We start from the raw sequence: 72,089 nt of genomic DNA, 5'->3' as shown, positions 1-72,089 counted from the left end.
CAGCAACCTTGATGTTCTGTATTTTAGGCATAACATGGGTTATATAAGTCCAAATTAAGCTTAATTGGTGTCTATGGAAATTTTAAAGAGTCCTATATAATTTTGTAGTTTTGTGATTTTGCTATTTTTGCCGTTTTAGTTGCTTAAATTGAGCAAACAGATTGCTGCTCGGGTACAACTAGATGTATGACCCTTGCTCAGTAATTTGAAAATAATTAAATCTATAGAAGTCGGAATTGAGTAATTCTTCTTGAAGATGAAACTAGACGCATAAATGGATATGTCTATTTAATATGAGATTTTTTTATTAAGCCAATTTTGCCCAGCAATAAATATACCTTGGTACTAAATTCTGTCTAGAAAACAGAGATGTTGGAGATTAGTTTTATGCAATTTATTTGATGTTAATTTGAGTTAAATTGGTATTTAACTAGATGGGAAATGTTTATAGGATATTAAAACAGTAATTGAGAGTCTTAGAGGAAGAGTTAGACCTATGAATTAGAGAAGGGATGATCTTGTAATGCATTAGAACTCGCATTTACATGAATATTTGTAATATGCATGAAATGTGAATTGATGAATGTGTTGACAGGTACTCAAAGGCCTGGAAAGGAAGTTGTGGAGAAAGGAGGTTCTTATATGCTAAAGGAATAAGTATATTTTGAGTAAGTAAATAGTTAATATTTGCTATGTTCATATATTTAATCAAATGTTCCGCAAATGGTTGCATTTGCTTAATATTGTTTATGTTTGAATGACTGAGATGGAAATGATTGGTATTGAGTGGAACAATTGTTATTGCTGAAATATGATATAAGTGAAATGATTGAATTGTGATGTTAAGTGCATATGTGCATGTGAATGGTGGATTCCCCTGTGAAATAAAAATATATATATATAAAGCCTTGGGAGGCTAAAGCCTAGAGAGGCTATAAAAGTGTATAATGTGAGATGAGGCGGAGCAGCTTACGTGTGTGATATGTGAGGATGAGGCGGAGTAGCACATTAAAGGGGATCCACAAGCCGTGAGAACTAACCATAATTGTTGAATTGTATTTCTTCTATGATGGTTGTAATGAATTGAGTAGAATGGTATGACTTTATACCTAAACTATGAATATCATGGAAAGTTATGTGATTGGGTGGAAATTGTATTAAGTGTATGTGATATAGATTATGTTGATTATTTATTTCATTTGAGGCTCACCCTCTCCAAAAATTTTCTTTTCAGGTTTGTAAATAGTAGTGCATCCGTTGGTTGTATGCGAAGTCTAGCTTTTAGCGATTCACATCAAGTTGGGCCGGTTTGTGAAGTCTCCTCCCGATGCATTTTTGTATGCAGTTATGTGATATATATGGAAGTATGCCTTATAAGGCATAAGAAGATGTTTGTAATACTTGTTAAATGATGTTTAAGTATAATCATATGTTTATATATTAATAACCTTGTGTCTGGATTCTTAACAACCTACATATTGACCTATCTACATGTAGTATATATTCTACGACACTTGTATGCTTCCTGGCTAATGTCTATTGGTTAGCATGTGATGGGGGTGTTACATTTTAGTGGTATCAGCATATTGACCTATCTACATGTAGTATATATTCTACGACGCTTGTATGTTTTCTGGCTAATGTCTATTGGTTAGCATGTAATGGGGGTGTTACATTTTAGTGGTATCAGAGCAGGGATTAGATTCATTGGGAGTAGATTCATGTTGCACATCATTAAGCATATGATATATGTTCTTTGAACTTGACTGAATATTTGCATTTCATATATATAGATGGAGAGACAAGGAGAACACGCAACTGGCCCAGATAAGTCATTAGAGTCTGTGCATGGTCATGAAAATGCATCTGAACATGATCAACATGATGAGCATGAGTTACATTCTGAAAATGCTGCACAATCGAATGTACAAAATGTTATGGAATAGTTTATGGATTTTCTGATGCAACGGGCAGCTCAACAACAAGCACCGGCGCCTCAGACTCAACAACAAAAGGCTGTGATAGATAAGAATTATGAAAGAGTTAGGAAACAAGGTGCTAATGTTTTTCAAGGTACTACTGATCCTGCTGAGGCTGAGGAATGGTTACGAAATACAGAAAGGGTGTTGAATAGATTTAATTGCACATCCGAACAAAGGCTTCTATATACGGTATCTTTAATAGAAAAAGATGCACTTGATTGGTGGGAAACAGTTTTAAGAAGCAAAGATCGACCAATGACTTTGACTTGGAATGATTTCTTGAGAGAATTTGCTTTGAGAAGTATACTCCGAAATTTATAGAGACAGGAAAGAAGCTTGAATTTCTTGATTTGAAACAGAATGATATGTCGAGTACGAAGTTCAATTTGTGAGATTATGTAAGTATGCACCGGAAGAAATAGCAATCAAGAACTGAAAAGGAAGAAATTTGAGATGGGTTTAAGGCTTGACATTCGTGAGAAAATGGCGTTGAAACCTCATAATTACAATGCCTCAATTGAAGGCCGCTTTGAGAGTCAAGAAACATCATTTGAAAGGAATACTATGGAAGCTAAAAGAAGAAGATCATTGGTGCTTATAGTAATCCTCCAAGACATATTAGTATTTCTTCGTTTAGAGGCTCTAATTCACAGTCGGAGTAGTTATCGTGGACGAGGGTTTGGTGGTCGATCTAGTAGATCCTCCACAGTACCTTATAGTAGAGGTGGATACAATTCATCCAGGACTTGAGGGAGGACAAGTTTCAGCCAGAGGGTTTGCTCCTGTTTGTCCCACGTGCAACAGGAGACATCTTGGAGAATGTTGGGGACCTAGACCGGTAGTATGTTTTACTTGTCGTAGGCCGGGACATTATTCTAGAGATTGTCCTATGAGAAGAAATAATGCTTGGAGAATCTTATATAGTGGGTCGGGAGTAGTGTTGGTGAAAATATTCCGGTTGGTTTAGGTAGAGGCGGGAGGAAGGGGTAGCAGAGGAGGTTTAACTATTTCAGCAATACCATCGGAACAAATTGGTCAACCACAAGCACAAGCTAGAGTATTTGCTACTACTAGAAATGAAGCATTTGTAGCACCTGAAATTGTTACTCGGTATACTTTCTATTCATGATTCCGATGCACATGTTCTTATTGATCCTGGATCCACATGTTCATTCATATCATATGATTTTGCATCGCATGTTCATGCTAATATAGAGGCATTAGGTTATGATATATATGTATCTATGCCTCACGGGGGTATTATCATAGTAAATCACGATAGTGAGATCATGTCCTGTAGTAGTAGATAGTGTCAAACTACATGCGATTTGGTTGTTATTAATCTTAGAGAGTTTGATGTTATTTTGGGGATGGATTGGTTGTCAAGAAATCATGCTATTGTTGATTGTAAAACAAAGGAAGTGGCTATGGAAATACAAGGAGAAATGAAAATAGTAATGGTGGGTGAAAGGAAGACAATTCCTAATTGTTTGATTTCAAAGTAGTACCGTGTCGATTAATTAAAAATGGATGTGAAGCATATCTAATTAGTTTTATAGATACTACTAAGGTCAGTCCAGGGGTATTAGACATTCCAGTGGTCGGAGAATCTCCTAACATATTCTTAGATGATTTGCACCGGTTTGCCACCAAATCGAGAGGTTGATTTTGAGATTGACATCATCCCTGGTACGACACCTATTTCCATTGCACCATATAGAATGGCTCCATTGGAATTGAAAGAATTAAAGAAGCAATTAGAAGAGTTACTTGATAAAGGTTTCATCAGGCCAAGTACTTCACCTTGGGGAGCACCCGATTACATTTGTGAAGAAAAAGGATGGTAGTATGCGATTATGTATTGATTATAGGCAATTGAACAGGGATAATGATGAAGAACAAATATCCATTGCCGAGAATTGATGATTTGCTTGATCAGTTAAAAGGTGCAACTGTATTCTCTAAAATTGATTTAAGATCAGGTTATTGGCAACTCCGGGTTGAAGAGAAATCTATTGCCAAGACAACATTCAGAACAAGGTATGGGCATTATGAATTTATTGTGATGCCATTTGGTTTAACAAATGCTCCTGCTGCTTTTATGTCACTGATGAACAAGACTTTCCAGCCATATTTAGATCACTTTGTTATTATGTTCATTGATGATATTCTGATTTACTCTAGAAGCCCAGAAGAACATGAACAACACTTGAAAATTGTTTTACAGATTTTAAGGGAAAAACAGTTGTACGCAAAATTCAACAAATGCGAGTTTTGGATGGAGGAAATTGCATTCTTAGGGCATATTATTTCTAAACATGGAGTGTAACCAGATTCATCAAAGATTAAAGCAATTATTGAATGGGAACCGCCTAGAAATGTTTCTAAAGTTCGAAGTTTTCTTGGGTTAGCTGGCTATTATAGAAGATTTGTAAAAGATTTTTCAGTTATTGCTAAGCCTCTCACAGCTTTGTTAAAGAAGAATGTGCCATTCCAGTGGACGAAGTTATGTGATCAAAATTTTCAAGAGTTGAAGAAAAGGCTTACTATTACACCGATACTCGTATTGCCATCTGAAAATGGAGGTTATGTTGTATATACTGATGCTTCTAGGCAAGGACTTAGATGTATCTTAATGCAGCATGGGAAGGTTATAGCTTATGCTTCAAGACAATTGCGACCTCATGAGCTGAATTATCCTACACATGATCTTGAATTAGCAGCTATTGTACATGCATTGAAGATATGGCGACATTATTTATACGGGGAGACATTTCAGATATTTACTGATCATAAGAGTTTGAAATATATCCCTACGCAGAAAGAGTTGAATCTGAGACAACGAAGATGGATTGAGCTTCTGAAGGATTATGATTGCACTATTGATTATCATCCTGGAAAAGCAAATGTTGTTGCTGATGCTTTAAGTAGGAAGTCAGTGGAAAATTTTTCAAGTATGATTTGTTACAATGTAGAATATTTAGTTGCACTTAGAGCTATGGATGTGAAGTTTTATGTTTATGACAATGATCTGTTAGCCACATTACAAGTAAAGCCTTTGATTGGAGATAAAATTAAAGATGCACAGTGTGAAGATTCTTATTTGCAAAGGATGAAGGGTAGAGTACAAAAAGGAAAGAATACACAATTTGTGTTGAAAGATGATGGTGTGTTATTGAATAGAAATCGTGTATGTGTACCTGATGTAGGAAATTTGAGAAAGGAAATCATGCATGAAGCGCACTATGCACCTTATGCAATGCATCCTGGAAGTACCAAAATGTACAAAAATTTGAAGCCTTATTATTGGTGGCCGACAATAAAGAAGGATGTGGCAGAATTTGTGAGTAAGTTTTGACATGTCGGCCAAGTGAAAGGAGAGCACCGGGCACCTGCAGGTAAACTTCATTCTTTATCTATACCTGTGTGGAAGTGGGATAAGATTACTATGGATTTTGTTATGGGATTGCCGCGTACATTTAACAAGCATGATGCTATTTGGGTAATTGTTGATCGACTTACTAAATGTGCTCATTTCTTACCTGTGAAGCAAACAGATTCACTTGATAAACTTGCTGAATTGTATATTTCTGAGATTGTTAGATTGCATGGTGTGCCTATATCTATTGTATCAGATAGGGATCCCAGATTTACTTCTCGTTTCTGGGAGAGTTTGCAGAAAGCATATGGTACTAAGCTTCATTTCAAGATGTGCCTTTTCATCCTCAAACAGATGGGCAATCAGAAAGAACTATTCAGACATTAGAAGATATGATGAGGGCTTGCACACTTGAGTTCAAGGGTAACTGGGATGATTACATACCACATATGGAATTTGCGTATAACAACAGTTTTCATTCTAGTATCGGTATGGCTCCTTATGAAGCTTTGTCTGGGAGGAAATGTAGAAGTCCAGTATGCTGGGATGTTGAAGGTTTAAGACAGCTTGAAGGTCCAGAATTGGTACAAGAAACAGTGGATAAAATAGAGATAGTTAAAAAGAATTTGAAAGTAGCACAGGACATACAAAAGAGTTATGCTGATTTGCATCAAAGGGAAATAGAATATATTGTGGGTGATAAAGTTTTCTTACGGGTATCACCATGGAAAGGAATATTAAGGTTTGGTAAACAAGGGAAATTGAGTCCGAGGTATGTAGGACCTTATGAAATTATTGAAAGAGTTGGACCATTGGCTTATAGGTTAGCATTACCTACAGAGTTGTCTTCTATTCATGATATTTTTCACGTTTCTATGTTAAGGCGATATAGATCAGATCCTAGTCATATCATTCCAGAGCCAGAGATAGAAATCACAGAAAAGTTGACATATGTGGAAGAGCCGATAGAAATTCTTGATCGAAGGGTTAAGAAATTGAGAAAGAAAGACATTCCTATGGTCAAAATTAAGTGGAGTCATCATTCACCAAGAGAAGCAACTTGGGAAGTGGAAGAGCATATGAGACAGAAGTATCCGCATCTATTCCATTGCAATGTTGGTGAGTTGTTAAAATTTCGGGGACGAAATTTCTTAAGGAAGGGAGAGTTGTAACGCCTGCATTTTCTCATCATCCATGTTATGTGCATTTACATTTAATCATTGGGCATATGATGGTATATCAATGATATTTTTATTTTATGAGAACAGATATATATTAATTATAAGTAGAGAATAAGAAGCATGATATTAGATTATTAATTTAGATACGTTGATTAAGTACTTGGGTTATGTGTATTAAGCCTTAAGACTTAATTGAACCAATAGTTGAAGGTTGGGTAAATAGATTGGACTTAAAAGATACAATTAAAAGTTAGTACCTATATATGGTTAGTAAGAATTAATTTAGGGTGATAAAAATAGTTTAGTAGGTGGTGGCATTAAGAGAGGAATATTGGAAATTGGAACCATGAGCAAGCTCATTTTACCTCTTCATTTCTCTAAAATTCGTACATGGCCAAAAACACAAAATTTGGAATAAGAGAGAGGAGTGGAATACCTAGAAAAACTTAAGATTAAGATAGGATTTTGCTAACTATTAAAGGAGCCAAGCTAAAGCTAAAGGATTTAAGCATATTAGCAACCCAAAAGCTGAAATTGGTAAGTTGTTACTTGAGTGTTATTAATTTGTCATTAGGGTTCTTGATTACAAATTGGAAAAACTTCATTTGATGCTCTCATTGATTAATTAAAGGTCTGATTATCATGAATTAGTAGAGTATTGAATGATTGCATAAAGATTAAGCTTGATTTAAGTTTAAGTATATTAAGATAGAAAACTGTCAAAATTCCAGCAACCTTGATGTTCTGTATTTTAGGCATAACATGGGTTATATAAGTCCAAATTAAGCTTAATTGGTGTCTATGGAAATTTTAAAGAGTCCTCTATAATTCTATAGTTTTGTGATTTTGCTATTTTTGCCGTTTTGGTTGCTTAAATTGAGCAAACAGATTACTGCTCGGGTACAACTAGCTGTATGACCCTTGCTCAGTAATTTGAAAATAATTAAATCTATAGAAGTCGGAATTGAGTAATTCTTCTTGAAGATGAAACTAGATACATAAATGGATATGTCTATTTAATATGAGATTTTTGTATTAAGCCAATTTTGCCCAGCAATAAATATACCTTGGTACTAAATTCTGTCTAGAAAACAGAGATGTTGGAGATTAGTTTTATGCAATTTATTTGATGTTAATTTGAGTTAAATTGGTATTTAACTAGATGAGAAATATTTATAGGATATTAAAACAGTAATTGAGAGTCTTAGAGGAAGAGTTAGACCTATGAATTGGAGAAGGGATGATCTTGTAATGCATTAGAACTCGCATTTACATGAATATTTGTAATATGCATGAAATGTGAATTGATGAATGTATTGACAGGTACTCAAAGGCCTGGAAAGGAAGTTGTAGAGAAAGGAGGTTCTTATATGCTAAAGGAATAAGTATATTTTGAGTAAATAAATAGTTAATATTTGCTATGTTCATATATTTAATCAAATGTTCCGCAAATGGTTGCGTTTGCTTAATATTGTTTATGTTTGAATGACTGAGATGGAAATGATTGGTGTTGAGTGGAACAATTGTTATTGCTGAAATATGATATAAGTGAAATGATTGAATTGTGATGTTAAGTGCATATGTGCATGTGAATGGTGGATTCCCCTGTGAAAAAAAATATATATATATATAAAGCCTTGGGAGGCTAAAGCCTAGAGAGGCTATAAAAGTGTATAATGTGAGATGAGGCGGAGCAGCTTACGTGTGTGATATGTGAGGATGAGGCGGAGCAGCAAATTAAAAGGGATCCACAAGCCGTGAGAAATAACTATAATTGTTGAATTGTATTTCTTCTATGATGGTTGTAATGAATTGAGTAGAATGGTATGACTTTATACCTAAACTATGAATATCATGGAAAGTTATGTGATTGGGTGGAATTGTATTAAGTGTATGTGATATAGATTATGTTGATTATTTATTTACTGAGCTGGAGGCTCACCCCTCTCCAAAAATTTTCTTTTCAGGTTTGTAAATAGTAGTGCATCCGTTGGTTGTATGCGAAGTCTAGCTTTTAGCAGTTCTGTCAAGTTGGGCCAGTTTTGTGAAGTCTCCTCCTGATGCATTTTTGTATGCAGTTATGTGATATATATGGAAGTATGCCTTATAAGGCATAAGAAGATGTTTGTAATACTTATTAAATGATGTTTAAGTATAATCATATGTTTATATGTTAATAACCTTGTGTCTGGATTCTTAACAACCTACATATTGACCTATCTACATGTAGTATATATTCTACGACGCTTGTATGCTTCCTGGCTAATGTCTATTGGTTAGCATGTGATGGGGGTGTTATATTTTCGTGGTATCAGCATATTGACCTATCTACATGTAGTATATATTCTACGACGCTTGTATGTTTTCTGGCTAATGTCTATTGGTTAGCATGTAATGGGGGTGTTACAGTCTCTGTGTTTCATTAGAAAGAAAACTCTCTTTTATTCGATATAGCTTCCAACACGTCCATGTCATGTCCTTCACTTTATGGCACAGCTTGGCACATGCCCATGTGTGATCTCATGTTGAGTTTTACAATTTTTTCGATTTAGGTAGAAGCAGTCACGGTTTCAAGCATGCTCGTGTGATACCCACGCATCATACTATTCAGAATCCAAAGGTAGGCACAACTTCTAACATGGCCGTGTGTCAAGCCAAGCTTCCTAATTCTTATTCTAGCATGCAAAATGTGCACAAGCACGCCCATTTGTAGTGATGACATAGCTTTCCTTGATCATTTAGGATTTCTTTTTAATCTTTCCTATAAAATGGGAAAAACTTATTAAAAATCAAATACAAACTCCTAAATAAACCAAAAGTAAATAGAATACTAAAATAAAGGTACAACTTGAATAAACTACTAATTAAACCTAAATTCTTCCTAATTAATACTAACTATTTATTCAAAATTCATTAAAATTCAGCTTAAAGATATGTGTAAGATTACATACAATATACGTCGACTTATCAATTGAAATAACAATACGCAAATCAAAGAAATAATACTACTCAAGGAAAAGATCTAATTGTATAAAACTTGAATCAACTCATGTAAAATAAGTTAGGGTTCCAATACCCAAATAGCAAGATATTAGTTCATACACATGAAAAGTAAGAAAAAAGAAATAGGGAAAGAAGATTTCAAACTATTTATAGAAGAAAAGTAAGGGAAATCCTCAATCTTAAATCTTTAATTCTTGAAGACAAAGATGGAATTTGATGTTTCTTCCTTGAATAACCTTGAACAATATCCTAAAAATTGAAAGAATTTGGATTACTAAAGCTTTCTCTCTAAAAATAATATAAAAGTTGGGATTCCTAAAAATAAAACAAAAAACCCTTAAATATAAAAATAAAACATTTGACACAGGGACCACACGGGCACCCATACGGTGGTGTAGCGTCCATTGACCTTCGTTGATGTTGAATGAATATCAAGTCACATGGCCAAGCCACACGGGGGTGTAAGCTCCCTTTGTGGAGTCTTCTAGCTTTAGTCCTTTTTCGGGAATTTACACGGGAAGGCACACGACGGCGTAAGCTTCCCATGTGGAGGCATCTTCCATTCGGCCACTTTAGCAACTTACACGGGCAAAGCCACACGGGGGTGTACTCCTTGTGCCAGACATGTAAGTTTCTACCTCTTTATTAAATCCACTCTAAATAGTGAAACGGGGGTGTACCTTCCCGTGTCATGAACATGTGGAGACTAACTTTTAATAGATATGCCTTTTCTTTGCTTAATTCTCATGCTTTTCAATTCTGATTTACTCCTTAACATGTATTATCCTTAAAATGCCTAAAAGAATTAAGAACCAAGCCTGAATAAACAAAATCAAATTGAATTGAATGTAAAATCAATATAAAATAAAGCTTAATAGTAAGTGCTTTTAGCACTTATTAATTGCCATTACGTGGTTGAAGAGTGCTCATAAAGGTGATGTGTATTGATAATCCATCTATAATGACACTTATTATAATTTATGTCCTAATCATCTTCATCTTATCTTTCCTAATCAGCTTTAGTTTTAACCTAATGCAAACTAACTATCTCTAAATGTACCACTAATTAAAATTAACTCACTTTACTCTTTCTGTTGAAATTACTAACTTATATCCACCTTCTCATTTTTCTTTTTCTTTTCAAAATTACCAAATTAAAATGCTTTACTAACCCTAACTCCAACAACTGCATTTTGTTCTTCATGAAAGCTATTGACAAAGGTATCAAGCTTATTTACACCTTCATGGATTCTCCTCTTTATCTTTGAAATTTCATCAAATAACTTATTGATAACCCCATTTGCATGAGTTGAAAACACATTATCATCATTTAAAGAATTGACAATCTCTCTAAGAAATTTAAAAAGAAAACTCAAACAAATACAAATTAAATGTAACGTAATGTACCAAAAACATAATTCAATGGGGTTTCATTTACCTTTCAATCTTTACATAAAGACCTTCTTTATGGGTTTTCCTTTGTCACTAATACCTATATAACTGCCTTCTATTCACAATCATAGAACCTCTATGGCCCTTTGTAATCATACTCGGGTTTACCTATAAACCAATGATGATCTGCATGATTATGATTCCTTTTCCATGAAGAGTGATTTCCTTGTAAACGGTCTGATTGATTTTATGAAGAACAAAAATGAGAGCTTGATGACATTATTCTTAGTCTAAGTATTGTTGAATGCAAGGGAATTGATAAGGATTAGGGAATTAGATAACATTTTATATTGTATAAAATTAAGGAATTATTTCTCTTGTAAAAAACTAAGGATTTTGCAAAGTAAAGGAATTAGGGATTTTGATTCATTACCATTAACGTTAGATATGAGTTAATGTTAAGAAGTTAACTTTAGCTAGTGGTAGGTTTAGAAATGGTTAGATTTAGGTTAGGTTAAAACTAAAGCTAACTAGGAAAAAGGAGGATGATCAGGGTAGAGATTATAACACATGTCATTCAAAAAATGGATCACCAGTACACATTACCTTTCCATTTACTCTCCCACCATGTAATGATGGTTGTGAGCATTATGTAACCAAAATTAAAGTTAAATGACTTTCATGAAATAAATTAAAATTAAGTGATCAAATTAAAACTAAGTGTATAGTTAGGTACTAATACAATTATCCCGTTACCAATTCAGCCAGAGGGCACTTCCTTCTGAATTTTCTGTGAAATACAATTGATACAAGCTACTAACATATTGGTGCATATAGTCCATTTTAGAACAATATAATAAAGAATAACTAGAGTAGCATAGTCAACTAATACACCTTCGCAGATAACCATATAGGTCGTGATACTTCAACAAGCTAAAATTAGAGGCATTGACTACTCAAATATCTCCACTGCATTCATTTACAATGATAATGAATAAACCTTATGCAACAATATTGATTGTCAATAAAACCCCTTTTTTTAGAGTCATTTACTCCACATGTTTGAGAAAGAAGAAGATAAATGATATGGCTATAGTTCTTTGAAATAAAGATATACATATTTAGATTCTTAAGGTACCTTTTGTCTTTTCGATTATCCTTTGAAGGCTCTTATTTAACTATAGGAGAGACTGCCCTTAATGAAATAGGCATACTAGATGGCATAGGAACAAGATTGATGTTGGGACGACCAGCTGAAGTAGCATGAGCAGGCAAAGGTTGTTCACTGGAATTGATATATCATTGAACAAAAATAAAGAACAACTAGAAAAAGGTTGTTTTAGGGAATTAGTAGATAATCGACAAGCAGAAAGAGGTTGTTCAAAGCCATTTGTAGCCTGAGATAGTGGATTGGCGAAATCAAAGAAGCTAGCGATGGTTATTTTATAGGGCTACGAGATAATGATGCTCTAGTTATAGCAAGGTTGGCAAAATCTAGATTATTACCGTTATAGTGTGCCACATCAGCATATGTTAAGTGGGAGAATAATACCCAATAAAAGAAGGGGCTTATATAACCGTGTAAACTTGTGTTAATAGTTAAAAGGGGATAACTATACTAATAGTCACTTAATTACTAAGGTTTATTTTTTGTCACATAATTTCTTTTGTTTCATTACAGTCATTTAACTTTAAGTTGGATATCAGATTAGTCACTTGTCTAAAATCTAGTGATTTATTCATCAAAAAAAAAAATCCTTAAGTCTTCTAAATCTACAACAAACAATTTCTAATGCTATAAAACGAAATCCCTAATTATGAAGCCTTGAAGTGAGCATTGAATCACAATTCTCAAAAGTCAATTTTAATATACTGACACCATAGATATACTATAAGTTATTTATAAAAAATACATTCATATATTATAAGTTCTTTATATCTATCTACATACTCGTTATTTTAGAATTAGCATTCAAATTTAATTAATTTGGTAGTCAAGCACTCATTTTATATTGAAGTTCTGGCACAAATAGGAACTAATTGCACATCTTCATGTAGACATGTGGACATGTAAGAAAGAGAAAGTAAATGATAGCTTAAATACAAACAAGTGCAAAAATATTACTAATTTGGTGGTTAAGCAATCTTTCTTTTTTTTCACTCTCTTTCTTATTTAGTATTATTATTATTATTATATTTTTTACTTTAAAAATAATATCTTGGTAAAAATAAATAAAATAAGTAATTAACATGGATTGATTAAGTTGGAGTAGGAGAATGTTATTAAAAAAATATTTAAATAAAGAATAGAAAAGAAGAAAAAAAGGAAAATAAAAAGAGCCAAGATTTATTATAAAGACTAGAGGATTTCTTATCAAAGTTGGGTTTGGTTATGAGATAGGTTAGTAGTTTGGTTGGCTAGGATAGTGATTTGTCAACGTTTTACAACATGTGTTAGTCTAACATTTAATGCTTTAGACATGTCATTATTTCAACGAATTAAACTATCAGATTTTAGATAAATGACTAATATGCTATCCAACTTAAAGTTAAGTGACTATAACGAAATAAAAAAAAAAATTATTACCAAATCAAAATTTAGGATAATGTTAAGTGACCATTAATATAATTATTCCCAATTAAAATCACTAAAATTTACGTTAGAAGCATATTTATACTAAGTATGAAGTTAGAGGCTAATTGTACCTTTTTCCTTTTAAATATGCATTTTGAGATGTATTCAGATAATTCTTATTTTTATACAAAGAAAAATATATTTAAATTCTTTAAAAAAAAATGAAATGAATCCAATATAAATAATTAGCACATGACAATTTATATTAATAAAACGATTCTCCCTGGATACTCTTAATAGTTCAGGGTATAAGTTTGCTAGCAGTGATGGGTAGATTAAGTCCTAGAGGATGCTATTACTGTAATGAAGGCTAAACGTTAACACGACATTTGTACCATGATGGGAAATACATTGATATCTATGGCTGTAAATGAACCGAGCCAAGTCGAACTCGAGCTCGATTTAGTTTCAAAATTATTAAACTCGCGAGTAGCTTGAGTTTCGTTCATAAATAGCTCGATTACTATATTAAATGATTATTATAATAAATAATCTAAGTTCAAGTTCAATTTGTTAAATATTTACAAAATGAAAAAAATTTAAGCTCATTAAACTTTTTTTAATATTAATTATTATTATAATTATAAAATAAACATTATAGTTATTATTATTATTATTATTATTATTATTATTATTATTATATCATGTAAGTAATCTATATATATAATATATTTATAATATATTATGTTATATTATATTATAGAGGTAATGTAATACCTAGAATTTTCCTTTAATAAAGATAATATTAATAATAATTAATCAATGAGTTTTTATTTAAATTAATTTTACTTTATTTTTATTTAGTTTAAATTGGAATGATTTAAATGGCTATATCCAATTAGTTTGACTTTTAAGGAGTTAATTAGGTAAATTATTTGAGAAATAAATTATATTTTTGGTTATTCAAAATTTTCTCCTAAATGAATATATATAAATTAATATATTTGAGAGTTATGAAAGAATTTGTAAAGGATATTTTATAATGGAAAAGGGCATTTTAATCAGCTAATGGTATTAAATTTTTAATTGAAAAATATTTAACAAATTGATTAATTAAATTAATTGTGTGTTAGGATTAATTGAAAAATTAATTTGGAATAAGGATTAAAGGTATAATTTTATTAATATGGGGTTTTAATGAAAATTTGCATGTTTGGTATTTTTGTAATTAAATATGTCGAGAAGGGCTTTTTAGTAATTTTACTTTTCAAAGTAAAGGTAAATATGTAATTGTATATTTTCTATAATTCTAATTTGGCCCAAATTAAATGGTTGGGGGCTTAATTGAAAAGCTAAAGAAAAGTTTAGGGGTTAATTGGAATTTCTACAGGACAAAATTATTGTAATTAAAAAAAATTGAGGGACCAAATGGTAAGGAAGAAAAATGCAGGGACCAAAAGCCGATATGGAGAGGAAAAGAAAGAAAAGAAAAAAGGAAGGAAAGGAAGAAGAAGAAGGGAAAAGGGAGAAGGGGGCGTCGGCGTCCATGACGGACGCTGGAGGCCTTAGGTTGTGTTTTGTAATGTGTGGCGGAGTCGGGAAAATAGTAAAGTCTTGGGAACCCGACTCCCGTTAAAATGAGTTGTTAAATAATTGAAGTGTTTTTTGGCAGGTCATGGACCCGTTTTACGGGGGGTAAATGTCCGTATTGTAGGGGAGGTTCTGCCGAATTTTCAGTAGAATTTACCCGAGTCGAGACTTTTAGACAGTCAGTCCTAGGAATCTAGATCTAGGGTTAATTGTCAACTGTTTCAACGTTATTGATTAATTGTTTTCTGTGATTAGATAATCCGTCAGTTTGGCTCGCTCCAACCGAGGCATTGGAGCAGAGCTAAGAGGTCGTCAAAGCTGTGAGTTAAAGTCATATATATGTTATGCATCTCCAGCTCGACTTTTTGGATACTTTCCTCAACATAGGAAAATTCATCCACAAGACCCATCGATAAAACCCTTGAGCAAAAACTGGTGAACTTGAGAACTCGCGGTCCTGACTTACTGCTCCGCGGAATTCAAATCTTCACTTACTTCGATACACTGAGGGTCCAATACGAGCAAAGGATCTAAAATACATTTCCTCAACACAGACCTACGAAATACTGGATTGACCTGCGAGAAAGTATGGCGGCAAATCCAACTTGCATGCCACCTCGCCAATCGTGCCGATAATTCTAAAGGTTCCACACAATAAGGTCTAACTTGCCTTCCTTACAAACCACATCACTTCTTGCACAAGAGACGCCTTAGGATTACATACTCTCTAAAACTAATCTCCACGTGCTCCCACTTCGGGTTCGCACAACTCCTCTGCTTCTTGAAAGCTGTCTTCAGCCGCCTGAGAGAAAAGAACCTTCTCTAAAGGATCTGGACCAACTCGGGTCCCGCCAAAAATCCATTCGCCAAATCCTTCCTAACAACGTGCCCCTTGCACATACAAAATACCCTTAACATCCACACTATCTCATCCATATGATTGCCATAACCGATACAAAACCATGCCATCCTAACACAAAACTCCTCTTCTACTGAAATCCGAAAGTCTCCTCTATAATCCAACATGAGGTCTACTGCACCACAGATTTATTCTCACAGCAACTCAGCTTGTCATCCAGAGAATCCCAAGCTAACACAATTTACTTTGAAAGATTTACTTATTTATTCGCTTTATAATCATCACTGATAAAAATTATTATTATCTTGAAAAATACTTTTACAAAATCATAAAATCTCTAGCCATTTTCTTTATATAAAATTTTACAATATCGCGCCCCAAGGTGATGATGCTCCCTATCACCAAGGTTTGCAATGCACAATGTATGATGCATGCCCTAAAATGAGTATGAAATTGTGCATGCCTAATAATGAAATGCCATAATGATTTCTTACGGGACTGGATGCAATATTGAATTTTAAAACACTTTATTCTACTTAGAAAAAATAAATAGTGTTTGCTTAAGCTTCTCTGGATTTCGAGCATCCGAAAAATATTCTTACCACCTTTCTTAAGCTTCTTACAATCACCAAACTCAACCATATATGCTCTGACCTCTGCTCGACTTTCCACGCACTAACTTCGGTGCTCCTTATTAAGGCGATGCCTGATGCGATGACGAGACAGTTCATGACATGACTGCAACTACGCTCTGCACTAATTCTGACTATGGTGCCCACAATCAAAATAAAAATAGAAGCATCCAAGGCCGGTCTGCACTAATCATTTGAAAGAAACGGCACGAGCCTATCGCGCTTCTGATCTTGCCATCGCTACAACCTCGTTCTCAACACAGCATCAAAGACAAGCTCACAAGAATAGAATGATAGACTCTCTAACAGTGAAGGCTAAGACACTGGAGTCAATGAAAACAAACAAGACAGACTTGATCCTAGCTCCACAGTACCAAGAATCTTAATCTAGGTCGAAGGAAATCTAAACCTAAGCTCTGATACCAACTTTGTCATGACCCGATCTGTGGACCCGTGACCGGCACTAGGGAATGGGTAGGCATAAGGCTAACGAATCCCGTAGTAAGCTTAACACTCATTAACTTAATTAGAATCTCATATGATATTAGTGATGTCAAAATATATCTTAACCATTAAATTCTACATATTTAATTAGGTCTGCCCGAAGAATTAGGCAAGACCCGAAACTACAATAATTTACAACTGACAAGTCTATTATTTCTACTACGGAGAATCTAAGATCTTACAAGTTAACATACCATACCAAATTCATCATCCGATGATGAAGGAGTCGGGTTGCAAGATAAAAGCCGCTGAAGACTAACAATCACAGATCTGTAAAACAGTAAAATTGAGACTGTCAGTCTCGAGAGTGAGTTAAAATCATATATCCAAGGAAAAACAGTTACAAACACTTCAATAACACAATTATTTAATTTGAAATAAATACTAAGTCATGCAAAAATAGACATATGCCATGTCATGCTTAAATAAAATAATTTTTACACACTACGGGACGGAGTACCTCAGCAGAACCCTAATCCCAATACTAAACATCTCGACTCCCTCTCATTCTAATAGAACTAGCGCCCAGAGAGCAAGGCTAGACAAGGGTCCTTAAATCCAGTTTAGACACTTAATTATCACTAACACTCTTAGCCTTTCGGCTCTCTTACTCCAATAAGACTGGCGCCCAGAGAGCGAAGCTCGACCAGGGTCCTTAACTCCAGTCTGGTCACTTAGGTTTCCAAATAAGCCGGCGCCCAGAGAGCAATGCTCGACTAAGGCAGTCCTACATTTATCCCTTTTTAAAATTACCATTTTACCCCTTTTCTATCACTCTTGGGTTTACACCGGTGCACTCCTCAAAATAGTATGCTCTATTGCCGTCCCATCCCGAGTTATTAGACAATAATAAATTCAGTGATGAAGAACATGATATATATGAATAGTAATCAAAGAGCATGATATATGAATAGTAATTAAATGAATAACTTAAACTTGCAATGAATTCATCACAATAGCTATTTAAAATTTGTGCATGACACATGGTTCCTATTCTCATTAGTTTCAGTCTTAGTGTGAGCCCTTTTTTCTTTTAAAATTCGAGGACGAATTTTCGTTAAGGGGGGGGGGAATATAATACCCGGAATTTTTCTTTAATAAAGGTAATATTAATAATAATTAATCAAAAAGTTTTTATTTAAATTAATTTTACTTTATTTTTATTTGGTTTAAATTGGAATGATTTAAATGGCTATATCCAATTAGTTTGATTTTTAAGGAGTTAATTAAATAAATTATTTGAGAAATAAATTATATTTTTAGTTATTCAAATTTTTTCCCTAAATGAATATATATAAATTAAATTATATATTTGAGAGTTTTGAAAGAATTTTAAAGGATATTTTATAAGGGAAAATGATATTTTAATTAGCTAATGATATTAAATTTTTAATTGGAAAATATTTAACAAATTGATTAATTAAATTAATTGTGTGTTAGGATTAATTAAAAAAATTAATTGGGAATAAGGATTAAAGGTATAATTTTATTAATATGGGGTTTTAATGAAAATTTGCATGTTTGGTATTTTTATAATTAAATATGTCGACAATGGCTTTTTGGTAATTTTACTTTTAAAAGTAAGGGTAAATATGTAATTGTATATTTTCAATAATTCTAATTTGGCCCAAATTAAATGGTTAGGAGCTTAATTGAAAAGCTAAAGAAAAGTTTAGAGGTTAATTGGAATTTCTGGAGGATGAAATTGTTGTAATTAAAAATAAGTTGAGGGACCAAATGGTAGGAAAGAAAAATGCAGGGACCAAAAGCCGATATGGAGAGGAAAAGAAAGAAAAGAAAGAAGGAAGGAAAGGAAGAAGAAGAAGGGAAAAGGGAGAAGGGGGCGTCGGCGTCCATGGTGGACGGCCGAAGGTGGCGTCGACATCGGGAGGTGCGCCCGTCAACAGCGAGCACGATGGGGGCGATGGTAGCGGCGCTAGCGTCGACAGGCGGTGGAAATGGCTTATTTCGGCAGAATTTTTATTACCGTTGATCAAGGGGTTTCCGGCGACCATTAGCAACGTTATTAGGCTCAAAATGATCAGCAGCTCCGAGGCTTTCTTTTCCAACCATCGCTACCCTTTGAAGCTGTCGGAATTGCAAGATCTAGCAAGGTGAAAAGTTAGGAGCAGCCGGTGTTTTTCAGCAAGCTCCGGCGAGCTTTGGCTGATCGGAGGATATATCCGGACTCTCCTTAGCTCAAGCTTCACAATGGCACCGGTTTCGTGGCAATCAAACTCCATTTGAAAATCGTCTGCCAAGATCGTCCGTAAATCTCTCCAGATGATCGGAGGTCAGATCGGAAGATCAGAAGTAGGGATCGTCATCAGCGCATCGTTTCGAGTCCATTGGTGCGTTCGGATCGTCGATCGGACTCCGGCGGCTGGAGGCGAGTCGACCGAGCGATCAAGCGTCTCGGTAATTTTCTCTGGCCCATTGATTTTAGGATTCTTTGGTAAATTATATGCTTATTGAATTACGTTGAGTATTAGAAATATTGTGTCAAAATAATTATTTGTTGGACTGCCTGCCTTAGGTTGTGTTTTGTGATGTGTGGCGGAGTCGAGAAAATAGTAAAGTCTTGGGGACCCAACTCTCGTTAAAATGAGTTGTTAAATAATTAAAGTGTGTTATGGCAGGTCCTGGACCCGTTTTACGGGGGTTAAATGTCCGTATTATAGGGGAGGTTCTGCCGAATTTTCGGTATAATTTACCCGAGTCGAGATTTTTAGACAATCAGTCCTAGGAATCTAGACCTAGGGTTAATTTTCAAATGTTTCAGCGTTATTGATTAATTATTTTCCGCAATTAGATAATCCGTCAGTTCGGTTCTCTCCAACCGAGGCATCGGAGCAGAGCTAGGAGGTCGTCAAAGCTGTGAGTTAAAGTCATATATCTGTTATGCACGTGTCATGCACAAATTTTAAATAGCTATTATGATTAATTGATTGCAAGTTTAAGTTATTCATTTAATTACTATTCGTATATCATAATGCTCTTTGATTACTATTCATATATATCATGTTCTTCATCACTGAATTTATTATTGTCTATGGGACGGCAATAGATCATACTATTTTGAGGAGTGCACCGGTATGAGTCCAAGAGTGATAGAAAAAGGCTAAAATGGTAATTTTGAAAAGGGGTAAATGTGGGACTGCCCTGGTCGAGCATTGCTCTCTAGGCTTAGTAGAGTGCGTTGTCGGAGTAAAGGTCCCTCGTCGAGCATTGCTCTCTGGGCGCTAGCTTATTTGGAAACCTAAGGGACCAGACTGGAATTAAGGACCTTGGTCGAGCTTCGCTCTCTGGGCGCCAGTCTTATTGGAGTAAGAGAGCCGAAAGGCTAAGAGTGTTAGTGATAATTAAGTGTCTGAACTAGATTTAAGGACCCTGGTTGAGCCTTGCTCTCTGGGCGCCAGTTCTGTTAGAATGAGAGGGAGTCGAGATATTTAGTGTTGGGATTAGGGTTCTGCTGAGGTACTCTGTCCCGTAGTATGTGAAAATTATTTTATTTAAGCATGACATGGCACGTCTATTTTTGCATGAATTAGTATTTATTTCAAATTAAATAAATGTGTTATTGAAGTGTTTGTAATTATTTTTCCTTGGATATATGATTTTAACTCACTCTCGAGACTGACAGTCTCAATTTTACTATTTTACAGATCTGTGATTGTTAGTCTTCTGTGGCTTTTATCTTGCAACCCGACTCTTACATCATCGAGTGATAAATTTGGTGTGGTATGTTAACTTGTAAGATCTTAGATTCTCCGCAGTAGAAATAATAGACTTGTCAGTTGTAAATTATTGTAGTTTCAGGCCTTGTCTAATTCTTTGGGCAGACCTAATTAAATATGTAAAATTTAATGGTTAAGATATATTATGACATCAGTAATATCATATAAGATTCTAATTAAGTTAATGAGTGTCAGGCTTACTACAAGATTCGGTGGCCTTACGCCTACCCATTCTCTAGTGCTGGTCACGGGCCCACAGATCTGGTCGTCACAGGTAAAAGCAAAAAATATTTTGTGATTTTATTCATTTACAAAAATGGTTATGTAATTTTATTTTATGATAAAAAAAACTACTTTATGATATACTCCGTTAATAATTTACTGTAAAATATGCTAACGCTATTTATTGGATCTAATGTAGTTTTATATTTTTTTAATTTGGTATCCTATGATTTTTCTTTAGCCTATAATTATTTTATCCAATTAATTAATTAGTTAATTATTAAATCAAATGGTTACAGGATTTAGCACGTTAAAGAAAAGGTAGAAGAAGTTATGCAGTAATTATGTCCAAGTTATTACCACTTTTGTACTTCAACTCTCCAAGTAAATGAGATGATGGGGCTCTACATGCACAAAATATGGAAGCATATTTTCAAGTAAAGTGGAACTTGGGAATCCCTATAAAAAATAGACATCAAGTAAAGAAAGAAGGCCAAAATCAACAATCAAACACAATAACTACACTGCAATATTTAAATACTCAAGCACAAATTCTCTGTAAATATTTTAGCTTCCAGCAAACTCTTTGTTTCATTTATTTCTTTATATTTATCTTAAAACACTCGGTTGTTTATGCAAATTTCTATTTCCAACCATTTTAATACAAGCTGTTTATATAATTATTTAATCCTATTAAACTTTAATTCTTGTGGTGTTTCTTGATATCTAAGTAAACTGTCAAGGGAGCTTAGAAATTTACTAAGTCTGATTAAAAAGTCAATTTAAGGCGCATTTAATTACAATGGTTCATGTATCTACACACGTGGCATGCTTAGAAAATTTTCACCAAATATATTTTTGGCACGCTTAGTGGGACTCATCCTAAAGAATGTCATTGATATCCAGAAATATTTTTTCTTTTGAAAATTATATTTCCAGGTTTCAAGACTTAGAATTTTCACCTATAACAACAGGGTATAATCTGAATGTTCCTTATGAATGGGGTTTTACCCCATACTAAGATCCATATTATGATACATATGAAGAATGAAATTTTACTTCTCAGGAAGAGAATCATTTTCATAAGACTCTCTACACCCTAACACGACCTGTTGTGGAAGAGTAGAATGAATTTTTATCTTCAGTGAATATTTCTAATACTAACACTCCTTCTTTGACTAATAATTTCAGGTTTCAAGCAGAATTGGCCTGCAAACATATGGAGGAGATTATGAAAAGCCAAAAGGAAGCAATTGAAAAACTATGGCAATAATTTAGTTCAACAATGATTAATATTGTAGAGAAAGTTACTTCAAGTTTGGCTTTGAAAAATCTTAGACCAAAGGGCCAAGATGTTTTATCAAATCCTTTAAGGCACAACGATATGGAAGAGCTTGAGGGGCATTCATTCATAAGTTATCTAGAGGGAAACAACCATCAAATACCTCAACCAACTCAAATACATACAGCAGAAAGTTTATCTTCCACTATAAAAGAAGAAAGAAAACAACAATCGTATAAAAGGCACAACATGGTCACTTCGATGATAGGCCTATGTTGCTACATCAAGTTTTTACTATTAAGAAACTTGGAGGGCATTCCTCAAGATTCCCATCAGATATTCTTAAGAGTGCTCGTTAAAAAAAAAGGCAAGCAATATTAATAAGAAAAAGTTAAGGAGATATCAACCAAGAAATCTATTAAGACACTGCCGTCTCAATGACAGGCCACTTCTAATTGTCACCCTTGATAAAAAAAAGGAAAGCAAAGGATAGATCTTTAGATGGAAAATAATTATGCAAATTGTGGATCTCTAAGAAATACTTGGTTAAAGAAGATAAATCTTTAGAGATTCACAATGAGAAATTTTTCCATAAGATATGGGTTCCTAAGCAGTTTTGGTAAAAGACAACAAATAATAGAGAAATAATGCTCATGTCTGTAAGAATCCAATTCTTCAATTACCTATGGAATTGCATAAGCAACATCCAAAGCATCATGGAGAAGCTAGTCAAAAGTGGCACCAAGCACTCATAAGAACACAAGATGAAAGACTTCAGATGCAATATGGTAATCCAAAAAGGGTAGTATTTGACAAACCAGAAGAAGATCTCACCTCCAAAGAGGAGCATATATCAACAGGTATCTATGAGGTAACTAAAATTTATGGATATGTTGAAATTTTAATTGGTATTAAATTATTTCTACTTATTTTTCTTAATTTTATTGTCAATTGTTGTGTCTTATTGGAAAGTTTATACCTTTATGCAAACAATTGTATATTACTTAGCTTGTTTGATTTTTATTTTTGTGTGGAAAGAAAAATTCTTATTGACTAGTGAGATTACAAAAGAGCTACACAAAAGATACAACATATCTGGAAAAAAAAAAGTAGAAAGTAAACAGTAAGGCATAAGGCCGATCTACGGTAAAGAAGAAGATCTTAGAATAATATTTTCTCCTACTCTTAAGATCTATATAAGGCCAAAATAAATGGGCAATTTTTCTTATACTTTTTTTGTTATTCTACTATCAAGTTCTAAAATCACCACTCATAAATTAAATAAAAGTAGGCCTGCCACTTTTATTTTTTGGTATCTTATTTATGATGTGTGATGACTGAATAAGAAATTGATAAAGATGATACGAGATGAGATAAAATATATGGCAAAAGATACGTGTAAAAAAAGGCACTCGGTGAAAACATGTCTTATAGTAAAGATAATATAAGGAAGCAATAGGTACAGATCAAAGTAAGTGAAAAAGAAGCAAAACTACCTCTATAAATTAAAAGTAGCTCTATCTTCATAACCAAGAGAGCGTTGGTGGTCTCAGAAGAATCATAATGGTGAACTAGGTGTTGATTCATGACTACAAAACTCAACAGATGCACACATTTAATTATATGAATTCTTAGAAATTGTAAAGATGAAAGCCTGATTGTATAGGTATGTGGGAACTAAGCATGTTATGATTTAAATATTTTATTTGTATTAGAAATATATGGTTCCTCAAGGGATAAATATGTGGAAGACCAATAAAATATTTAAAGTGGAGCCCTAAGTAGTTTTCTAAGTGAGAGATGTTCTTGGGGATCCAATAATACTTTAAAATATTTTAAGTCAGGAGCTCCAAGTAGTTTCTCAAGCTGGAATTATTTTTTAGGATCCAATAATACTTTAAAATATTTTAAGTCGAGATACCCAAATAGTTCCCCAAGTTCAAAATATTTTTAGGGAATTGATAGTAGTTTGATACGAGATTCCCAAGAAAAAACTAACTCTTGGCGTATAATTTTATCTATCATATTCTCCAAGTTAATTGATAATATTTTAATTCAGGAGTCCCAAGTTGGAAATATTTTTGGGAATCTAGATAATATTCTAAAATATTTCAGTTTGAGAGCTCCAAGTTGGAAATGTTCTTGAGGTTCTAACAAAAAAAAACAGTGAGATGCTAAGACTAATTTTTCCATACATATCAGGCTACATTGTAAAAACTTCTCTAGTAATGTAAATATAATTTTACACAATTACCCAACAAATAAACACACAAAATACCTCTTCCACCAGATACTCCTCAACCATATATATATATAATATTTAAAAATTAATAATAATAAAAAAGTACTTTTTTCTAATTTTTTTTTTCTCTAATATATATTAAGATGTTTGTTTTTGTAGGTGGATATACTTCCTAGTACCAAGATCTGAGATTTATGCAGATAGATTCTCACCAATTAACCTAATGATTACTTAAAGAGGAAGAGGGTTCGATTTGGACTAAACCAAGATGATATCGCACCAAAAGTTGAGAGAGAGTGATCTTAGACTGGTTGAGTAGTTGGCAATTAGCAGAGGTGGTGCAACTCCGGTGAAACAACGCCGATAAATAAGGCCAACTAAAAAAGCTGTCATCTTCGACAGTTAGTGTGAAAGAGGGAAACATAAGCAAAAAAAAATGTGGCTTATTTATAGTTGTATGTGTTAAATGCAGGAGAAACAATAGAGCTAAATTACAAATGTAATTAGCCAGTACTGGCCAATACACGCATTGAGAGAAATTATTTGACTTATAATTATTTTATCTAATTAATTAATTAGTTAATAATTAAATCAAACGGTTAAAAGATTTAGCACGTTGAAGAAAAGATAGAAGAAGTTATGCAGTGATTATGTCCAAGTCACCAACACTTTTCTACTTCAACTCCCCAAGTAAATGAGATAATGGGGCTCTACATGCACAAAACACGGAAGCATATATCCAAGTAAAGCGGAACTTAGGGATCCCTATAAAAAGCAAATATCAAGCAAAGGTAGAGGGACCAAATCAACAATCAAACACTAACTATACTGCAATATTCAAATACTCAAGTACAAATTCTCTATGAATATTTTAATTTCCAGCAAACTATTTGTTTCATTTATTTTTTTGCATTTATTTTCGAACACTCAATTATTTATACAAATTTCTATTTCCAGCAATTTTAATACAAGCCTTTTATGCAATTATTTACTGCTTATGATCTTTCTTGGGGATCTAAGCAAAATGTCAACGGAGTTAGGAATTCACTAAGTTTGATTAGGAAGTCAATTTAAGGTGTATTTAACTACAACGGTTTGTGTATCTATACACATGGTACGCTCAACAAAATTTCCACCAAACAATATTTTTATACCTTGTATATTACCTTTTTTAATACTTTAGTGCTAAATCAAATTAATTTAATAAATATATTATACGATATCTTTAAAATTAAATTTGATTTTAATGCAGTAATTATCTTCAAGTAATTTCACAGTTAAGTAATTATTTTTGGCTTGAAAAAAATGATACAACATATATTTTAATAATTTACAGTTAAATTAAAAGATAATTGTTTGAAAAAATTCTAAGTATATTTATGAATTTTTAAAGCATATAACTATGTAATATTATTATAAAACTATTTATAAGTACATTGTAGTTTTTTTTATTTGACAACTTTCAGTATGCGGTTCTTTTTTAGAGAGAAATATGTATGTGGTTAAAAGTCATAATAAAAAGAAGTATTTCACTGTTAAAAAGTACCGATTTATAAGGATTTAGCTATCTCCACTCTGATTAATTATCATTATCATATTTCTCGTATTTGATAATATGAGTTTAAAGCTTAACAATCCAAAATATCATCGTTTGACCGTTAAATCGATCTCATCGAATCAATAACTTCTTACACCATGATTTAACAGTTAAATAATGGAATTATAAGTTATTAAACTCTAAACTCATGTTATCAAATATGGGCAATATAATAATGATGGCTGATCAGAGTGAAAGTAGTTGAATCCTTACAAATCGAGACTTTTTATTGGTAAGATACTTTTATTGTCATGATTTATAATTACATATTTTTCTTTATTTGAAAGAAGACCACACACTAGCTAAGAGCTGTAAAATAATAAAACCACAGGGTACTTTTTTGTACTATCCCAATCATAAATACTAATTCTATAAGTTGATTGAGATATGTGAGAGGCAAATGAGATAAAATATAGGGTATAGAAATACTATAAAGAAAAACCATAGAGTATAAAACTATAAGAATATAAAAGCACATCAGAGCCAATAAACGATATTAACATGTTTGGCACTGATTTGTTAACGGAGTAAACCACAAGATAGTCTTTTATCAGAAAAAAAAAAAAAACTACAAGCCCTATTTCGTCAATCAGTGAAATCACATGGTAGTTTTTGTACTTATCCTTAAATTATATTATATATATGATTTTTTAAATTTAAGAATAAAATTATCAAACCCGCACTCGAGGCATTGACGAGCCTATAAACGAACTCATATATGAGCTTGCTGATGAGCCAAATCACAAGCCTGTTTGAGAGCTTCTTAAATGAAGCAAGCTCACAAGCAAACTTGAGAGCTCACGAATCAAACTATGTCAAGCTTGAGTTCAACTTGATAAAATTATCAAGCTCGAAACTAAGCTTGAACTCGGCTGGATTGACTTATCGAACAATCTCAAACTAGCTTTTTATTGAGTCGAGCTCCAAATAGTTTACGAGACGTTTGGTTCTCTTACAGCGCTAGTGATAGGCAATGGTTGTCTCTTCTTTCATAGAGCAAGATATTAATTATATAGAGTGTGGCTTCGCAGATTGGGTCACATGAGTGAGCAAGGACTTACAATATTAAGTAGAAAATGCTTATTTAAAAATGGGGCTGAAACTGGAAAGCTAAAATTTTATGAGATTCTTATGGGCAAGCAGTGCAGGGTCAAGTTTAGTTCAGGAAGCACACTTCTATAGAGACCCTTGGGTATATTCATTTAGATATATGTGTAGTCCCTCTTAAATTAAATCCTATAGTGGATGTAATTACTTTGTTGCATTCCTTAATAACTACTTTAGACAGGTTTGGGTATATTTTCTAAAGTCAAAGAATGAAATACTTGGCAATTCAAGAATTGGAAGACCAAGGTTAGGGCTGTAAATGAACCAAGCCGAGCGACTTTGAATAAATTTGAGCTTGGTTCATTACTATTTTGCACAAACTCGAACCGAGCTCGAATTCAATAATTATGAACTCGAGTCGAACTCGAACTTATTTTGAGCTTAACTCATTAAAATTTATTTAGAACTTATTTATCAATTTTAACTTAAGTTTTTCTAACTTTATTGATTTATTTAACAATATAATTTATTTCATCATGTTAAATCGATTGATTTAAACATTAAATGTTTAATAGAAGTTAATTATACTATAATAAAAATAAAAATACTTTTACACATTTGTTTATATAAATGGATAAATATTTACATATATGTAAAACAAGATATTAAAATAAAAGATATTGTACATCTTTTACGAGCTTAAATACAAATTCATTAATAAGTTAGTTTACAAATAGGCTCATCAGCCTGTAAACGAGATAGCTCGCGAGCTAACGAGCCGAGTATTAACAAGTTTAAGCTAGATTTGTTAATACTGACAAATCTCTATTAACGAGCTCGGACAAGCTTTTACCGAGTCGAGCTCCGAATAGCTCACGAGAGGCTAGGTTCATTTATAGCTCTAACCATATGTAATACCTTTAAAAAAATTAAATAAAATTATAACAAATAAATAATAATAATAAATAAATAAATTTCTTCTTCCCCCCCCCCCTCTCTTCTTCTTCTTCCTTTCTCTTTCCCACCTGTCGCCTCCCCTCTTTCCACGCCTGCCACCCCTCCAGCCGCCGACACTCTCTACCCATTTCCCTCCTTCATTGACGCTGCCTTCTCCTTTCTCCCTTCTCGCTGCTGACGTCAAGCGTGGGAAAGAGGAGTTGTCGCTGCTGAAACAACTGTCTCCCGCCCTTATTCCACAAATTCGACTCTGAAAACGAACTCCTCACCATCGAAAACCCCCAAGTCAAGCTCCCTCACTGTTTTTCCTCCGCCAGCAGCAATGTGTAGCCTCATCGAAGTCGAGACTTTCTAGCCTTGATACGGTGGCTTCCAGTGAGTTTTCAGCAAAAGCTTTTGCATTTTCAGACTCCCTACAACTCAAGCTTTACGTAGACACTTCCTGATTTGAAATCTGACACCGTTGGCAGTACCGGCTTTCGGACCTTCCGCACGTATTGCAGCCTCAATATGTGGAAGTAAGTGAAGAATTGACTTATGAGGAACAGCCGGTTATGATCATGGATACTCAACTTCGCTAACTGTGCTTTAAAGTTATACCGATGATTAAGGTGTTGTGGCAAAACCATTCGTCAGAAGAGTGTACATGGGAAACCGAGCAGGAAATGAGGAGCCTTTACCCTCATTTGTTTCAATCTTGAAGCAAGTCTTATTTCTTTTAAAATTTGAAGACGAATTTTTTTTTCTTATGGAGGGGTAGAATGCAATACCTTAAAAAAATTAAATTAAATAATAATAAATAAAAGAAAATGTCTTCCTCCCCCCCCCTCTTCTTCTTCTTCTTTTTCCCCCCGTCGCCTCCCCTCCTTCCGCACATGGCCCCCCTCCATTCGTCAACACTCTCTCTCCCTTCCCCTCCTTCACCAATGTCGCCTTCTCCTTTATCCCCCTTCGCTGCCGACATCAAGCATGGGAAAGAGGTGCTGTCGCCGCCAAAACAGCCATATGCCACCCTTATTTCGCAAATCTGACACTGGAAATGAGCTCTCCATCGTCGAAAACCCTTAAGCCGAGCTCCCCCGCCGTTTTTTCCTCCACCGGCAGTAGTGTGCAGCCTCGCCGAAGCTGAGATTTCTCGGCCTCGATGCGGTGGCTTCCAGCGAGTTTCTGGAAAAAGATTTTGCATTTTCAGACTTCCCGCAACTCAAGCTTTGCATAGGCGCTTCCGGATTCAAAATCCGACACCGTTGGCAGTACCGGCTTTCGGACCTTCATGTTTTCCAAACACGCAGAATTTCGGATTTCGACTGGGTATAATTTTGTTTGGACCTTAAAAATTATTTTATAATTTTAGAAAATATTGTTGCTATTAATTATCAATTATAAATAATTTAATTTAATTAAGTTTAATTAATTATAACTTAGATATAAATATTACAAATTAATTAGTATGATTAATTATTGTTCTGTTTGTGGTAGATGTGGTTCTGTTTAATTAGTTCAAATACTATAAACTTTTTGTGTGGGTTGGTTGTGAAACAAATATTAATGACGGAGCGTTTGTAATTAATTGTGATCTGTGGTGTGTTGCAGAGTCGGGAAAAATAATGCAGTTTTGGTGGCTGACTCCCGTTAATTAATTGTGAAATATTTGAAGTGTTTCTAGCAGGTTCTGGACCCGTTATGCAGGGGGTAAACGCCCATATTTTAGAGGAGGTTCTGCCAAATTTTTGGTAAAATTTCCAAGTCTGAATTTCTTAAACAGTCTAATCTAAGAGTCTAGGGCTAGGAAAAATTAAGAATATCTTATTAATTGAGTATTTTCGTGAATAGGTAATTTGTCCCTCCAGCCAGCTCTATCCGAGGCGTAGGAGCTGACTGCAGAGCGCTCCAGAACTGTAAGTTGAAGTCCTATAATTAACTATATCTTTTTCATGTCTAAATTAATGTGATATTAATTTGATTAATAATTATTATGATTATTATTATCGTTATTATGAGCAATTTTATTTGATTAATAATTATTACGAATATTATTAGTATTATTAGTAAATTTATTTTTGTTATTATCGATATCATTAATATTGTTATTATCATTATTTTTGCTATTATATTTATTGTTATTTTCTTATTGTTACTATTATTATTACACATAATTTGCATGTTTGCTTACGATTTATACTATTTATAATTATTATTGATGCTATGATTGTAATTTCGGGATGAGGCAGCAGCAGAACATGCCACCTGATGGGTTGCACCAGGACCGCATGCGCATCGGTATTAATCAAAACCAGACAGTAAAAGGTTATTTTCGAGATTTGCCCTGGTCGGATACAACTCTCTGGGCTCTAACAATTTGACTGCCGGAGGAAGGTCCCTAGTCGAGCGTTGCTCTCTAGGTACCGGCTTATTTGGGAATCAAGTGTCCAGGCTGGATTTAAGGACCCTGGTTGTGCTTCACTCTCTGGGTGTCAGACCTATTGGAATAAGAGAGCCAAAAGGCTACTAGTATTGGGGTTAAGGTTATGCTGAGGCACTCGTCCATAAACATTTAAATTGTATTTTTATGAATTATGGCATGATACATGTTTTAATATAATATAATATGTTATTCTGATTAAATAAATATTTTACTGAGGAGACTGTATTTGTCATATGATTATATGATTTTAACTCACTCTTGAGGCTGACAGTCTCAATTTTAAATTTTTCAGGTGACAGTTAGATTCTCCGTCATCTTTCGCTTGATAGCCTGACTTCCTTCTCCTTCGGGCTTATTGTAATTAATTTCTACTTTTGCATTTTGAATTACTTAAAATTCTAGACCCTCCGCAGTAGCATACCTGGTATATTATGTTTGGATTGGTCTGTAACAAGTTACAGAATGTTGCTAGCATCTAGTTGGAGATTTGTGAATGACATGTTAGGCTCGTTTAATAGTATGTATATGTATGTATATTTTCATTGTCAATTAATCAGGCTTACTATGGATTTTTAGAAGCTTTAAGCCTATCCATTCCCTAGTGCCGGTCATGGGCCCACAGATCGAATCGTGACACCATGGTTGAAAAATGAGTTGGTGAACAGTTCAAGATATTAATTATAGAAAATGGGTTAGAATTTTGTAATGCACTGTCTAATCAATTCTGCAACAAAAAAAGATATATTGAGGCATCACACTGTAAGACAAATACTATAACAAAATGGAGTTGTATAATGCATGAACCAAACACTCATACAACGTGCTTAATGCATGCAACTAAATGTTAAACTTTCAAAGAAATTTTGGGTTGAGGCATTTAATACTGCTAGTTTTTCGATTAATAGATCTCCATAAAATGTAATTGATTTTAAGACTCCATATGAGGTATGGTGAACAGTTCAAGACATTAATTATAGATAATGGGTTAGAATTTTGTAATGCACCGTCTAATCAATTTTGTAAGAAAAAAGATATAATGAGGCATCATATACTGTAAGACAAATACTATAACAAAATGGAGTTGCATAATGCATGAACCAAACACTCATACAACACGCTTGATGCATGCAACTAAATGTTAAACTTTCAAAGAAATTTTGGATTGAGGCATTTAATACTGCTAGTTATTTGATTAATAGATCTCCATCAAATGCAATTGATTTTGAAACTCCATATGAGGTGTGATGAACAGTTCAAGACATAATTATAGATAATGGGTTAGAATTTTGTAATACACCGTCTAATCAATTCTGCAACAAAAAAGATATAATGAGGCATCACATTGTAAGACAAATACTATAACAAAATGGAGTCGCATAATGCATGAACCAAACACTCATACAACGTGCTTGATGCATGCAACTAAATGTTAGACTTTCAAAAAAAATTTAGGTTGAGGCATTTAATACTGCTAATTATTTAATTAATAGATCTCCATCAAATGCAATTGATTTTCAGACTCCATATGAGGTGTAGTGAACAGTTTAAGACATTAATTATAGATAATGGTTAGAATTTTGTAATGCACCGTCTAATCAATTTTGCAAGAAAAAAGATATAGTGAGGCATTATATTGTAAGACAAATGCTATAACAAAATGGAGTTGCATAATACATGAACCAAACACTCATACAATACAATGTGCTTGATGCATGCAACTAAATGTTGGACTTTTAAAGAAATTTTGGGTTGAGGCATTTAATACTGCTAGTTATTTGATTAACAGATCTCCATCAAATGCAATTGATTTTAAGACTCCATATGAGGTGTGGTGAACAGTTCAAGACATTAACTATAGATAATGGGTTAGAATTTTGTAATGCACCGTCTAATCAATTCTGGAATAAAAAAGATATAGCGAGGCATCACACTGTAAGAAAAATACTATAACAAAATGGAGTCGCATAATGCATGAACCAAACACTCATACAACGTGCTTGATGCATGCAACTAAATGTTAGACTTTCAAAAAAAATTTGGGTTGAGGCATTTAATACTACTAGTTATTTGATTAATAGATCTCCATCAAATGCAATTGATTTTAAGACTCCATATGAGGTATGGTGAATAGTTTAAGACATTAATTATAGATAATGGGTTAGAATTTTATAATGCACCATCTAATCAATTTTGCAAGAAAAAAATTATAGTGAGGCATCACATTGTAAGACAAATATTATAAAAAAAATGGAGTTGCATAATGCATGAACCAAACACTCATACAACGTGCTTGATGCATGCAACTAAATGTTAGACTTTCAAAGAAATTTTGGGTTGAGGCATTTAATACTACTAGTTATTTGATTTATAGATCTCCATCAAATGCAATTGACTTTAAGACTCCATATGAGGTGTGGTGAACAATTCAAGACATTAATTATAGATAATGGGTTAGAATTTTGTAATGCAATGTCTAATAAATTTTGCAAGAAAAAAGATATAGTGAGGCATCACATTGTAAGAAAAATACTATAACAAAATAGAGTTATGCATGAACCAAACACTCATAGAACGTGCTTGATGCATGCAACTAAATGTTAGACTTTCAAAAAAATTTTGGGTTGAGGCATTTAATATTACTAGTTATTGATTAATAGATCTCCATCAAATGCAATTAATTTTAATACTCCATATGAGGTGTGGTGAACAGTTCAAGACATTAATTATAGATAACGGGTTAGAATTTTGTAATGCACCGTCTAATGAATTCTGTAAGAGAAAAATTATAGTGAGGCATCACACTGTAAGATAAATACTATAACAAAATGGAGTTGCATAATGCATGAACCAAACACTCATACGACGTGCTTGATGCATGCAACTAAATGTTAGACTTTCAAAGAAATTTTGGGTTGAGACATTTAATACTACTAGTTATTGATTAATAGATCTCCATCAAATGCAATTGATTTTAAGACTCCATATGAGGTGTGGTGAACAGTTCAAGACATTAATTATAGATAATGGGTTAGAATTTTGTAATGCACCGTCTAATGAATTCTACAAGAAAAAAATTATAGTGAGGCATCACATTGTAAGATAAATACTATAACAAAATGGAGTTGCATAATGCATGAACCAAACACTCATACAACATGCTTGATGCATGCAACTAAATGTTAGACTTTCAAAGAAATTTTGGGTTGAGACATTTAATACTACTAGTTATTTGATTAATAGATCTCCATCAAATGCAATTGATTTTAAGACTCCATATGAGGTGTGGTGTGATACTTCCTCTGATTATTCTAGCCTATGTATATTTAGTTGTCTTGCTTATACTCAAGGTAGTGATGGTAACTTTGTGCCTAGAGCAATAAAATGCACATTTTTAGAGTATGTTGTTGGTTTTAAAAGGTATAAATTGCAGTGTACTAGAAATGATAAGACCCAAATTTTATTATTAGCAGAGATGTTATCTTTAATAAATCTACTATCATTTGCTAGAGAAAGGAGCTTGATGATCTTGCAGGTAGAAATGGTCATGATGTTGAAGTTGGAGTTTAAAATTGAAGCTTCAAACAAGATATTAGAAAATCCTATAAATCAGCCCAAAGACATGTAGAAGAAAGAACCATATAGTATAGCAATAAGGAAATTCCAAGGAGGGAAATTAGAAAGTCTGCCAAGTATGCAGACTATATTAATGTTGTAGTTACTAATCTTACTGCTTATGCATTGGCAGTAGCAAAGAGTATAAATTCTAATGAACCTCAATGACATAAGGAAGCAATAAAGAGTAAAGAAGCATTATAATGGTTAATTTCCATGAATGAGGAGATGCAGTCTTTTCTAAGAATAAAAGTTAGGAACTTGTACCATTACTAAAAAGTGTAAAGCTAGTAGGATGCAAATGGGGGTTTAAGAAGAAAGAAGGTATTTCTAGGGTTGAATCAGTTAGGCACAAGGCATGAATTATGGCACAAGGTTTTTCTTAAAAAGGAGAGAATTGATTATCATGAAGTGTTCTCACTAATTATGAAACATAAGACCATTCAAATTCTTCTAGCCATGTTGAGTGCATTTGACCTTGAATTAGAATAATATGATGTAAAGACTACTTTCTTATATGGAAATCTAAAGGAGCATATTTACATGCCAGAACTAGAGGATTTTCTTAATTATGGAAAGGAATATCATGTGTGTTTGCTGAAGAAATCCTTATATAGCTTAAAACAATCACTGAGTCAGTGGCATAAGAGGCTTGATGCATTTATGATGTCTCATGACTTGGTTCATAATGAGCTTGATAACTATGTTTACTCAAGAAAACTGCTAGATGGTTTGTCTATATATTTGTTGTTATATGTTGACGGCATGTTAATTGCAGCAATAAGCTAAAATTAACCTAAAGACTTTTTTTAGCAGTCAGTTTGAGATTATGGGTTTGAGTGTAGCTTAGAAGATTTTGGACATGGAGATTTAAAGAGACATAAAAGCATGAGTATTTATCACAGTATAAGTATATTAAAAAGGTATTGCAGTATTTTTAGATGGAAAAGATCAAATCGATTAGTACTCCTTTAGTAGCACAATTTAAATTTGATTTTAGTGCTTCACATAGTATAGATAAAGAGAAAGATCAAATGGGTCGAGTTCCTTACTTGAGTGCAATCGGGAGCTTGATGTATGCCATGTGTTAGTGTGGTAAGAAGATTTATTAGTAATCCTAGAAAAGCTCACTAGGAATTATTAAGCAAATTATTGCGATACTTAAGAGGTACAAGTAACATATGCTTAGTTTATAATTCTAGTGGTTCTACTAGTGGTATTGTTGGCCATACTGATTATAGTTATGATTGGAGATCTCCTAAGAAGGAGATCTGCTATTCCTAATGCATCAAGAAGGAGAAAATTGAATTGGTAGTTGATTAAAAAATTTAGAATTAGAAGATAAAAAAAAAAAAAAGGAGAAAAGAAAGAGGACGTAGAATTTATAGTAGTTCAAGTATTAACCAATTCTATATCCATTTATCAATTTTCAATTGAAAATTTACTAATTCAGTCTGGGTTATACGTATAAGGAATTTTTCTAAGCCCACTTCCAAATTTAATGTCTAAGAACGGGAGCTACAAGTGTTATGATCACAATGAAAATTTATTTTTATAAGTGACCCAGTTTAAATAAAAGTTGCTAAAGTTTTCTTATATACTTTTTAATAGTTCTTACTTTCTACTTACGGATATAGGTTGCATCGACCCAACTACATAAATCTATTTTATATTTTTCTTGTTTTTTTTTCTCTGTTGTTGTTTGCATTACAGACAATTTGTATTTACTTCCAAAACAATACAATCATGCTTACTTGTAATATAATAAATATAAACATAAACTATAATTCTTCTACTTGGGGATTTGATCTTTTTTGGTTGGTCTCCTTGAGAAAGAATGACAAAAACAACTAACAAGGAGAATGAGAATTATTCAAAGTAAGCTGCCTACTTAAAATTATCCTTTTCCCCTTGTCTTTTTCTTATTTTATTTTTTTATTATTATCAAAAGAACTTCAGCTAAGTGACAAAATTGAAGTCTAAAATTTCCAATTCTAGATGTTACATTTAGACAGTCTCTAAACAGTTAAAAGTCAATACTGCTAAATGATTAAAATCTTGGAGATGCCTGAGAAAAGTGTGAAATGAATAAGGACATGGAAGAATTTATGGACTGTTGCCTGCTTGCACACTTCATACATCTTTTTGTATTAAAGTGGTTAGTTAGTTCTAATTCAGGTGTCACTTTCAAATTTCAAAATGCAAGATTATCAATGATTATCGTAGTGAAAATCGACACTACCAACTTTCGGCATGAAATATTCCTTATTAATTTTTATATTATTATTATTTTCTTTTTCTGACTTTGTCAAAATCTAAGTAACATTGGGTAGTTTGAAAGGTGATTGCATTGCGACAATCTTGGCCGCAATAAGATAATGCAAACACACACATAAATACCCAACAGTTTCGACTGTACTACTTGACTCAAAGCTTAGTTGAGAGTTGAACCTATGTTGCAGTGAAATAAGTTTCATAAATTTATATATATTTCAATTTGAAAAAATTGATATTTAATTTAAGTAAAAATTTATTTAAAAATTCTATTTAATTTAATCCAAATAATTTAAACTCACAAATTATATCAGAATTTCAAATAATTTTTTTTTATTTCTATTTTTTAGTAATCTAATAAATTTCATAAAATTAAATACTCTCTTAATTTTTCCATTTCATCTTTTTTCTCATTTTCGCTCATGTCTCCTTTTTATGGATTTAATTTTAGAAATTTCTTCAAAAATATCTTAAAAATGATAAAAAAATAAATTAGTTTTGCTGTCAATAAATTTTTTTTAAAAAAATATTATAAATTAAAAATTATTTCAAAAATATGATAATGTATGTTAGTTTTTTTTTTATATAAAATTGTATATATATTATTATAAATTTAGTATATTTTTTCATAATTTTTATGGTATTTATTTTTGGTATATATTTAGTATCTATATAACTAGTATCTAAAACTATTTTTGATATCTATTCCATATATTTTAGTTTATTATATATTTAATTTATAACTAGTATTTAGAATTATCTTTTAGTCTATTTTATATTTTTTAAATTTATTTCATATATTTTGATATATTTAGTATATAATATACATATGTTATATATATATATATTTAATTAGTTAGACAGCTTATTATCGTATTATTTTAAAATTTTTGGTATATAAATATTATTTTAAATTATCTTTTCGTATCTATTTTATATTTTTATTTTCTATTTAGTATATAATATATATCTTTTATTTATATACCTATAATTAGTTAGAAAATTTATTTTGTATTAGTTTAGGATATTTGGTATATAAATATTATATAAAATTATCTTTAGTATCTATTTCAAATCTTTGGTATAATATTATTATGTGAAATTAATATATTATTTTAATATTTTTTTGTGTCTATTTAATATATAACTAGTATTTGCAACTATTTTTATTTGTACATAAAATTTACAATTTTCAAACATCCTTATTATCTTATTGTACAACTTATATATATAATTCACATACAATTTTTGTATCATCAAAAACTTACATTAAACGGAAAATGAAAATAGTCTTACATCATGAGAAACTAACAAATGAACATTAGGAGGGAAAATAGAAAACATGGTTTGTTGGCACAAAGTGAGCCAAACTATAAGGCACAGTGTTAGCAGTAGGAGAAACATGAATCTGATTCACCAGTAAGTCAGCAAAGGCTTTTGGAATTTCCTTTCCATGAATAGAATTAATGATCAGTTTACTGTCACATTCAACCTCTATATCATGTATTCCACACCACAAACCTTGGGCAATTTTCAAATGCCCACCTTAATGCAGCTCCCTCTGCCACCGGAGTCGGCTGTCATAACAATTGACAATTCTGCTTGCACAACTAATTATACATTTCCCTCCTTACTTATAATAATGACAAAACCGAATCCACTGCGATTCGAAGAAAGAATATGGCCAAACAAACCTCTCTAGGATCAACATTAACTTTCTTTAATTCACTTCCATACGTATTTTTGAAAATATAGTTGAAAATCATGCCTAATTCCAGTCACTTAAACTCTTCACCCTACAGCAATCCATAAAACTTCATATCCTCATCGTCTTCAACCACCATCCACCAACGATCCCACTTTTGCTGCCAAACCCAGAAATTCAAGCCCATTAAGAAAACTATCAATCCATTTCACAATCTATTCCAAACCCATTACACAATTACCAAACCTAACACTTTAAAAAGCCATAAAACAAAAATACTTCTTGCTTGGTTGCCATCATTTATTGAACTTTTAAAATGAAAGAAAATTTTAAATTAAATTCAAAATTTTCTTTTTTATTTATATTCAATATTAATTTTATTTAATATTACTTTAAACCTTTTTTATTTAATAATATTAATATCCATTTTTATTTAATATTTAAATATTTATTTTAATTTAAAATGAAATATTCATTTGAACCATCAACAACAATAAATCAAATGAACCACTTATTTGTATAATTAATTTCCAACTTAGAATAGCATAATGAAAAGAAAGAAGAGAAATAAAAAGAAAATATGATTTCATAAAGTACATTGATCCTTTCGGTTTGCCCATGTTTTCGATTTTATCACACCAATCGGACATGGCAATCTTTAGCTTTCTAAATCAATAAAATCAAAAAAAAAAAAATAGACTAGTTATGAGTAGAAGAAGAGGAAAAAGATAATAATGAGGAAGAGTGAACTAAGAAAAATAAAAGGAGAATAGAGCTTGGACATATACAATCCCATTAAAAAAAAAAAAAGAGACAAATGCAGTAAAAAATAGTATAACAAAAGTAATTAAATATTGTATTAAGTAAAAATAAAAGAAAAAAATACATTAAAAATAATATCTTTTTAAAAAATACAGTATTTTATATGATTTTCTCTTTATTTTATTAGTATTTATTCTAAATAATATTTATTTCATTGGATTGAATTCTACAATTATTATTTAATACATTAAATATCAAATTCATTTATAAGTAAAAATTTCAATTAAGATCATTTACAAATGAAATTCCTTAACAGATTTCAACCTCAGACAGTATTAAAAGAGAACAAACCAATTCTATAACTACCCTCACTTGAGAAAATGGATCACATGAAATAGTGTTACAGGCCTCATTTCTATTTAAAAGATATAGAAATGTTGTAAATGATACAGTTAAAAAAGAAAAGGGGCAACAAAAGAACAGCTCGCAGTCTCATACCACAACTACCATACTGGGAACGATATAACTACCGCAGAACACACGAGTCTTCAAGTTGTACAAACTTCTACCTTGAAGACTGTTCCTGCAAGTGCAGTCTTGGATTATGATAATGCATCAACGATCTACATTGACTGGAGGCTCGGGCAATATCCGTGAGATACATGGCACACGGATGGTACAGAAAAGAAACTGGATTTCTTTCGGAGATCTCAAGTCTGACTAACGTAGAGAACGGGAACTAGCCCGGCCATTTTGCCATCCCTCCCGGGCCGCTTCTTCTTCACCTGAAGTAAAGTGATGAACATCAAAGCAAGTCATGTATGGATGCTTATGCCGAGTTTGGAGGACAGAACTTTCTTTTAAAGAGAATGAAACTCTAGAAAATTATATTTTCTGTTACCTGAGTCCAACCTGCTACCTAATTATAGTTGGCAAAGTATCAACAACATAGATTCTAATTTTGTATTCCTTTATAAAATACTTACATGGAACCATCCATCAACTTCGTACTCGATTTCCACCTCTTCTCCAGCTGTTAAATTTAACTGCAAGGAAAATCACATTTAGTCATTCCCATGTCTTTTGTGAAAACCACAAAAAATTGATTATTTACATTTTTGTTTAATTACATATACACATATGTATGTATTATGTTAAATAAAGCATCACAGAAAAAATCATTTCATGTTCTAACATTCTCGCCTATAGATCAGAATAATAATTTCAAGAACCAGCTAAAAGAAACTAAAACTATATTTGATTGAAATCCATTAAGGAATTCATTTCATTTAAGAAAAATACACGAGAAAGAAAGTAAAACGGAAATGATAAAGTTGGAGATATTTTAGTATTATAGAATAATATTGATAAACTAACGTGGAATTCATTTGAAAATCTATCTATTTTGTTAGAATTTATTTAGCTATAATCAATTCCACACAAATTTAAATATGTAGAATTGTAAATTAATTTTCACATCATTCAAAGCAAATAAACTTTAGATTTGCAAATAAATTCTATAAATTTTATAGATTTCAACCATACACAATGTACAAGTCAATTTACCTCATCATCTCCACCTGCAGTGAAGTCATAGAGTGCTGTTCCTGTTTGTGGATTTCCAGAAGAAATTCGTTCCTCATCCTGAGGTTCAAAACCCTGGGATCCACGACCGGCTAAAGAGTTCTCAAATGACCCATACCTTTGCATGTCTGATGACGTATATGATGGAGGCTCTTCTCTAATCTGAAAAGGATCGAGAATTAGAATCTATTCAAATAGAAGGTAAAAGACAGATAAAAGCAGAGGCTATGAGCCCTCACCGGAGAACCTACACCCTCATACATAGATGAGGAACTACTATACCTTCTTCCCACTGATCTCTCCTGTTATAGACAATTGTATTTCTGTCAATATGTGAAGGACACTACACGAACAAAACTTCAAGGGATGCTCAGACAACAATTTGAATTTTCAACACTAGGACTCCATTTATTTCATGCAGTGAAAGTAATTTATTTATGAAATAATTTCTCAAATTAGTTACTTTCCATAGTTATAAAGGTTACAATTACATTTTCAGCATTTGAGCACACTGCAGAATTCTACTTTTAGAGAAAAAGGGGAAGTAGGGTAACCATTTGTAACCACCATGCAAAAGTGTTTGACATTTGACTGACTTTTCTATGTGCCTTGACACCAAAGATGAAAAACGATAATGTATTACGGAAAAATATTTCTACAGAACAAACAGAGACTAGCAAATAGTGTTAAAAAATATGAATGATCCAAGATAACACAAATCTTTGGGCATCAGTATGAAGACTTGAGTGGGAAAATGGAAAATATCATGCATGGAAACAGAAAGCAGAAAGTACAACAATCTATTTATATAGTGAAACTCACAATGGCCCAGGAAAACTTTTGTGGTCACGAGAAATATTTATAAATTATTTCACATATAAGTTAGTTGGTAAGCAAATAAAACACAATTTAGTGAGGTATTCTAAATTTGTTTCACTTCCTAGAAAAAATCACATAAATCAAAATCTAAAAAAGTGCCCTAGCAAAAAACTTCTCAAGAATTGGCCTCCTAAAAAGTGAGCATATGAAAACTAAAAATTCAATGTGTTGAATGTTACCGAGGTTTTTCACTTCCTAGAAAAAATCACATAAATCAAAATCTAAAAAAGTGCCCTAGCAAAAAACTTCTCAAGAATTGGCCTCCTAAAAAGTGAGCATATGAAAACTAAAAATTCAATGTGTTGAATGTTACCGAGGTTTGTGAAGTTTTATAGTTGGTAGGCCGGGAACTGAACAATGATGGGTAGCTCATTCCACCAAAGTGGGATGATATTGAAGTTTCAACAGATCCTGTTGAGTCTGGTGAAGATGTCCCAGATGACCTCGCATCCTCTTCCTGCGAATTCAATGGAACACAGAAGTGAGTAAAGTTATCCAGTGCCCATTTGACATAATTACACTTCAAATACTTAGCTGTAGTGCCTGCCATTTACAACTCAAAAAACATATAGTTGCATACCTCTAACTCTGAAGACTCTAAAAGCGTCTTCGCCCACATATCATCATAACTAACTGAAGGTCTAGAGATTATATTCTCATCTTCAACATCTGGAGCATCGGTTCCAATACCAGCAAGAAATTCATTGACCTAGCATGAAAATGACATTGAAACTCATATAAAGAGTTGAATGAAACAACCTATGCTAGAACCCAAGCTAAGCCTTAGATTTGACTGTCATATAAATCCTCATTTGGCTTAAAAATCATCTTCAAACCAATAGAAGGATTTATCCTAGTATAAAACCATTCAAGTGACCGCAAAATTAAAAATTAATAAATAAATAAGAAGAAAGAAAGAGCGAACTGGTAAATATATGCAAGCCATAGTTCCTAATGGCTAGGACCAAGGGCATCAAAAAGGCAATTAGCCAATACTTGATAAAAGAGTGTTTCACAAACAATTAGAGTATCATCGGATCAAATTCCTCACCTACTTCAGATATAACACAAACAAACAAATACATACACACATTATGCATTCATATCATAGTCAAAATCATCAAAAAATAAATGCAGCAATCACATTTCATGGACACAAAATATACAACTGTTTCTTTACAACTTTGGTTGATGATTAAGCCAAATGATAAATTTAATTCAGGTCCTTCGGCTTTATGTTTTATTATGTCCAATCTGTTTTAACATTCTAATCTTCTAAGGTCATTATTATATAATAACATATACTACTCCATTCACTCATTTTTTACACCTCTTGCTACGCAGTAAATAAGCAACCTAATACAGCCTGTGTCGTACTTTTCAGGGTTGCAAGACAGTTTGGATACAAGTCACTTGTCCTGATTAAGAATACTATCTCTGAATAGTACCAATTCTAATCCACATCCTTCATTCTTAGGCTCAATGATCAGGAATACCTCAACAGAGCAGATTAAATGATAGTAACAACAAAGGGGATCGGCAGTTGGAACAACAACAATAAATGATGACTCTTATATCATGTTAAAGCATCCCACATAAATACAGCACAAGACACATTACCAAACTTCACACACAAGAATATTGGATTCCTCTGATACTATAAATGATCTAGTGAACTGCCGAAGTCTGGTAAGACTGGCCAACATAAGATCCTACCAAGGACAAGTCTAGAATTCATGTTTGATTTGAAAGAAAAGAATTGAATAATTTTAGATGGAAAAAGCACCTCTTAAGATGCTCTAAGAGAAAATAAATCAGGGATAACCTACTAAGCTTCATCCTCTGAAACATTTGAAGATACTCGCTGATATTTATAGTACTATATTCTTTATGGAGGATCTAGTCCTCTGCTTTTGTTTCCAGATCAGCTTCCAACGAATAATTAATTGAAAAATCCTTACCCTATTCATTGCAGGTGCACTATTTCCCAACAAGCCATCATCACCAAGGTTTGCTGCCCAAGCATTCACCAAGTCATCATCAAGTGCATCAGACTCGACAGGTTGCGGCTTAGATTCATAAATTAAGTCAGAAATTCCAGTGGCAACAGCTGGATCACTTAAACCAGTTGATGCACTTATGTTGTGCTTCGTGCGATAGACGTCAATGAGTTTTGCACTGTTATTAAATTTCAGAATAAGACAATCACAAATATCAGAAATGCAAAAGGAGTGTGAACCGCATTAAATAAGAAATCAAACACATTATAAAGATAAAGAAAAATATTCACCTACAAGCTACAGCAATATAAATATAAAGGACTAGCAGGAACCTATCAACAAACTTTCAAATCTAATTTTAAACAGGCAGAGTAATCTTGAAGGGGAATGGTGAATGGCACACTTTTGTGATTGACTAACTAAAGCATATGACTTTGTTATCCCCAAAGCATAAAAGGTATGACTAACATGTAATGAAATGAGAAAAAAAAACAACTATGTAATTAATGAGAAAAATAAAATTTGGAGAAGATGTAATAAAAGCGAATTATTTTTCTGATTCCCATCTGCTAGGAAGAACTTGAAAGGAGGAGGAAAAGAAAACACAAATAACAAAGAATTCTTTTCCATTATTGGGGACAGGCAAAGATCATGCAGAAATTATGCATTGTAAATTTATAAATCAATCATTTCCCTTTCATAATTGTGTCTTTGTTATTTTTAATTATCAATGTCAAATTATTAATTCTACATCGATATACCGAGAATAAGCGCACCCAATCCTTCCTCTCTCTTCTTCCCTTTTTTTCTTTTCTTCCAAATTATTTTCTCATTTTCTACACTTTCAAATTGAGTGGTAGAGTAATTTATGATCAATGCCCCTATTCTGGAATCATCACTTTCTGAGCACTAGCACGGCGGTCATATCTTCTCAAACAAAATGGACATCACTGATTCCGTAAAGTCAGAAGATGAAAATGCATGTAAGAAAATTTATACCTTATTGGCCCCAAAGGTAGATACTTTGCTCTGGGAACATAACAAAATAGTGAAACAAGATCTAGCAACCTCTCATGGGTTTCATAAAGTATCTTCAGCTCTTCATCTGTCCATTCTTTATTTGTATTATCATGGTTGCGTATATCCCTACGTGATTAGAAAACTGAATAAAGATTGATACAAAGAATAATGCATGTATGCAACAGAATAGGACACAATGTTTTAGCCCTTACTTGATTAGTTCATCTTGTGCTCTGTACATTTCATCGAGAACCTTTATCATGGGACTTATTAAGACTCCAAGGCCTGTACCGCTAGCTCCTTGATCTTCCCCATTGCTGAGATGCATTTCTGATAATTGAGACTGCACACCGCCATGTGCTAATGCATTTAAGAATTCATAAATCTGTAGCCTAAAAGGCTCGCCAGACCTGATTGCCATTGTTGTGAGGGCTTGAGCAGCAATAATTCGAACCTGTGGAGTATTAAGACAAAACAAAGAAATAAAGGATGTGGCAAATTCAATTACAAACAGACAAGAAGCAACCTCTCTCAAATAAGCATGGACTATAATACAAACTTCTTATTATACCCCAAGTCTGAAACAAAAGCATGCCCGAAAAGAATATGCAAACTACTTAATATATCCCAAGTGCAAAACAGAAGCATGCCTAAAAAATTATGCAAAATTTTCTAACAAAAAAAAAAAATAATTTTGCAGTGTCAAGAAGACAAGTAAAATGGTGATTGACCCAGTTTATCAGCCAACATTTTAGAGTGCTGCACAATAACAATAAGGTCTACATTCACAATATCAAAGAACAAAAATCACATATCTTAGCAGTAGACTTTAGCTGAGCATCTTACTAGATATTTATTTTTAATTGAATGTTTACCAGCGATGACACAAATTTAAGAGTCTCACAAAGAAAGAAAATTATTTTATGGAGATTTAGAAAATGAAAACTCATCTACACTATCTGCACTTTTATAATTCACTATAGCAGTTGCTTGTAGTGCAGGAAGCACCTCTACCCTTAGAACTAAAGCTTTAAACATGCCTAGGCTTTCTGATTAGAACCTGATTAGAACTAAAGCCTTAAACATGCCTAGGCTTTCTGATTAGAACCTGAGGTTCTCACAAGGAATTACTTAACTCAATCAGACCTAAAATGTGCTGCTAGAGGCTAAAAAAATTTAAATAGAGAGATTAAGACAGAGAATTGGTGCAACTTTATAATTCTCTATATAAATTTGTGCTGATAGAGGCTCCAAGTTTATATAGAGATAAAGATAGAGAATTGCAAAACAGTCCTACCATAATTTTAAATGATCAAAACAAGCCTGTAGAACTATAAAATTACTCGTTTTTCTATTACTAAAAATTTGCGGTTAAGAGGCCCTTCTCTCTGGAATTCATTTGGAAAACTACTAGGGATATGCAAGAACAAACAATTTTTATTGGAAACACTCCTCTAATGAATTCCGTGGGAACTATTTGTTTTAATTTTAACGGGCATGGGCACAGGCATTGAAATAGATATCCTCCATTATTAATACTAATTAACTCCTAGCTACTTAGACTAGCTTGAGTGACAGTTAGAACTCAAGCTTCTCCCCCTTCTCTGAAAATGTTCGAGAGGAAAACTTAAGAGAACTAAAAAAAGTAGCAGGCAATACAATACAAATCACATGTTCTAGGCCCTCATCTTCATCATATAACAATGAATCAATAATTCTGCGTTATTAGCAGCTTCATCTCCATTTTCAGTTTTCAAGGGCCACTATGATATTTTGCTTCTTAGACCAATTTTAAAAAGTTATCCTTTTTCCAACATTTACAAAACAAATGTGTATATTAAGTACAAGCATATTGATATGATCCCATAGTCAGGTTTAAATAAAAGGCATGTACTTAATATACACATTTGTAATTCTATTCCAAAGTTACACATTAAATGTTTTTCAAGTAAATTTCTTCTAACAAGAAAAATAACATTTCATATCCCGATTACCATGTTACCATTCTATATTTCATAACATATGAAAGTATTTTCGTACTTCAAAAATTAATGAACTAAAGCCTATTCCTTTAAATTATTTAAACTAGGAGTGAAAATTTCACTTCAGGAAAGGCAACATTGACCATAATCTTTGGTTTTCAAAAACTTATCATACAATCTCTCCTTAAAATATAAATGCCAAAGAAATTGGAGTTCACATATAAAATCTAATGGCCATATTAGTATTCAATTATTATTATGGAGGAAAAAGAAAAGACAAGATGCTAGTGCCCAAGCATACTGTAGCTAGTAGCCACCTACAATAGAGAAATTAGAAAGTAAAATATAATGAAACAAATCTTTGCACAACAAAAGGAATTAATCTAATCCTCCAACCATAAAATTGTTAGAAAATCTTACAGAAAGTTTTTTTAAGAAATTGAAGATATATAAGCATTCAAATTCTTGTTTCACAGTAATTAATTGGTTAGAATGGGTACATGTGCCCAATCATTACACAACCATTATGTCGATGGGTTAGATGGTTTCAACGCATTTATCACCCATCTAAAATATAAGGGGCCATTTATGACCCGTATCATTATAACAGCCAGGAAAATCGTGCAGGTGAACTTTCCAATGCCACCCCTACTTTTCGCCACTCAAACAATACAATAACTTGTTGGAGTGAAGAAACCAATCATGCCTTGGCCAGAGAATTAATTAATGAAAAGGAAAGAAGAAAGATAAATGGACTAGATATCCTGCCACAACAAGAAGCCAGATAAATGGACTAGATATCCTGCCCCCAACAAGAAACCAGAAAGATTAACTAAAGGGAACCACAAAGATAAATCTTTTACCATTAAATCCCAATATAAAAAAAGAAAAGTAATTCTATTGCCATTCCAAGTACAAGCATCACACTCACACATGTTAAAGAATGACCAGAAGATCAGAGCTTGTACCTCCCAACTGCCACTAAAAGCACACCTCTGTAGTCGAGTTAATGCACCAGCTAGAGTAGGATTACGGGAACTGGCAGCAGCAACCATTTTATCTGCATCTAGCATCATCAATGCAGTACCAGGAGGTGTTGCAGATTCCCAAGCATATTCAGAGGCAGCATAATTGGCATTTTCCCCAAGGAACCATACCTGTAGGCTTTCAATTGAAAGATTAGAATGCGCAGGAGTTAATAGTTCAAGGAAACACAGAAGTCTGTCACATGGTATCCATCATTGGAACATTCTGAAATTGTCATAAAACTACTTACTGCTGCTTGGACTAATCTCTGTAATGCTAGAGCCGACTTTGGATCAGATGCAGAAACCCTATCTACTGATGTAAGCCCTGACATAGACCCATGTTGTGGTGGCGGTAGGTCAAGAACTATAGTGACAGCTTCCAAGGCTGTGTGCTTCCCATCAGGACCAGCACCGACAAGACAAGTCTAGAAATAGAACAGCAATCAACAAAAAGTGGCTCGGTTTATAGGCAAAGAAATATTAATGTTACATATAAACCTTAATCAATGTATAAGCAAGTTACTTTTAAAACATTTATCATTAAATCTAACGTGAAGCCACTTCCTCCATTGTTATTGGTCAGTTTTGTAAAAAAATGATAGTAGACGAAACTCACAATGCATACATGATCAAACCAAAAGCAAGAGCTCATATTGGGAGGAAACTTACTTTCCAAAGCAATTGTAACACATCAGCGTCAATCTTCCCTGGAACCTTGGTAGCAAATATCCTCGCAATTTCGAGCAAAGTGACAGCCATATCTGGAGTTGCCTGACCAACCAATGAATAACTTGTATATATTATTTTGATGGTGCTGACAAACATGCAAAAGCATCAAATTTAAAGAACAAAGTATAAGTGGGAATATTTTACTGGATTGTAACCTAGCTCAAAATAAACAAAAGATAAATTCAGCTGAAGGAGCTATGACTCAAACTAGATGATTAGTACTATTAGTAGCCACCCCATTGCGCCTTCTTATCTTGGAATACATATATAGTTCTCATTTACAAGAAAATTCTCTGTTAAAGAAAAATAAATTGGTCCCAGCTCAACTACAAAGGCAGAAGTCAGCCATGTGTTCATGATGTACAATAAAAATCTTGAAACTCAGAGGTAAACAGAAGGAAGAAGGATAATTTGTTGTGTTTCATTGAGCAATTAGGCATGTATATATACAAATACAAAGCAAGGTATTTGTCAAGCTAGAAAGTGTCAGCATAATTAATCAAATAGAACTCCTAATCTTTATTACTGCTCTTCGGCTTTCCAAAAATATCTTGATTTTCCCATCACTTTGTAGTTATTCATTTATCATTCTGTGCTATTAAAGCCAATAATTCATCTTCTTTAATTTTCCTCTCCTAATTTATCAATAATCCAACCTTCAGAAACTAGTTTCCACCCTCCTAAGCATCTTAATCAATAACCCAACTGTTTAAGCAGCAACTTAAAATAAATCATTTTTTCTCATTTTTCTAGGCTACATTTTAAAATGTTCTATTCTTCAGTCTATATTCTGATTCCAAGCCAACCCCAAGCGGTAATATATCAATTTATAAAACCCAAATAATACAAGTTTTCCAAACAGCAGGGCCCACATGGACCATCAAACTAACCTTCCTATCTACAAATTCCGGAGCCTGCTTTTGTAACTTCAAGTTCTGAACTGTTAAAAGTTATATTTATCCCACATCGCCTAGTTATTGGGCTGGGCTGTTGTATATATGTGGATTGGGCACCCTCTTCCTTTGAGCTAGTTTTTGAGAATGAGTTCTACCCAAGCCCATTTGTTACGGTATTAGAGCCGGCCCATTTGCATGTCATGCTAAGCGTGAGGGATGGCGTTAGAAGTTGTATTTATCCCACATCGCCGAGTTATTGGGCTGTTATGGTGTATATATGCAGATTGGTCACCTTCTTCCTTTGAGTCAGTTTTTCGGAATGAGCTCTACCTAAGCACATTTGTCATGATCATCATATCAATCTTCTCAAACAGTAAAGACTACATGGCCAAATCCATATTCAAATCCAAAAACTCAACTTTTATTTCCCCTAACAGAAGAAATAAGCAGAATCAAGGCATTTATCTCTAGTAAAAAGAGAGATAACGGCTTTTGAAGGACCATTTGTAAGCTAAGATAGAAAATGTTTCTTCATCACTTGCAGACCTACTACAATGCAATCAATGAATTGGAACAAGGCAATTCAGCTAATGTAACTTTGCCTGATATTTGAAACCTACATTGAGCAAACATGACAATTTACTATCAAGTAGATTAATGCATCAAAATGATGCTGATCATAGTGAACTAAATCAAAAATTCCTCAAGAAGAGAAACTGACAACTTAGCAAACGATATTTTAATGCCAAAAGGTTAATATTGGAAAATTACCAAGTAAAAATATGAAGGCTATACTAAGCCAAGCTTAATTCTAGCTTTAATAATTTCAAACCAATTACAATGAACTTATGTTACTCATTATCTCCAACTCTGTTCAGAAACTAATTTCAGAAAGTAGCAACAGATTTATATCACAAAATATAACAACTAGCATAAATAAACAATGTTGTGAAGTCATAAGCTCATTCTCGAATACCAATCACTTACCTTAAAACGAGCATGCAGGGTGAGCAAAATATCATTCAACAACGTGGCCGGCCAAGCTGGATCAGAAAGCTCTGATGCAATAATAGATTCTAGTTCATGAAATGATTCATGTGGAACTTGCATCCATATCAACGCCTTGATTACCATTGCTCGAACATAGACACATTCACAGGCTACAGTTGTTCGCACTACCTCCATTAATGAAGCCAATAAACTTGCAATTGTGTCCTTTCCACTTGTTGCACTAGATAGAGCAGAGGCCTTTCGGGCACCTACAAGGATAGCAGAGTGGAAGAGAACACTTCAGACCATAAACCAATGCATAAGCAATTCATATGCTAGATAGACATGTCGATAGAAACTGGGTAACATAGAAAACAAACAATTGTAGCACCTATGTGATACTCAAATTATCAACCCAAAGAATTAACTAAATAGACTTGAAGATCTTTGAACTGCAGAAAGATAACATCTCAAATAAACTATCAACAAAATGCACACAACATTGCAGAAACCTAACAAGACAACTCAGTTAAATTGAAATAGACAAGGTTGAAATAACAATGAGATTAGAAAAATCCCTTTCGTTGGAATCAACTTATGAAAGCATGGAAAGAACCTACCAATCAAGCCCCACAATCAAATTTGGAACTTCATCAATACCCAAAGTTATGATGTCCAAGAAAACTAATTGCAGAAAATAAACAGTTGATAAATAAATTTTGCTAGTCAATAAAAGAAAAGGGGACTTGCATCAAGCACAGCAGGATAGATGATAGTGATTTGCATGTAGCAAAGTAAACTAGAACTTATCAAGTAACATGCAATCTAAAGCACCATATGATAGAGATATTCCTGGACTAAAAATAGATATTACATTCATTTGAAGATCAAGAGATTCCCCTCTAGAATCATGACACTAAAGGTCCACAAAGAAAAGAGTGTTACCATTTGCATATGGGTTTTCATTAAAATCTGCCTCAGTTGAATCTGCAGCCTCAGTATATGCACTCACATTAACTCCCTCATCAATATCTTGCAAGCCTACAGCAAAGGCTGCAGCCCGACTTTTTCCCATCTCCTGCACAACTCTTGCTGCTGCATGAAGTACTGGCCTAGAAAAACTACGGAAAGCACTCTCCAACCTGCATCCAGAAACAGAAGTGGAAAAACATATCAATTTCAGAGAATACTTGAAAACAGAGCGAATTTTACAACCAACAATTAAGCCATCCTATACAAGCATATTAAAAACACTGAAAAACCAAGCACAGATAGAAGAAGGGGAAAAAGCAAAGGAGAAAGAGATCAACCAACCTCCTCATTACAAGCTTAATAAGAAGTTGTGGACGCCTGGTCTTTTGAGATTTATCTTTGGATGCCTTTGATTCATCACCACCACCCTTTGATGATACTGATGGTGCTTCTGGTAACTTCAAAATCTCCCTGGTTAACCGATACCATCCAGCAGCTCGCTCTTCAGTCCTGCAGAATTAAAATAGAATTTTGTATATCTTAAAAGGGTGAACAGGATAGTGAAAGCAATGGCATATTACTTCCATTCCATACAGACCTTCAAGGAAAAAACGAAAAATAAGTAGAAGGGAACACAGTAATCATGAGAATATATATATATATATATATATATATAATATAAATACCTCTCATTGTTGTCATATTTCCCCAATACACATAAGATCGCCTCAAAACAGACCCGTTCACTGGGATCTAACAGGAGTTGATAGAGAACTGAGTTGAACTGAGATTTAATATCAGGCCTCTCTGTGGACAACAGTTCCCGAAAATTAACTCTCTTACAATCAGAGACATGCATGACTTTTGAAGATTAAAAAAGGAACATCGAATTTATTTTACCATCTAGTGCACGAGCTCTAGATATTGTATGGCATAGCCTGGCCAGTGAGACTCTAGCAAGCACATCATGCAAATGAAGAACATCCTGCAAAGCCCCTGATTCATATAAAACCCACAAGTTAACAGCAGCAACTAGAAAATCTAATAACATGATAGACATAAACAAAGGCCATATAACATGGAAGCTTAAACTATTCTAGAAAAAGTTTAAGAAGCATACCTCCTGGAAGTACAAGTTTTCCTGCAAGTGGGTACAAAGGTAGCATATCAGGTGTCATAAGCAACCAAATCTTACTGTGAATAACACAAAATTAAAGGAAATACAGTTCCTGACTAAATTACAATAGTTTACAAGAAAGAGTTACCTAGTGACATTGCAACTGCATAAGGATCTTTGGTTGCTAATTCAGAGATGATTTCTAGAGCATGCCTCACAGCTACAGGATCCGAGAAGGAAACACTGTAATCAAATAAAACCTTGTCACAATTACAAAAATAATAAAGGAACTAATATCTTAAGATGCTATAACTAGGATGTCCGAGTATGATGAACAAGAATAGAAAAAACATCAAACCCCTACCCGCCAACCCCCTTAAAGCTCTGGCTTAACATAACCTCAATTCCTACCATTTCAAATTATGCACTTCGCATCCTAAGGACCATAGCACTTTAGTCTTTGAGTTATGACTCTATAACTTATTTTTACTTCACTAGTCCTTGACATTTAAAAGTTGACATGACTTTGGCCCGAAAATTTAAACTTTTGATTGAACTTCAATCCTTGAATACTTCAATATTATTTCTCACTAGTGGTGGTAAAAGGAGAAATATTCCCACTTTCAAAACTATAGTGATGAAAGTGTAAATTAGGCTAAATCTCCACCTGCTAATTAAATTTGGACAAGCATGTAAGGTCCTTTTCAACAATCTCATTTAGTTGCTACTTTATCTCTTCATTTTCTTCGGGTACAACATACCACGCCAGGAAAGAAGAGAGAAGACTACCTGTTCTGTAGCAAGTTGATTCACAAGATAAAAATATCAAGACCTTCTTTACTTAATCAAGGATCTAATCGGACTACAGCATATTAACATAGCTACATATAAGAGAGAAGATGGCAGTATGTTTAACGTGGATAGAATTTCCTATGCAATTTTATGGCTATTGACGAGAAACTTGTATCTAAAGTTCAAGATCTATAGGGATTCTGTGGTCAATGTCATGCCTTAAGTGTCAGGTTAGCAAACAGCAGCCACACAATTCACCAAGCTCTTCTCCTATACAAACCATTTTTAGCTAGTCATATGCAAACGAATGTCATGTTGCTGGTAAGCATATAATGTTAGGAAAATGGAAGTGCAGGATTAAATAGCAACTCTTAAAGATCAAACATAAGGCTAAATATGGAATCAGAAATACATCTAGACCTCAAATATCATTCTGACTGGAAAAATCATTAGAACTTGAACCAAATCGCATTTACATTAGTTCAAGTGTCACACATGCCACATGTAGCAAGAATCTAAATCTAATCAGAATTAAATTTTAAATTTCAACTCGAGACATGCACATATACCATAATCGTAGACTCGAATCAGAGAACTTACCCCTGTACAGCACGATGCAAAAATGCAGGGTTTCCAGGATCCAGAGGAAGTCTCCTTAGTGCGCTTAGAGCAGCATACTGTAAATTACTCCGGATGATAAACTGACGTATAAAAACCATTAAAAACAGCATAATAAGCAAACATATGAATTGGAGCTTTAGGTTTATTAAAATGAAATGGAGAACTAATAATAATAATAATCAAATAGACCACATCAATCAATTAACTATATCATCCTTTATAATGCTAGATTTCTTAGCCAAGAGGAAACCTGGGAAACAAGAAAGCATTCTAGACATTAGGAGTATAATTGGCTAGCAAAATTAGGACTATCATAAGCAAACATATGAATTGGAGCTTTAAGTTTATTAAAATGAAATGAAGAACTAATAATAATAACAACAATTAAATAGACCACATCAATCAATTAACTATATCATCCTTTATAATGCTAGATTTCTTAGCCAAGAGCAAACCTAGGAAACAACAAAGCATTCTAGGCATTAGGAGTATAATTAGCTAGCAAAATAGGACTATAATTAGCTAGTGCATAATTGTGTAGACAACAAACCTAGAATTGAAGATAGGATCACCACTTCAATCAAAAGTACACAATCCAAGAATATAATCAATTTAAGGACCATTTTGCCCCTTCTTATGTTGTGGAAACCGATAACAAAAATAGCTCCAAAAGAAATTAATTTCAGCGTTTTAATTATTTAAAGCCAAAAAGTTCTTAACGGAAAGGTACAGGTGCAAGAAACAATGAACTTTTGAAGTTGCATGTAAGGACACAACATACAAGTACTTCATTGTTCAGCAACTAAAACTCATTAAAACAAAAATGCATAGCAATGGAATAAAAAGTTAAGTTGAGAAGTTTATAGATTACCATAATTGCATGCTAATGTTTACCTCCTTATCACCACCTTTAGTCCCAAAAACGCCTTTCTTTCGTTTTTGAGGAGCATCAGCAACCTGATATTAATATTAGTTCCACAAGGAAGAACAAAGATTAGAACTCAGGGGTTCTTAAGATAAAACAAGCCAGCATAATTAACAAAACTGTAATAAGCTCAGAAATATCATAGACTGGGATAAGTACTTAGGCTTTAATCATGCTGCATTAGACTTCGAAAGGCTCGTAAAAAAGCAGATATTTAAGATGCTTCTGGATTAACATGTTCATGGAACTAAGAAAAACTAGCATTCCCAATCTTACCAAAAAGAGTTGTTAAATATTAACAAAGTGTTTGATGGGATAAAACATGAATCTTGAAGTGAGGGAAGGCCAGTTTAGGACTACAGACCTTATTTTGGACGCCCTTCTAAAACCAAAATATCTGATCCTTGATAAGAGCTGAGGAATTAGTGGTTCAAGGATCAAGGAACCAGTAGTTCTAGAATCAAGAAACCAGCAAGAAGAAAGACATGCAATCTCTTCATGAATGACAAGTATATCCCTATGAGCACCTCCTCATAAGGTCTCCTTATCCCGAAACATCTTGTAGTGCTAATAACTATCAAGGTCACCTCCCAAACAAAAAGATGATTCTTAGATCACCATCGTCAAAAACAACTTATGCTAACTTATTCCTTTTTTTTTATACAACAGAAATAAAGCCTACTTACTCTATTTAACTAAACCAAACAAAACCAGCAATCTTTCCAGCTGGACCCAGACACCATTTCCTACTAAGTACAAAAGCAGTAAGCATTCTGTAATTAAATGTGGAGAAGAAATTGAAGCAGGAAAAACCTTATCAAGAATGCCAAATACAATCTCGTACAATCTGGATATAATATCTGTATTGCTTGCAGAAGCATAAGTGAGGGCCTTTAAAGCTTGCAATCTTCGAGCATGAACTTCAGGAGACACAATAAATATATGTCAAATTCTAATCGCAGTAGATTATCAAAAAGAAAACAAATTTCCTTTATTAGAAGACCAAAAATGTTATTTTGCAAGTATAAAAAATTATCAGCACTGCAATCATTATTCATGGCAACTAGAAATGGCAAACGGGTGAATCAAGTCAGGTTCTGTCAGATTATTCCAGGTTTTATGTTATTTCGGGTCTGATCATTTCAGGCTTGGATTTTCTTGCGTTTAAGGTACGAGCGTTTTTAAAACGCATCATTTTGAGTTAGGATCATTGCAGGCTCGGGTAGAACCAGGTTCGAATAACCTTTAGCCAGGGTTGCCCCGAAGTCTGGGTTGACTTATCGAGTATCCGAGTAAACTTATCCGATTTTGCTTTTTAATCTCATAAATTTATATAATAAAATCCTAAAATTAACAGATTTAGGATCACACATATCTATTAATTAAGCAAAGCATTAATTATTTAATTCGTTGATTAATGATGATTTATTAATTAATCGATTAATGAGTAATTAATTAATTTTATCGATTAATAAATAATTATTAACTTAAGATATAATAAACTTATGAATATACTTAATTATAAATGTAATTCTATGTTTCTCTAATAAATTTGGTTACTAACATTTAATCAAATAAAATCATACATTTTGTGAAGTTCATTATACTTACTACTCAACGCCTACTTAATTATAACTTTTTTGAATTTATTTTAAATTCATCATATCAATTAAACTAAATTGCAATATAACAAACGTAAAGAATCTAATTCCTAACTTACATTCTCTTATTTGATTAATTTTTTTGATAGTTTTCTTTTATTTGATATGTTATTATATTCAAACTAATTATTTTATTTAATAATTTAAAGATCCACAAAGCAACATTTTAAAAAATTAGAGACTTGAAGATGAAAATTGAATAAGTTAAGAAAATTAGTAGTAATAGTTATTGCTATATATATGATAAATAAATATCACAAAAATGTTATGTTGTCTCGCTGAACATTTACGTCTCAGGTCATTTCAAATTATGAATCGGCTTTGTGTTAGTTATAAATCCAAGTAGTGTCGGGTATCTGGTCGTGTTGGTCACGGAGTATGAAGTCATTTTTTATTTTGATAGTATCAGGCTCGGATTGTTTCGGTCTCGGGTTGTTTGGGTTTCAAATCATTTCAGATCTAAGTCATTTCGAGTTCAGCTGATAGTCACAGGTCAATTCGGGTTCTGGTTTTTAACTTTTTATTGAAACTGGGTTTGAACAGGTCAGATCGGATTCCTGGATTCAGGTGAGAGTCTCTTTAAAGAGACTGAAAATGTAATCAAATCCGGAATTCTTGTTCTTTTAATGTATTCTATCATGGTTCATCACAGAGAATGGCAAATTAGTGAAATAACAAATGCAAAAGATAATGTCTTACAACAAATTAGTCAATATTGCCACCTGTCTTCCTTAGCCAAAAACTATTTACATTAGAAGTGTTACTCCTAATAGAACTTAAAAACTAGTTCAGCTAGATTTCTCAAATCATTAGATGCTAAAATGATGTAAGAGTAGAGAACATGGCAATTAATAATAATAATTGTTGCATAATGAATCAAAAGAACTCTTGCAAAAATCCCTTGTTGTTACATCTCAAACTGAACTTTTGTTATTTTATGGATCAACTAGAAACCATAAATTCAAACTCAAGTTATGGTCTCTTTATAACAGCCTACTACAAAAGCTAAAGTAAATAATATCCTTTCTTTTTCTAATCACAGTTAAGATCCTTGAGCTTATATTTTATATTACTATAATTCTGTTTCATTCAGTTAGTAACATGTTTTTAGTAAAGAAAACGACAAATCAATTGAATGTATCAATATATGCATCAAGAAAATTTAAAATTCAAAACCAGAGAATGAATAACCACATCCACGACAACTGTTACATAAAATTGGGAACACCATGCTTGCATAATACCACATTGATGACTGCAACTACATCCACTTCGGTCATTTCAAAACGTGGCAAAGAAAGCCTATATGAAACCATTAAACAAAGTTTTCAAAAGAGAACAATAACCTAAGATGCACTGGAGTCCCCTCCGCTCGAAAAGATGCAAAAGAGATATATATATGTGTATATATATATATCTTTAAGATTTTCAAGTACACTGAAAATTTCAGTCTGCAAGCCCAAATCAGCAAAACCTCCAACGGTCTTAGGACTATTGATGCATTAAGTATTAATGTTGACTAAAAAGATTTCTACTGTAGCTTGCACAACTATGTAATTGCATAATCACAGCCCATTTACTATGTTAAAGCATCAGCACGAAAGTTAAGCCTTACCATGCACAAGACCACACTATAAACATAATTTGAATAGTTAATTTGACTAAAAAGATTCTACTGTAGCTTGCACAACTATGTAATTGCATAATCACAGCCCATTTACTTTGTTAAAGCATCATCACAAAAGTTAAGCCTTACCATGCACAAGACCATACCATAAGCATAATTTGAATATTTCCCCTCGGATGTGTGCCAGAAAACAAAATTTGCAAAAATAATAACATAAATGTCTTAGAATTGAGCATCCAAAATATAAGAAACAAGACCAAGAAACCTCACATTCAATTTCAGCATTTGAAGCTTCAACTGAAAGCTGTTCTACAATTCTCGGTACAACATCAGCTCGGGTCACCCCTCCAACAGCATCAATATCAGCCAAGGCATCCCAATTAGGAGTAGGGATTCCACCACCAGAACTTAGACCGTGAGGACCATTATCCGACAATATCCTGGCCAAGTAATAATAGACATAGCGTAGGACAGTCCTGTCTTCACACTGTTGATTCAGCTGTAAAAAGAAAACAAAAATATATTAACACGCATTGCTTCACCCTACCAGAATAATTTTTTTAGGATTGCTAAAGAGACTTTATGAAATTCTTTTGTAAATAATGAGAACCACAATTGCAGAAAATACTAAATGTTAACAGCGCTTGAAACACTAAGTTTTAACATAACAATCCAGCTCAAAGAATGGAATCTAAGTCATGTAATGTCAAACTAAGAGATGATAGCATAGATTCACAGCTTCAAAGTCTGGGAAAGAAAATGGCAACCTATAATTTTGCTTTTGTGGCAATCAAGTAATTAAAATGACAATTGAAAACATACAATCACACATCAGGAAAAAAAAAAAAAGCAAGATTATAAATCAGAAAAGGGCACAAATAACATAGAAAAATTTCACCAAACAGCAAAATACGTCAACAAAAGTTAAAATCAAATATTAATAAACATTATTGATTAAATGTTTTCAAGTCATGTCTTCATGAATTAAAATAGTTAAATCTAATTCTAAAATCCGTTTCTATTGCAGAAAATATTTTCCCATACATTTGGATTATAAATATTTTCAGGATTTCCTATGTTGGATGCACCCAAGGTAATTATGTTAGCCTAAGTGCCTTATCATATAGCTTAATTCCTTATTTTGATCTTAACAAACATATTGAAGGTGTGATCTAATGATCTTTCAAGTGTTGATGTTGTAGAATAATGGAAAGATAGTTACTTCAAAATTGCAACCGCGCCAAGAGGGTGCAACCGCGAAAAACAACACTTTTATGGCAGAAACTCCAAATCTACAAAAGCTAAAAAATCCCGACAGTACTAGGATGGGCGCAACATCAAAAAACAGAAGTTTCAAAGCAAAAAGGAATGATGTGGAAAGCTCAAAATTGTGATCGCGAAACTTGAAGTCTGAAGTAATCGTTAGGGACCGCCAACGATAATATTAGAAAGCCACCAATGTCATACCACCACGTCAAATAGCCATTGGAAGCATTTTAAGATTCGCGACCGCCATTTTGCATCCCGACAAAGTGCATTTAATGCACTGTCTTAAAGCAAACTATAGAGATTTTTGGGATACTTGTGTAACGGCTCTTTGAGATTTTTAGGCTATAAAAACCACATCAAATGGCCATTAATGGTTAATCAACAACCTCCAAAAGTCCATACCATTGTGCATTCAATTTTTCTCATTCTTGCAATTAAATTCTTAAATTTTGATTATTGTAAGAGCTTGAATGTTCTTGTGAGGTTTGAGTGTTAGCCTAAACACTTGTAATAAGATTTAAAGATTAGTCCAGGAAAAACTCTTATAAGGGTTGTGTGTTAGTCACTAAAAGACAAAGTGTAAGGTTTAATGTGAGCCCTAAAACACTGAGTTGGGAGTGAGCTTGAAAAACTCCATTTGTAACGATAGATAGTATAGTGGATTCCCAATTGTGAATTGGGAGTGAATGTAAGGTTTGTTAATGCCCAAACCATTATAACTTCTTGTGTCTTATTCTCTATACTCTTTTCACATTCTCCTAAACCAAATTTTTAATTTCTCACCTTTCTCTATTCACCAATTCAACCCCCGCTTCTTGGTTCATAAAGGCAAACAAATTAGTCTATAGAAAATATTCTCATAGTCAAAGGATAAAAGCTACAATTTATGTTCAAGGAAAATCACCTCTTTTGGAAAAGGAAAAAATGTATGAAGTTTTACAAACTTATGAAATTGACTTTATTTATACAAACACTTAATAAACATATACATGTTAGTATATCGACTACTGAAAATCACTTCCTATGACCTCTAACCACCATCAGTCATTAGCCGGTCATTGGACAAAAATTTTCAAAATTGCCATTTTTATGTAATTATCTTTTAAATTTAGAATATAAATTTTAAATATTTTACTAGTATTTTCTTCGTAAAATATAAGTAATATTTTCCAAGACAATCCAAATATCATAAAGTAATTTTAAGGAGACGTTTTGTATATAACCAAACATAAATATAAAAGGTTAATTATTTTTTACCGCTTGTAACTTTCCATATTATAATAATTAGCCCTTGACATTTAAAATTATATTTTTCATCCTTTTATTGTAAATTTATACCAAAAAGTCCTTCTGTCAAAATTTCAATTAAACAGGTTGAATTAAATATTATTTACCCCCTGATTTTTTTGTCTATAAAAATTATCCGTTATATTTTCTTTTACTACACTAAAACTCTTGTCTTTTAATATAACTAACTATTACCTCCTTCAAAAAGTCAAGACAATTAAAGATACTAAATTGATTTAAACAAATTCATTAATCGTTAAATTTATTATTAAGTATTGGACTCGTATAAAATTATTAAATTAAGGTAAGATTTTATTTTTAGCAAAAATCAATTTAATGTCTAACAAAAATAATTAACTAATATTTTTTACTTGTTCTAATTTTTAGCATAATTCAATCCTAGTAAAATTTAAACATTTTAAAAGAACTTATATTTAGCAACATATTAGAAAGGGTAAAGTTTAAAAAACTATCTTGTGGTTTGGCGCTTTCACACTTGATGGACAGAGGTATTTTCTGTACCAAATGAGTAATATGTGATTTATTCTTTTACATTTTTTAAGTACATTCAATGTTTTTCTCCTTTTTTTATTATAAATATTAATTGAAACATAAAATTTTGATAAAATGAGTATTTTTAAGTAATTTAACATCTGACTAAATATTTTGTGATCATAACAAATTGTTAAAACATATTTTTTAATTTTAATCAAATTTAAGAAATAGTTTTTTAAATAAAATTTGTATATATTTATGAATTCTATGATGCATTGTTAGATATCATATTGCTTATAAAAATATAATTTAGTGATGGTTCAAGTTAAATACATGCAAATCTATGTACAAAAAAATAAAAACATAAATATGTACCTAAAAATGTATTAAAAAAAAAAACACGCGGTACTCCTTTAATAGAAAAAATATCTTCGTCCCTCAAGTGAAAAAGCATCAAACCACAAGATAGTTTTTTGAACTTTACCCTATTAGAAATTCATATAAATTAGCCTTAAAATATCAAAAATAAAATAGATATGAATTTTTATTATTACTTTTGTCAGATACTAGAATTGTAATTCTGATAAGAAGTTTAAGGATCAAATTATATTTTTCTATAAATTTAGTGCTTTAATTGCGTTGAGTTTCAAAAAGCAAGGGGATTCTAGTGCAATGAACAAATATAGAGGGCAATTTATATATTAGACCAAAAATAAAGGGATAAATAGTTTTTAACCAAACCTAGTTAACAATTGTTTAACAAGAATTCTAACGAAAGGACTTTTTGGTATAAAATTACAAGATAGGAAGATGAAAAAAAATAATTTTTAAATGTCAAGAAGTAACTAGTATAATATAAAAAATTGCAGGGAAAAGAAATTATTTTTGTAAAGAATATTTTCCCTAGAAAATGTTTACCAAAATGAAAGTATTTCCATGTAACAAATAAGGCTCTACAAGTTTGAAGTATTCTAGTAATTTATAACTTTTGCTAGAACGAACTGGGTATCATATCTTTTGGTTTCACATTGAGTCTTTATTCTTTCTTGGTGTCTTATTTTAAGGATAAAATGAACTAGGAAAGTTTTAATCTTATCGACTTTCTAAACTGTCCCAAATATTCATAAGAGAAATTCAGAAATATAAACACTTAAAAGCTCTTTAACAACTTAAAGTCATTTACCTAATGTTGTAACTATTTTCTTACATATCAATTAGCAAATAAAAGAGATAATCTGCTCCTATTAATTAAACTACAGAATCAGTGCAGTAACAATGGAGCCATAAGTGAAGTTAGAACTATAATTGAGGTCTGAAATTCTTCAGATCAAACCTTAGAAACCTTCTTGTGAAAGTGGACTCTATCAAACTAAACAAAACAGCTTAAATATCTGCCTCAAGTTACTGTTTGAGTGCCTAATTGTGCAAATAAAGCTCCTAGCTTATAGCTTTCAAACTTGTAGTGTTCTTTATAGCTTTAAAATAAAGCTTTAAAGAACACTAAAACTGAAAGGAAAAAGAACTTCTTTCAAACTTGTAGTGTTGTTTATAGCTTTATAATTTTAAAGCTATAAAGCTTGAAAGAATACTAAAACTGAAAGGAAAAAGAACTTCTGTTTATACTAGCTCAGGTGTCTTTCAAATTACAGAATCGATTTAACATAGACAAGCCTGGGAATTTGTTCTTGTTTAAGGAGTCTTTTTCTTTTTTGAGGTAATTGCAGCAGAAAGCAGGTTACAGATTTCAACCAGGTCAAGATTCATTATCATAGTAGAACCAATTCTGAGTTGTAACTTCAAAAGTTAGTTTTTTTCTTCTTCTCTTCAAAAGTTAATTAGATATCTGCCACCTCTACTTCCACTGAATGAAACTTGTTCTTAGCTCTAAACCAGAAGCCAGCCTGACACTCCTCAGTATCTTGCCATAGCGATACAAAAGGAACCTATACTCACTGTTATCAATATTTCAGGGGTAGAGTCCTATCAAAATTTAAGGGTATAAGCCAACACTAAATTAAGAGATGTTTTCTACATATTTGCATATTGATCCTTTACTTAACCACAAAAGACGATGAACCACCATCGAACAGGGTATAATTAGAAGATGAATGATAACAAAATAACATCAAAATTGAATTATGTCCAAACAGCCTGCTTAAAGATGGTACTAATTCGTCAATAATTTTGATTTTTATAAGCAAGCTTGTCTGCATTTCACACAAAGCTCCTATCTTTTTTCTCTCAAACAGAGATAGCGCACTGCATCTAGAAACAGGTATAAGAATTAATAAACAATATGTAACAAGAGAATGATTAGAACATACCATGAGAAGAGATGGAGCCAAGGATGGATCGACGGAGTTGTAAACAGCAAGTTTTGGAAACACATGATGCACTAATTGCTTTTGAGAGCTTTTCTAGAATTAATGAATGCAAACATAAAATAAGCCCATTATTAAAAATGTAAAGAAAAATGAAAAGTATTAATGAAGAGGAAATTGCTATACCTGATCAGAAGTAGCAGCTAATTCATGGATACTCCTAGCGAGTTGTGAGTAAGAAACTGGCTGCAATAGAATTGCAACAACAATGTAATTCACTAAAAATAAAATAAAAATAACAATAATAATAGTAAAAAGAGAACCTTCTTCTTTTGTTTCTGAGGGATGATGTTAGTTTTCATATTCATAGGATTTAAAGCAGCTTTAGCAGCAGAAATAGTGTCGTTTTGGATCTGCATAAGAGTTGCTCTTTTCGACTTCTTTTCTCCTAATATCGTTTTCCCTAAAGAAGACGATGACGACGACGACGTCGTATTACTTGATCCAATCGGCTGCTGCGATGCCGCTGCAGGAGGAGGAGGAGGAGGAGCCGTCGTGGATCCTGATGTAGTGGCAGATGACGTCGTTCCAGGATCAGCCGTAATTAGATCCATTAACGTTGTCCCCGATGAATCCTTTAAAAAAAACAAAATAAATAAATTGATAAGCAGCAGCAGAGAAATGGATTCAAAGGAATTGATTTAGAAGGAAAACGCAGAGGGAGAGAGTTGAATTACCGCCATTGTTATTTTCGTTGATTTGAGAAGGAACTGTATTCTTTCTTTTCAAGTATACACAAAACTACCAGTTACCAATACATCATTTGAACCTCATTACCAGCGAACACTACCGTAATGTAATGTAATGCCTATTCTTATGAAGAAAAGGAAAAAATGCATTTTTGCCTCTTATATTTGCTGCAAGTCTAATATTGGCCCCTCATCTATTTTTAAGTCCAAATATACATAAAATTACACAAATTATTCAATGCGTCCTCATTTTTATTATGAAAAGTGAAGGGAGCAAATGTCATTTAAAAGTGTTTATGTTAGTAAATTAGTAGGTCCCATGCACTAAAAAAAAGACTTAATTACTTAGGATTATCTTCAGCAATCGGGTGATAGTAGAATGCGTGTTTTTGGTGATATAAAGGATAGGATTTGAAAAAAGATGCAAAGTTGGAGAAAATGCTTTTTATCTCATGCTGGAAAAGAAATATTGCTTAAAAACGATGGCCCAATCTATGCCCAACTATGTTTTAGGTTTATGTAAAGATATTGGGAAGATTATAAATCCTTTCTTGTAGGCTACAATAGAAAGGAAAATTGAGGTATACATGGTTAAGTTTGGAAAAGCTTTGCAAGAGGAAGTCTAATGGTGGATTGGGACTTGGGCATATTCATGATGTCTAATTAAAGTGTATAAGGCTTTATTTCTTGTATAATTCAATTTTGGAAGCTTAGCTTAGGCATAACCCAAGTTATATTTGGCATAGCGTCCATTCAACCCAACAACTAGTAAAGATGGGAAGTAGGAGACCGATTAGAGATGGCAAAACGCTCTCAATTTAGAAGGATCCATTATTACTAAATAATGTTGATCCATTTGTTAGTAGTGACTGTAGTGTTGGGCATGAAAAATTGTGTGTGTTGTAGATCTCATAGTTCATGGGCTATTGTTGGAATAGATAAATAATTAAAACTCTTTTTAATGAGAGGGATTGCAACTTAGTTATTATAATATTAAAGATAGGTGGAGTTGGTTTTTAGACAAAATAAAGGTTATAATGTTAAAAGGGGCTATAAGGTGCTAAAAGAGATGGATTCTGTAAGACTCTCAAAATTAATTAAAATAATAATAATAATAATAATAAATAAATAAATAAAGGAGGAAAGATTCTTTTTCTTTCCTTCCTTCCTTTTTCCTCTCCCTCCTCCCTCTTCTTCCTCCTCACTGCTCTCTCTCCCTCCCCGTTTTCTGCCATTTCCGGCCACAACACCGCCGTCCAGCCACCAAGCTTCTCTCCCCCTTCCCCTCCCTTGCCAGCGCCGCCTTCTCCTTCCTCCCCTCTCGCTGTCGACGTCAAGCGTGGGAAAGAGGAGCTGCCGTTGCCGAAACAACCTCCTATCGCCGTCCTTTCGCTCGCCCGATACTGGAACGAGCTCCACCTCGTCGAAAACCTCCGAGCCGAGCTTCTCAGCCGCGTCATCCCTACCGGCAGCAGTGTGCAGCCTCACTGGAGCTGAGATTTTCCGGCCTAAATCCGATGGCTTTTGACGAGTTTCCGGCAAAAATAGTTATGTTTTTTGAACTCCCGCCCCTCAAGCTTTGCACAGGGGCTTCCAAATTTGAAATTCGATATCGTTTTAGTACCGACTTTCGAACCCTAGTGTTTTCTTAATAATAAATTTATGTTCGTTATTATCGATGTTATTATTATTATTATCATTAATTTTGCTATCATATTTATTGTTATTTTATTATTATTATTATTATTGTTGCATGTAATTTGCATATTTGCTACACTCGATGCTATTCAACTTTAATTCTTAATGTGTTATTTAATAACTTATGTTTGCTTACTATTTATACTATTTATAAATATTATTGATACTATGATTGTAATTTCTGGATGAGTCGAGAGTAGAACATGCCATTTGATCGGTTGCATCAGGACCGCGTGCATACCGGTATTAATCAGAGACAAGTAGTAAAGGTTATTTTTGGAATTTGTCCTGTCGAGTAAAACTCTCTAGGCTGTGAAAATTTGACTGTCGGAGGAAGGTCCCTAGTCGAGCGTTGCTCTCTAGGCATATGCCGGCTTATTTGGGAATCAAGTGATTAGGCTGGATTAAGAACCCTGGTTGAGCTTCGCTCTCTAGTTGCCGGATCTATTGGAATAAAAGAGCCGAAAGGCTGGTAGTATTGGGGTTAGAGTTCTGCTGAGGTACTTGTTCTATAAGCATTTAAATTGTATTTTTCTAAATGATGGCATGATACATGTTTTAATATAATATGATATGTTATTCTGATTAAATAAATATCTTATTAAGAAGATTGTATTTTTTATAGGATTATATGATTTTAACTCAGTCTCGAGGCTGATATTCTCAATTTTAAGTTTTCAGGTGACAGTTAGGTTCTTCTTCGTCTTTCGCTTGACAGCCCGACTTCCTTCTCCTTCAGGCTTATTATAATTAATTTCTACTTTTACATTTTGAATTATTTAAAATTCTAGATTTTTCGTAATAGTGTACCTAGCATATTATGTTTCAATTTGGTATGTAACAAATTATAAAATGTTTGCTAGCATCTAGTTGGAGATTTGTGAATGAAATGTTGGGTTGTTTTAATAGTATGTATATGTATGTATATTTGAATTACCGATTAATTAGGCTTATTATGGGTTTTGGTAGCCTTAAGCCTACCCATTCTCTAGTGCCAGTCACGAGCCCACAGATCGAGTCATGACAGATTCTTAAAAACATGTCAATGGTGATATCTCTTTTTGAAAGAGTCTTTGTAAGCTTAATATTCCTCCTAAAGATTTTATGGAGAGTTGTTGGAGAATATACTCCTACTAAAAATAAGATAAAGACGTAGATGAGTTAAAGTAGAGAGTTTTTGTCCATTCTATGGAGGATAGTAGGAAATTGCATTCATGTCCTAGTTGATTGCTCATTTGTAAGGGAATTGTGGTTAGGGCTAAGCATGGGACTCAAAAATCCCGAACTATACTAAAAAACCGTAAACAAAAATATCCAGAATTGAAGATATTTATTGACCATTTGATTTTCTCTAAACTAGACCAGAATGAAATTTTTTTAGCACAATTCTAGATTTTATTAGTTCTCTAAGCCGAGAACCACGTCGAGCTATCCCGTATTGTTCCAACTAAAGAATCGAAAATAGAACCAATTATAAAAGATTATCTATTTTTTATATGTATAATTATTTCTTGAATAAATAATTTCAAGTCTTAATTTAAAAATTCTTATGAAGTACATATCTAACAATTATATTCTAAAAATTATAGACTCATTGGCCAAATCTAAAATAGCTCACTAAGTTTATATTTAGTTACAATATTAATTAATCTCTACTTTTATCTCAATTTGTTAACAAAGTTTTAAATTCATGGCATCATTCTTCATTTATATTATAAAATCCTATTATGATTGAGACAAATAATACAAAGTATCAACTTCTTCTAGATTTTCTGATGATACTTCTTCTACTTTAACCATAGATATAAGGAGGGTTTCAAATATATCCTCAGTCATCTATGCCGTTTACAAAGAACCTGTTCCAACACGAAGCTTGCAAAAATTTTCAACATCAGATTTGCCAAGCCCAAACACCACATTACAAAATATTGATTACCAAAGTAATGTCTCAAGACCTGTTTACAATGAAAGCCAGTCAAAGAAAGAAGATGACATGGAATCCATCTCTACCCCATCTTCATCATCACTGTCAGCAATAATAACCCAAAATCTAGAAGCAGAATTCAATATGATTTCAAAAGAGTTTCAAATCAATAAAAAGCTTTTACATAAAGATTTCTATTCAAAGAAAAACCATTCCAAAAAACTCTGATTTTTTAAAAAAAAATTTAAAAGAAAAAGATAGTATCGAAGAAAGATACTATGAATTTTGTTTACAAAACAAAGTCCAAATCACATTTTTTGATTGGTTTCAAATTTATTGCAAAGAAAATAGTATTTCATACCCTTTCAAAGATAAGGTCATTAGGCCTATTACTATTAGGAACAAAGCCCCAGAATCGAAGGTCGGAGAAAACCAAACTATCCAGTCTGAACATCCTCCTCTTAGAAAGATAACTATTTCTTATGAAGAAAAGGAAATTGAAGCCACACCTTACAAGCTAGTATGAGAGGATTTTGAAAAAAATATCAAAAATATTGTTTAACAAAATAATTTTTCAAATATGTGTCTTAACACGATAGGAAAACAACTGGTTAGGATAGAAAGCCATATTCAAAGACTTGCTACAGTCTTGAACTCTGTAGTCTCTAATACTGGTCATCCAGAGGAAAAGAGTCAAACAGAGAAACTTAAAAATCTTGTCTTCAAACCCTATCAGATTTCAAAGCCTAGTCAAGACCAATTTCAAAAGCAAACTGAGTTTGCTAGAGCAGTCAGAGAACAGCTTAGCAAGTTAACCACTTTCGAGTCTTCAACGAACGTAGTACCGGATACTCCTCAATCCAATAGGAATATTAGTGCTATAGAGCAAGCCCAAAGCAGTGAATCTAATGATTCAGGATCAGAAAGTGTTACTAAAGAACCCTCCCATATCAATAGATTGGGATGACAAGCCCTTAAATTGACTTGGCATACTCCTAGGACTATTGCTCCTGACTTAAGCATAGAAAATAGGAATAATGTCTTTACCCAGTCTAGATTCAATGCCTTTTCCGTTTATGAATGGAATATAGATAGAATGTCTGAGTATAACATTCTTGGTCTTTTACAAAAGATGACCATGGCAGCAAATGCATACAAAACCCAAAGCAGTATCTCTGATAGAGCCATAGTTGAACTCCTTATAGTCGGTTTTTCAGGCCAGCTTAAAGGATGCTGGGATTACGATCTCACTCAAGCACAACAGCTGCAAATCCTAGGTGTTATCCAAACCACAATATAAGGAAACCCTATCCTAGATGAATTAGGAAATCCAATTGAGGATGCTGTGTCAACCCTAATCCTTACGATTTTCCTCCATTTCATAGGAGATCGATCTCACCTCAAAGATAAGAATGTTGAACTTCTCAGCAATCTAACCTGTGAAAAACTTAGCAATTTCTAAGCCTACAAAGACACTTTCCTGACCAGAGTAATGCTTAAGGAAGACTCAAACCAACTATTCTAAAAAGAAAAATTCTTAGCCGGTTTACCTAAAATACTAAGTGAGAGAGTTAAGAATGTTATCAGAAAAGCCCATAGTGGCCAAATCCCTTATGATCTCTATACTTATGATGAATTAGTTAGCCTTACTCAGAAGGAAGGACTAAAAATTTGCCATGATCTTAAGCTTCAAAGACAGCTCAAATGGGAAATGAACAAAACTAAGCAGGATGTCACAACTCGCCTCATCTTGGGCAGCAAGGCCTGTCCATGTGTCACCCTGTGGAGCTAAAATCCAAAAAAATTTTGCCGAGAGTGCTAGAGTAGTGCGGAATTTAGAATAGTCTAGAACTTTCTAGAACAATCTAGAATGGTCTAGACACTTCTAGAATAATCTAGAAGGGTGTAGATACTTCTAGAATATTCAAGAAGGGTATGAACACTACTTGTACTTACTAGACTAGTCTAGAATATTCTAGACCCATATAGATTACTATAGAATATTCTAGACATGTATAGACATAAGTAACATCTAGAACATTCTTTTAAGGAGGTGGGAATGGTGGCCATCCATGCCTATAAATACCTCCCTCCATTCCTCATTTATAAGAAGATATAAGGAGTTAAGGTTGAGAAATTCAACAAAGCTCTCCATACTTTCCAAGCTTAAGAGCTCCTAACTCTACTCTACACTAGTCCTAAACCCTTACTGCCTGCTTTGCTCACCTAAAATCCTTTCCAACTCACATCTAGGCTTACTTAGTTCAACTTTGACACACAAGTTAACTAAGTGCCGCGCGACTTGGCTAACCTCTAAGCCTAAGTTCGTGACAGGTGGTATCAGAGCAACGATTTGAATCCTAGGTACCGCTGGTTGAAGTGATTCGCGTAATGGCAAGCGAGGAAGAAATTGTCGCTATTGCAATGGAAGAGCAACGCACTGAGCAGACCCGCGGGCATGAGGAATAATGATCACAGCCTAGATAGGGCAAATCCAAGGCTCCAACGCGTGAGCCTATAGAGTCCAGAGTTGCTAGCCTTGAGAAAGACTTGGTTAGTGTAACTTCGACAATTAGCGAGCTCAGCAATCAGGTTGAAAACCTCATCCATGAGAACATGGAGATCACGAGGGCTGCCAAGACCATGATTGAAGACCTTAGCAAAGCCTTTCGGGGAGAACTACATTCCCTAAGGGAGGAGTTCGCCGATCAACAAAAGTTCTTGCGAGATGAACTAAAGGTGCTTCGTAGGGAGATGGATGGCATTCGTCGAGGTAGTCCACCCTCGACAAGCACTGCTGCCACTACTAGTTTTGCTGCCCCTCACGGACTAAAAGTCCCCAAGCCTGCCATGTTCAATGGCACACGCAATGCCACTACGGTGGAAAATTTCTTGTTCGATCTTAAACAATACTATAAGGCGATGAATGTCACAGATGACTTCTCAAAGATTAGCAATGCTGCCATCTTTTTGAGGGATTCCGCCCAACTATGGTAGAGAAGGAAACATTCTGAAAGCGAGAAGGGGCTTTGCATCATCAACACGTGGGAGCAGTTCAAGACTGAACTCTGCAAATAATTTATGCCTCACAATGCCAACAATGAGGTACGAAGCAGGCTACGAAGGCTGAGGCAAACGGGAAGCATTGCTGAGTACGTCAAGGAGTTCACGACTCTTATGCTAAAGATTCCATACTTGACCGAAAATTAACTCCTTTTTTATTTCAAGAATGGGTTGAAGGATTGGATGAAGATGGAGCTCGAGCGACATGGAGTGCAGACCCTTGACAAAGCAATTACCATGGTGGAGAACCTCAAGGACTATTCCACTCAAGACAAGGGCAAGAAACCTAGCTCTTTTAAGAGTGAGGAGGCCAAAAGACGGACTTCAACAAGGGCAAGGAGAGTGGCTACAGAAGTCCTCTGGCGGCAATTCAAAGCACGATAAAGGCTCGTTGCATAAAATAAACATATTGCCTCTAAACCACCCAGGCCCTGCTTCATTTGCAATGGTCCACATTGGGTGAGGGACTGCCAAAATCGTAAGGCCATGAATGCCATTGTGGCAGAGTTCAATAAAGATAAATTCCAAAAAGAACCCCAAGCTGACATGGGTTCTTTACAGTACTTAGGTGCGCTATCAAAGCTCCTCTCTCATTCAGTCTCCAAAAAGAGAGGCTTGCTCTACGTCGACGCTGCCATTGAAGGCAAAACTGCCTACCCTATGCTTGACATGGGTGCTATGGACAACTTCTTGGATGTGCACAAGGCAAAGCGCCTAGGCTTGAAACTGTCCAAAGGATTCGGTATGATTAAAGGTGTTAATTCAGAGGTAAATTCTATGCATGGCATTGCAAAAAATGTGAAGGTGCAAGTGGGCGATTGGCAAGGTACGCTAGACTTTACTGTTGTGCCTATAAACGATTTTAAAGTTGTCTTTGGTCTAGCATTCTTTTATAAGGCCTATGCCATCCTAGTCCCTTCTATGAGCTCTTTGTTGATCCTCAACGCTTCCAAGCTTCGACTAATCCCCTTGAAGAGCATGGCAAAATCTAAACCTGCTATGATTTCTGCCTTGCAATTCAAGCAGGGTCTCAAAAACAGGGAGTGTTATGTCACAACCATGAGAGAGCTCAACGATGAGGACGATGTTGAGCAATCTGCCCCGCCTTTACCACCATCTATCGAAGTAGTCCTTGACGAATACAAGGACGTAATGCCACCCAAGCTATCGAAGAGATTACCACCTAAGCGAGATGTGGATCACCACATTGAGCTCGAGCCCGGTGCTAAACCTCCTGCCATAGCACCCTATCGCATGGCACCTTCGGAGCTGGCTGAATTGAGGAAACAGCTCCAAGACTTACTTAATTCGGGCTATATCCAGCATCAAAGGCCCCATATGGTGCACCAGTCCTTTTTCAAAAGAAGAAGGATGGGTCGTTGCGCATGTGTATAGACTATCGGGTTTTGAACAAGATCACCATCAAGAACAAGTATCCAATCCCCTTGATAGCCGACTTGTTCGATCAACTGGGAAAGGCTCGATACTTTTCCAAGCTGGA

At 33.4% G+C, this 72,089-nt stretch overlaps 1 protein-coding gene across 2 annotated transcripts; it reads right to left on the bottom strand.

Annotated features, from left to right (window-relative positions):
* Positions 1–39,197: 39,197 nt before the first annotated feature.
* LOC8282885 lies at positions 39,198–64,052 on the bottom strand. 2 transcript variants are annotated; one of them, XM_048370707.1, is made up of 27 exons: positions 63,892–64,052; positions 63,478–63,789; positions 63,341–63,400; positions 63,158–63,250; positions 58,053–58,281; positions 55,308–55,414; positions 54,464–54,526; positions 53,549–53,649; positions 52,305–52,399; positions 52,160–52,180; positions 51,940–52,035; positions 51,726–51,846; positions 51,382–51,549; positions 51,013–51,209; positions 50,065–50,336; positions 48,122–48,223; positions 47,701–47,877; positions 47,393–47,581; positions 44,655–44,896; positions 44,422–44,568; positions 43,384–43,600; positions 42,003–42,131; positions 41,736–41,879; positions 40,783–40,845; positions 40,526–40,705; positions 39,946–40,005; positions 39,198–39,744 (listed from the first exon to the last, which is right to left on the bottom strand). In XM_048370707.1, exons 1-27 carry the CDS (start codon positions 63,895–63,897, stop codon positions 39,670–39,672), a joined length of 3,666 nt encoding a protein of 1,221 aa, XP_048226664.1. In that variant the 5' UTR covers positions 63,898–64,052; the 3' UTR covers positions 39,198–39,669. The 2 variants fall into 2 exon arrangements, with proteins under 2 accessions (XP_048226664.1, XP_048226665.1); XM_048370708.1 differs by lacking the exon at positions 40,783–40,845.
* Between the last annotated feature and the right edge of the window lie 8,037 nt (positions 64,053–72,089).

The sequence above is a fragment of the Ricinus communis genome, chromosome 2 (assembly GCF_019578655.1).
Source record: "Ricinus communis isolate WT05 ecotype wild-type chromosome 2, ASM1957865v1, whole genome shotgun sequence".
Lineage (NCBI taxonomy): Eukaryota > Viridiplantae > Streptophyta > Magnoliopsida > Malpighiales > Euphorbiaceae > Ricinus > Ricinus communis.
Note: the sequence above shows the minus strand (reverse complement) of the source record. Positions and strands in the feature narration are given on the sequence as shown.

Bases quoted from the DNA above. Each gene is read 5' to 3' on its own strand.
- LOC8282885 (XM_048370707.1), bottom strand. The intron at 47,878-48,121 runs GTAAGTTTCCTC...TTCTATTTCTAG, and splicing joins TGTTACAATTGCTTTGGAAA to ACTTGTCTTGTCGGTGCTGG. The intron at 47,582-47,700 runs GTAAGTAGTTTT...GAAAGCCTACAG, and splicing joins AGAGATTAGTCCAAGCAGCA to GTATGGTTCCTTGGGGAAAA.